The following is a 60,948-nucleotide window of genomic DNA, read 5'->3' as shown; positions in this document are numbered from 1 at the left end:
CAGTACAAACTAATTTTTCATTTTTTTAACTTAGTATAAGTTGGGCATCTTTGCATAAAAGATATATTCTTTGGGGGCCTAATTTAATTAACTTGTTCCCTACTAAAAGAATGTTGTTTTTTGTTTACAAATAGTCTAATTACATCTTTGTACAAATCTTGGCTCACTTAACACACTTAGAAATATACCTATAAAAATAGATAAAATTTCAATGTCAAAAGAAATTGCATTTTAAGCTTTGCTCAATTCCTCTAAACTACCATCCCATAAATATTGATTTTTGTCATTTATACTTTTTGTATAAATGTTATATGCTAAATATGGTTCATTTGTTCTTCTAAAAAATATATAATGTAACCTCTAGCTTTCCATTCAACAATAATGAGTCTGGAAATATTATATAAGGATATGTAAAGGCTTTCCTCCACCGTTAGGCAAATTGTACCTAACTTCCCCCCATTCTTATGTAATTATAACTTTCCTGTTAACTTGTTTATTGCACTTCCTTACATATTCTTTCTCCAGACAAGTGAAAAGAGAATGTTCACAGGATTCTAAATAAAACATTTATAAAGAGAGAATTTAGAAAGCAGATACTAGGAAAAGGGCATCTATTTTACATTATTATAATTCTAGCTTTAGATATCAATATTAATAACAAAGAATCATATTTCTTATAACACTGTCAGGAGGAGCAACTAATTGATGGTTCCAATCTTATTAAGATGCTGGGATGAAGACTTTGAAATCTGCTTTATTATCCCTCAATTATGTGTACCAAAATGAAGGGAAATCTATTTAATGCAGATGTGGGTATAAATTAATTTTGTAGAATCAAATTATACCTCTGGATATTTACAGAATTTTGATCTTCTACTGACATTACATTTACAAAGTTTTACAAAATGTAATAATTTAAAAATTAAATTTTATATTTTTACATATTCTGATTTACTGATTATCAGTCTACCAATAATCTGTGTTCTTTTTATATACCTGTGATTCTTTTTCCCCCCAGTACTGGGGATTGAACCCAGGGGCACTCAACCACTGTGCCACATCCCCAGCCCTATTTTGTATTTTATTTAATGCCAGGGTCTCACTGAGTTTTGCTAAGTGCCTCGCTTTTGCTGATGCTGGCTTTTGAACTCTTTGTGATCTTCTTGCCTCAGCCTCCTGAGCTACTGGGATTATAGGCATGAGCCACCATACCCAGCCTGTGTTCTTTCTGAACAACTGAATGAAACCAGTTTCCTGCTGTGATAATGTTCTAAAATAATATTAACACACCTAAAATTAAATATATGTTAGGTTATTGATATAAAATGATAGTGAACTTTAAGAGCTATCCAAGAAACCTAAGAATTCTTGATCATAACCCAAATCTGATACTATCCTTTCACCCTATACTTCCCATCAGGAATTACTGTAAATGTTTCAGAACTATAATTTTATCATACAATAAAGCTTAGCACCAGCAAATGGCAAAGCATGATTATATTTTATTTGATCTATTTATATTTGTGGTATGAAATTTTATGTATTAAAGGAAGTTTCATATGAAACTTTGTAATTAACTGTTGGTCACTCCTGTCTTTAATATCCTCAAAACTGAGTGTCACCCAACCTACATGCCTGTGAATATGCTCACACACTCTGAAATTTCTACCCACCACATGCTCATTCACCCAATCTATTTAAAATATCCATATTATGGGGCTGGGGATGTGGCTCAGTGGAAGAGAGCTTGCCCTGCGTATGCAAGGCTCTGGGTTTAATTCTCAGCCCTACACACACACACAATCACATCATTATCTGTGATATAAAACAATGAGATGAATTCTAGCAATTAATAAATCGATCATCTTATAGTTCCTTTCTTTTTCTCATAATGATTTTCTTCTTTGATTATCATCCCATAAGACCTAAACCCTGGCATTAAAATCTGATAACTTCATTATTCTTTTTTTTCTTTCCCCTAAGTACTCTCTATATCTTTAGCTTTCTTCCAAGGTCCAATGTCTATATTTCTAACTGGATATATATATATATATATATTATTCAGGTATATATATATATTATTCAGGTATATATATATATATATATATATATATATATATACCTGAATAATCCACCACCCCCTCAAACACATCTCTCAGAATGGCTTCATTATCTCTTGTTTCAAAACTATTCTTCCTCCTTTGCTTATTTAATTTAGGGTGCCACAAACTTTGTGGTCACTGGACTTCAAGGTTGGACTCATCTTAATCTTTTCTTCTTGGGTCTCCTCACACTCCTCTGTACCTTCTCCCATCCCCACCCAACTATTTACCAAATTCTAGCAATTCTGCTTCCTTGTCCTAGAAACTCATCTTTTTAATGCCCTGAGGTAATTTTACCCATTTTTGTTGTTGTCGTTGTTATTGTTCTTGCTTCTTAACTATTTATTTTAAATTTCACCCTTCTTTATCCATTATTCCTGGTGCTGCAGGATGCATAAATTTTTGTAGTCCTTTGGGCAATGGGGCAAAGTAAGAGCTTCATGGTAATTTGTTTACTTTTTAGCAAGAGGACCAACTTCAATATGAGCTTAAAACTGAATTGACATTATACCATTACACAAAAACATGTGTCATGATTATGCCTTCCTATACATTTTTTTTTTTTTGGTTGAAGTAGCACCTTTTTATCATCTTTTCATTTCATATGAGCCAGCAAGATAACAGAAAATAGATGGAGAATTGTAAAGACATATAGATATGGGCTCAACTCCCACTTTCATCGTTTCACTTTTCTGAAGCTAAGGTTCCTTATATTTGAAATAAGAATAACAATAAACTATCTCATAAGGTTAAGATTAAATGAGGCACAAAAGAACCCAATTCTATGTATGCTATAAATATATGTCAAGCGAGTTAATAAATAAATGTCCCTCCATTTGGAATACCTGCTCTCTCACATCTTCATCTTCTGTTTGCCCTTTAAAACTAGATTTGCAGCCATCCTTAATTTCACCAGAAAGTTTTGTGCCATATTTTCCTGCAACTTCCAGTGCTTCTTGGTTTATCTCACATTCTGCTACTGATATCCTTATTAAAATTTCCCAAGTTATATTTTGGCAAATCTTGAGGAAATTTTTTATTTGACTTTGTTATCTGAAGCAATTAATATGGTTCCTGGTAAGGAGGAACTATAATTTCAGTAAATGTTGAATAAATACTTTATATGCAAATAATAACTAAAAGGTCTTCATACCATAAACCACCTTTAAAAGTGGTTTAAAGTATTGAAACATATTTGAAAAAAACAAATATAAACAGCAGATATTTCAACAATAAAATGTTGATTCTGATTCAGTAATATATAAAGTCCATAAGAAAGAAGGTATTATAAACAATCAGCTCATCCTTAATAAGCACTTAAACTGCTGGTTACTATGATAAGTGATCTGCAGTAATTTAATACAACCTACATAGCTGTGAGTTAAAGTCTCTCATTTAGCTTTGTTTTATAATACATGGAAACTGAGGACCAGAGAAATCAGGTGAACCCCAAGATCACATAAATAATGGGCAGTGGTGTCAGGGTTTCAATCCATGATTCCTAACTCTAGAGCCTCTACTTTTAATGCTGCTACACTTGGACTTCTTAGCAATTAGCTAATGCTTCAAGGTTTAATTAATGTGGTACTGTGACTAATGATAAATAAGCTTGTCTCCCCCACAAAGAAGTAGCAACATTATGGATGGCCCAAGAGCACACTTTCTCATAATCTATCAAATTGTGAAGACACTAAACTATAACAGGTTCTATCTACAAACTGTGTCCAAATATCTGCACGTCGTTGATATTACATAAGGTTTCCGTCCATATACTTTCCATAAACTACTTTACCTTTAGAAAGAATTATATCCTTTTAAAAATGTCTTGACTCTCTTTTAATATTGTTCCCCACCACCACCACAGGGCCTGAAACCCTAAATGTTTAAGAACAAAGCCATCACTTCCATATAGCTAGGAAAACAAGATCACATTTATAGTTCACATTTATAGTTTTGAGATAAGACCCAAATGAGACAATTCTTAAGCCATTTAGAAGTCTCATGTGTGCAGAAACGGTCGATCAATAACAGGAAAACATGGGTACCATGACAAAATCAAATTGACTTAAATGTTCCTTTACATGGGGCTCACTGATCTCAGCAGAGACCAATTATTATTACGGCTCTCAGGAGCCACCTTGAAGACTCCTAACTGGCAATGTGAAATGTTTCCAGAACTTGGGAGGAAACCAAATTTCATGGAGAACATGGCAGTGGGCACTGGAAATATGTTTAAATTTGTAGCAAAAATAAGGGTCTTTATGGCCATTCCATAAAGATTCCTGGATCTAAAATGAAACTCACACTAATAAATCAGGTATGGCTTTAAAAGGGGGGAGGGCACAAGAACTTTGCCTAGCTTTAGTAATACACTGCGAAGTGAAATAAAACGCCCAGTTATGCAGCTACAAATCTTAGTAACATGTTGCAACAATGTGCATTTTGGTTCCTTGTAATTAAGAAGGCAGCCACCAATTCACACCTGGGGGAAAAAATGCAATAAATGAGCCATAGTAAGTATATACAAAGTAAACCTTGGAGATACTGCAGATTTGGTTCCAGACCACCTCAATAAAGCCAGAATCAAAATAAAGTGAGACACAATTTTTTCGGTTTCCCAATGCATGTTTTGTTTACATTATACTGAGTCTATTTAGTCTAAAAAACAATGTACATACCTTTAATAAGAAATTGTTAAAAAATACTAATGATCATCTGAGCCTTCAGTGAATTAGTCTTTTTGCTGGTGGAGGGTCTTGCCTTTATGTTGATAGCTGCTGATTGATCAGGGTTCTGGTTACTGAAGGCTGGGACTACTGTGTTAATTTCTTAAAATTTAAGACAATTAAGTTTCCTGCATTGACTGACTCTTCCTTTCACAAAAGATTTCCCTGTAGCATGCAATGCTGTTTTGCCTGCAGCAGAATTTCAAAATTAGTCAATCCTCTCAAACCTTGCTGCTACTTTCTGAACTAAGTTTATGTAATATTCTTAATCCTTTGTTGTCATTTTAACAATATTCATAGAATCTTTATCAGAAGTAGATTCCATCTTAAGAAGCCACTTTCTTTGCTCATTTTTAAGAGGTAACTCCTCATCGGTTTTATCATAGGATGATTACTGTAACTTAGTCATATCTTCAGGCTCCACTTCTACATTGAAAATCTGTTATCTAATGTAGCCACCTACATCAATTATCTTAGATTAATCTTCTAAATAATTTGCTGCTGCTTCTACATTAGTCCTTGGTGCTTGACCTTGTATTTTTATGCTATGGAAAGGATTTCTTTCCTTAAACTTCATGAACCAAACTTTGCTAGCTTCAGACTTTTCTTCTGCAGCTTCTTCACCTCTCTCAGCCTTCACAAAAAAAATTGGAAGAGATTTAGGGCCTTGTTCTGGATTAGGCTTTGGTTTAAAGGGAATGTTGAGGCTGGTTTGATTTCTATCAAGGCTACTAAAACTTTTTCCGTTTCAGCAATAAGGCTATTTTGCTTTTTTCTCATTTTTGTGTTCCTTGGATACCACTTCCTCCCCCCCTCCCCCACCAGCCCCTTACTGGGGATTGAACTCAGGGGCACTCAACCACTGAGCCACATCCCCAGGCCTATTTTGTATTTTATTTAGAGACAGGGTCTCACTGGGTTGCCTAGCGCCTCGCTTCTGACTCTCAATGCTCCTGCCTCAGCCTCCCTAGTCGCAGGGATTACAGGTGTGCGCCACTCCGCCCGGCCCGGCCTCGGGTACCACTTTTTAATTTCCCTCAAAAACGTGTCCTTTGCATTCACAACATAGCTGTTCTTCTCCAGAGGTCAAACGTTTGGCCAATCTCAGCTTTGGACATGCCTTCCTCACTAAGCCTAGCTTTTGTCTTCCTTTCACTTGGAGGAAGGATTGTGGGGTTATTAACTGCCTTAATTTCAACAGTGTTGTATCTCAGGAAGCGGGGAAGCCCAAGAGGGAGCAAAATGGGAACAGCACCATGGGTGGAACAGCAGAAGACACAACATTAAGTTTGGCTGTTTTATATAGGCATGTTTCATAATACCCCCCAAAACAATTACAATGAGTATCAAAAAGTCATCATAACATATTAAAATAATGAAAAAGCTTGAAACATCGTGAGAATTACCGAAATGTAACAAAGTAGTCACAAATGGCGCCAACAGTATTGATCTACGTAGCGTTGCCGCAAACCTTCAATTTGTTAAAAAAAAAAAAAAAAAAAAAAAAAAAAACCAAACACGAAAACAAAACCAAAAAACCAACAATATCTGCGAAGCAAAATAAAACGAAGTATGCCCCTTACGCAGCTCCAAATCTTCCAAACTGCACATGGTTCACGAAGAAGCACTGAAAAGTCCTCATTACCATGTAAGTGTTGGGTGGTGAAGGCCAAACAGCAGGTGCCATTAATTGAGGTCGTCCGACCTTGAAAGATTGGGGCCCTATTACATTTCTGAGTCAGGGGTCAGACAACCCCTCTCGACCTCAGATAACCAGGCGCTCCCAAAATGGCGTCCATCCAATCCTGGAGCCCGCCCTGCGGAAGAACGTCACGTCACCAGGACCTCGACGCTCTTGCGTAGGGGCGCGGCCCGGGTTAAAGTTCAGAAGTTAACCTCCAGCCCTCAAATCCCTAACGCAAACGTGCGGGTCCAGAGAGGGACCAGAGTACCAACTCCTCCCACGAGTCCGAACCTGGCATACTAGAGCCCAGGCCTGGACCGAAGGAATCGCGTCTCTTCCCTTCGGTACCTCGCTTAGCCCGCCTCGGAAGCGAGCTCAGGCTGAGGCGAGCCGGCCCCGCCCGTGAGCGCGCGAGTGCGCGCACGCGTACTGCTCCGCTCCGGTGGCGCCCGCCAGAGTTGATGTTAGCCATGGAAACCGAGAGCGGCTGCGGAGGCCTCTCTGGGATCTTGTTGTGGGACCGCTGCAGCTTCTCTGCCTCCGCCTTCCGGCCGCAGCCAGCTTCCATGTGGGAGTGCTTACCCGGGTTTACCAGCAGAAATGCAGACTTCAGGCTGCCTTCGCGCCGCCCCTTCCCTCGAGTGATTCGAGGTACGTTTGATCCCTGACCCACCTGGCGACTTCGCTGCCTTAGTTTCCACTGTGCACGGCCACTTTGTCTTCCAGATTTTATTACACAAGAAACAGGTTTTTGTCCTTTGTCATAAAAGCTTCAAGTACGATTACTGAACCTTTTGACGACATTATTTAACTGTTTGGGACATTTATTGTCTAGTTCTGAGTTTCGTAAATAGCTGCCTGTTAGTTATAACTGCTGTAAAAAATACAAAGTAGGGAACTATTTCTTTTTCCTTTGTAAGGACTTGAAATATAATTCACATCCCATACAATTCACCCACTTAAATTGTACATTCTTTAATATACTTACAGAATTGTGCAACCATTACTACAGTCAATTTTAGAACATTTTCCTCAACCAGGAAAGAAGCCTCGCATCTTTTACCAATCACCTACTTCCATTATCCTTACCCCCATGAGCCCAAGGCAACCACGAATCTATTTTTCTGTCTCTAGATTTGCTTATTCTGAACGTTTCACATAAATAGAATTTTACAGTATGTGGTCTTTTGTGACTGTCTTCTTTCACTTAGCATAATGCTTTCAAAGTTCACCCATGTTGTAGCATGTATGAATACTTCATTCCTGTTTATAATCTAATAATATTTCATTGTGTAGCAGTACCTCATTTTTTTATCCATTCACCTTTTGATGGACATTTTTGTTTCCATTTTGGGGCTATTAAAAAATTTCTATTATGACTGTTCCCATGTAAATTTTTGTGTAGACATGTGTTTTAATGTTTTCTTGAGTGTAATACCTGGAAGTGGAATAACTCAGTCATTTGGTGATTCTATGTTTAGCCTTTGTAGGAATTGCCAGGCTTTTTCTAAAGGGCTGTACCATTTTACATTCCCACCAGATTTGTTTGAGGGTTTTACTTTCTCCATAACCTCACCAATACTTGTTATTGTCTTTTTTTTTTTTTTTTAATGTTAGCCAGTCAAGGGGATTTGGAATGATATATCATGATATTTTTGACTTGTATTTCCCTAATGATTAATATTATTGAGTTTCATTTTCTGGATTTATTCATATTTGTGTATCATCTTTGGAGAGAGATCTACTTAGATCCTGGTTTTTTGGTTGTTTTTTTGTTTGTTTTTGTTTTTTGTGCTGGGGATCAAACTCAGGGCCTCATGCATGCCATAAAGGCATTCTACCACCACTGAACCATGACCCCAGTGGCCCTTTGTCCATTAAAAAAAGGGCCAAGTTTGAGAGTTCTTTGTAGATACAAATCTCTCACCGTGTATATGATTTGCAAAAAATTTCTGTAGATTGTTTTCACCTTCTTAGTGATGAGAACCTTTTCTTTTAAATATTCTTCTACTTGTCTTATCAAAGTGCTTGGTCCCAAAGCCCTCAGGCTAGCTTAGCTATCATACACTTTTCATTTTGACGTTTTTATAGATTACTCTCAGACCCACCTTTCCTTGAAGAACCCATTGTAGCCTCAAAATAAAATTCTCTTTCATTTAGCAATAGCTTGGTATGATTTAAAACTCACTCTGCCACCAACTGATATTGTATCTTGGTTAAGTCACTTGCAATCACTGTTTCTCAATAGTCAAGCCTGGCCCTATTGTACATTTATGATGTTTTGATGTAAAATTTATCTCTAGTAATTCACGTGGGTGGCCAATTTCACTCACAGGACTTTGAGAGAATCACTTGATTTTGAGAGAATGGCTTGTCAACTCAATTGAATTTATAGTGGGCAAGTTGTGTGAAGTGCAGGAAGATTTTTTGGGATAGGAATAGTACTGTTGCCTGGCCCTATTGTACATTTATGATGTTTTGATGTGGTTTTCAGCTATTTCCTATTTTAGGTTTCCATGCGTAATGGAATTCTGTGAATTCATATCTTGGTGTACAACAGGAAAGGGAAAGCATAGAACCAACTAAAACTTTGTTCCACTTGTGAGGCATTCCTAATACCTGCAATCAACTATTGAACTATGTAGTCATCCTTCCTTTACAGTCATAGACCAATTCCTATGGACTAATAGAAAACTCTTAAATTCAAAGACCCTCCAAAGTTGTGAATTTTAACAAACCTCATAATCTACATCCCAAAAGACCTAGTAAACTTATTCCTTCTTAAGACTTTGTTTTCAGGTGTTATGGTATATTTTCCTTTCATTAATGGGTGAAAGAGAGTACTTACCACACAATTTGTAAACCAGAGCATGAAATATATTTTTCATGTTTGAGCATCAAATGTTTTTAAAAGACTCTTCAAAAAATCTACTATAAACTGGACATGGTAGCACATACCTATAATCCCAGCTACTTGGGAGGCTGAGGCAGGAGGATCACAATTTGAGGCCAGCCTAGTGAGTCAACTTAGTGAGATCCTGTCTCAAAAATAAAATCAAATTAAATTAAAATTAAAAGGGCTGGGATGCAGCTCAGTGGTAGAGTGTCCCTGGGCTCAATCCCCAGGACTAGAAATTAAAAAAAAAAAAAAAAAAATTCATGACATGGCATTCAGTTAAGATCACATAGATTATTTTCAGAATTATAATGGTAGCTATCTTTCTATCTCTGTGTTCTTCAAAATATCCTCAACAGTTAGTACTTGACTATTAAAAAAACAAAAAACCTACATCTGCATACTTTTTAGAACTGCCCTGGTAACAAGTGATTTTTATTCAGAGCAATTGAGAATTAAGTTATTTCAAATGCTTTTTAGTACTGAGGTATGGGTCAGTTCATTTCTTCACACATGAAGTTTTCTGTTTTCAAAATTTTAATAAATGCAGTGATGCTTAGAACAGTAAAACTTCAGTAAATTTCCTTTCAATTTTTGTAAAATAAATTTTAGAAGCATGGATGCCTTCATTCTCTTCATAGAATAATGATAGTTTTTTTTTAAGTTAACTTTGCTAAAATCAGACAATTGTTGATGCCATTTTTATCTCTTAAGCTTCTTTTTTACAGTTTTTGTTTTCCATGTCTTGAGCCAGTTTTCACTTGAACATGCTGGAGGTAGAAGCCATATAAGTGTGTCAATTCATCCAGGATTCATCAGTCTATCCAAATTCATCTTCCTGTCTCATGGATCTTCCATAGGAAAATGATATCAAAATATTGACCCCCATCCACATGAGTGTGACCTCACTTACCCTATGACTTGAACAAGACAGTGTTATCAGAATAAAGTATAAGGAGCCTGGCATCACTGCAAGAGATAAGCTCATACAGTGGACAGGGAGGCAGTCTTTTCATTCTCTGTGCTTGAACCTGGGACAGTGAAGGTTATATGTGGTCCTGTGGTTCTGTTATTTTGTGAATCCTTGCAGGGCTGTCCTATGAGTGAAAGGTGTCATTTGTTCTGGGCGGAACCAAAAAACAGTGACTGGAAGATGTAAGATAGATGCTTACAGTTTTAAAAAACTTTCTAATAGTATAATAAAGATGTGGTTTTAAGGTATTAATTCTTAAAGCTGACCCAAAGCCTTTAATGGCACCCTAAAGCTCTTTTCAGTCCCAATATTGGTTTGGTAGAACTAGTGGAAAGACTATTTTAAACTGACTGAAAGAAAGCTAGTTTAAGATGACTTTAATTTTTTCTTTCTAGCCCTACATATGATTAAATGAGGTAATACTTTTCTAGTTGATCTTGTATCAGACAGCTTTTTTTTTTTTTTTTTTTAGAATAAGCAGCTGAGGGCTAGAGTTGTGGCTCAGTGGTAGAGCGCTCGCCTAGCACGTGTGAGGTACTGGGTTGGATCCTCAGCACCACGTAAAAATGAAATAAAGATATTGGTGTCCACCTACAACTAACTAACAAATAAATAAACAAATAAATAAATAAAATAGAATAAGCAGCTGAGTAAGTTAAATTGAAGAGAACCCATGTTACTTAAAAATTAGATTGTTCTGGCCCTTAATGAAAATAACCTACACTAAAGAATGTATGGGTCCTATTATTATTCCATGCTTTCCAGTTCTGATAGATTCTGGAAACTGACAACAGAACAACTAAAAAAGGAAGCACAGCTAATAAAAATAAGCATCCACTCTGGTACTTAAAGCCTTTTAATTTCCAGTTTATTGTTCTTCCTACTACGTATTGAGCTGCCAATGACCGTATGGAGTTTTATTGAAATACTACTTACTTCAACAGGATTTAACTTTTTATATTAGTTGGATAGCGCTAACTTTACCATAATTGTTAAGTGATATGATTAACAGGTTTTCTATTTTAAACTTCTATTTCCATTTCAATTCAAGGGAATTGGGGAAAATCTTTATTTTACTCAGTGAGGGCTGGAAAACTGTGACCTTCAGGCTAAATCTGGCCTATACCTTATCTGGATAAATATGGTAAAGCTTTATTGCAACAATCACTCTTATCCATTTATATATAGTGTTGTATACAGCTACTTTTTTTGCTAGTGCAACAAAATAGAGTCATTGTAACAGAGATCTAATGGTCCTCAAAGCTTAAAATATTTACCATCTGACCATTGAGAGAAAAAAATTGAACTACTCTTATAATAAAAGAAAAAATTAAAAACAACAAAAACTCACAATGAAGTGACCAAATTACTGGCAGACTTTTTTAACTTTTCTTTGACCTCAGAATCTTAAAAATATGAGTTCAGATCTAATTCTACATATTAATTTCTTAATAAATTAATATAGAATATTGTTTTAAAAAGTTAAAAAATAACATCATATTTATTTTGTTTTTTAACAATTCAACAACTTTGTGCCAAGGATCAGGTAATAATAAGAAGCCTGAGAACTGAAGGTATAAATCCTGCTCTTAAAGGAATAAAGAATGTGAAGTAGAAATATGGGGTGATTCCCACTGTAGGTTTTGAGTATGGCACTTTCAAATAGTGGTATTTTTTTCTTTTTTTAGAGACTTCTGGTTACAGAAAAGGATGTGATTTTCAGAATAATCCTGCGTGAGAAGGATGAGTCCAGATGTGCCTCTGCTGAATGATTACAAACAGGACTTCTTTCTGAAGCGCTTTCCACAGACTGTTCTAGGAGGCCCTCGACTCAGATTAGGCTTTTATGCCCCTCCTTACGTATATGTTAATCAAATTATCCTTTTTCTGATGCCATGGGTTTTGGGTGGAATAGGAACACTTTTGTACCAGCTGGGCATCCTGAAAGACTATTATACGGCATCACTTTCAGGTGGACTAATGCTTTTCACTGCATTTGTCATCCAGTTCACAAGTTTATATGCCCAAAACAAATCAGCAACAGTACAAAGAATGCTAACTACAGATATCTTAGCAGAGGAAGATGAGCATGAATTTACAAGCTGTGCTGGTGCTGAGACTGTCAAATTTCTAATTCCTGGAAAGAAATATATAGCCAATATAGTTTTTCATTCTGTTCTTGCTGGGCTAGTATGTGCTCTTGGAACATGGTATCTGCTTCCAAATAGAATAACCTTGCTGTATGGCAGTATAGGAGGCACTGCTCCTCTATTTGTCTTTGGATGGATAACACTCTGTATAGGAGAATACTCATTAATTGTGAACACAGCTACAGAGACTGCAACTTTCCAACCTCAGGATACTTATGAAATCACTCCTCTTATGAGACCCATTTATATTTTTTTCTTTGTTTCTGTGGATCTTGCACACAGGTAAAAAACCTACCAAATATTTTATAACTTGCTTTGTTTTTATGTATACCTGATAAGAGAGCTTTTGCTAGTATTTAAAAAAATGAATCTGGATTAAAAATCATGCCCAAATCATTGGGTGATGGGTTGTTTTTATGATTAATCTTAGAAGTAATCAATGTAAAACATTTATGCTAAAAAGTAATAATTAAATCATACTGAAAGGGGAAAATTCCTTTTTCAAGAAAAGTAAACTATTTTTCAATCCTGTATTTCATTTTAAAGAAAGACCATTGAGAATCTATAAGATAACTGGGCCAAAACCTATGAAAACAATGGAACTTTCTTGAGGAGAATGAGGAAAGAATAATTTAAAAGTTATATGTGTAAATATTATACAGGTTGAGTGAATTCAAGATGACTAGAAATTTTGTTATATAGGAGGAATATTGATTTATAAATTAGTTTGTTATAGAAGAAAAATAAAAACATTTAAAATATAATTATTTACAAAAATGGTTTGATAATAACTTTTGCTTGCTTTCCTTTGCTAACCCTGACTTCTTTCTGTTTCTGTAGATTACAGATTTCTCTTTTCCAAGTTAGGTGTACAGGCATATTATGGACTTAATGTTTGTATTCACTTAGAATTCACAAATTGAATCCCAAACCCCAGTATGATATTATTTGGTGATACAGCCTTTAGGAGATAATTAGGTCATGAAAGTGAGGTCCTGGCCTGATGAATGGGCTTAGTACTCTTTTAAGAGACATAGAAGAGTTTTTTATCTCTTTGTGTGAGAACAGCAAGAAAGGGGGCTGACTATAAGCCAGGAAGAAAGCTCTCACCAGAATGCTACATAAAACTCTAATCATGGACTTCCAGCATCCAGAACTGTGAGAAAATAAGTTTCTTATGTTTAAACTACTCAAGTCTGGCATTTCATTGTGGTAGCCCACCCTAAGATTTGAGTACTAAGAAGTGGCATGCTACTATAATAAATACCTGAAAAATGTAGAAGTGGCTTTGTAATTGGGTAATGGGTAGAGGCTATAAGAGTTTGGCATGCATGCTAGAAATAGACATGTTAGAGGTAACTCTGATAAGATTTCATATGGAAATAAGTAATATGTTACTTAAACTGGAAAAAAAAACAGTAATCCTTGTTTTTAATTGTCATAGAACTTGATTGCACAGTGTTGTAGCATTTGCGAGTGATGAAATGGGATATTTAGGTAAGGAGATTTCCAAGCAAAGTATTGAAGGAGCAGCTTGATTGCCTCTGACTGCTTATAGTAAAATGCAAAAGGAAACAGAAGAATTGAAGAGGGAATTGTTAAGCAAAACAAGGAAACAGAACCTGAAAATTTGGGAAAATTCTTAACCTATTCATATATGGAAAACATGAGAAAGCATATTCTGTGGTTAGATTATTCCTTAATAAAGAGTTTTTGAGCTTGAGTTGTAGCTCAGTGGTAGAGCGCCCACCTGGCACGTGTAAGGCACTGGTTTCAATCCTCAGCACCACACAAATACATAAATACGTGCATAAATAAATATATTTTTTTAAAGATTTTTATGGGGGCTGGGGCTATAGCTTAGTGGCAGAGCACTTGCCTACTATATGTAAGGCACTGGGTTTGAACCTTAGCATCATAAATAAAATAAAGACATTCTGTCCATGTAAAACTACAAAAAAAAAAAAAAAATTTTTTTTTAAGAAGAGAGTTTATGGGATTACGTGAGTAGAAACACTGCCAGTTTGAACTAAAGGAAATTGAGAAAGAATGAAATGAAGGAAGCCTGTTAAACTTCTTGGATCTTACAAGACAGTGATAGAACTATTCAACTGCAGTCTGGGAGCAGTGACACATGCCTGTAATTCCCAGAAGCAGAAGCAGAAAAATCACAAGTTTTAAGACCAGCTTCAGCAATTTGATGAAGTCCTCAGCAATGTGGTGAGAACCTGTCTAAAAATCAAAAAATATAAAGGGCTGGAGATTTAGCTCAGTGGTAAAGCACCCTGTGTTTGATCCCCAGTACCAAAAGAAAAAAAATGTGCATTATTCTATAAGAAAAGGGAAAAATTATACCCAAAGTGATCATTAAGGCCATACCTCAGTTCAACAGGCCAGACAACCTCTGCCTAAAACCTTGGAGGGCAGGATCACCCTTCAGAGTCAGAAGAGAAGGACCTCTGTGTAGAGCTGTGGGAGTGACACTTCAACTCCAAGGGCCTAGAGGACAGAGTATGGAACTAAAGAAAATCATTCTCAAGCCTTAAGGTCTAATGGAATTTCCTTTGTTAGGTTTTGAACTTTCTTGGAATCTATCACACTTCCTTTTTTCTCATTTCTCCCTTTTGGAGTATAAGGAATGTTTTTCCTATTTCTGTTTTACCACTGTATTTTGGAAGTACAGTACTTGTGTAGATTTACAGGTGATTTAGATGATGTTTAGATGAGACTTTAGAGTTAATGCTGGGATAAGTTAAGAATTTGGGGGCCATTAGAACAGTATGAATGTATTTTGCATGTGAGAAGGTTATGAATTTGGGAGTGAGTACAAGGGATAGGGATAGAAAGATTTGGACCAAATTGTCTTCTCAAAATTCTTATGGTGAAGCTATCACCTTCAATGTGATGTTAATTGGAGATGGGGCCTTTGGGAATTAATTAGATCATGAAGGTGGAGTCCTAGTCTCATGGTATTAATTCCCTTTATAAGGAAAAACTCAAGAGAACTTGATCTCTCAGACACCAGGAAAAGCACCCTCACCAGAATCTGACCCTGCTAACACTCTGATCTTAGACTTCCAGCCTCCAAAACTGAGAAAATTTATTTTCGTGATGTTTAACCCACCCCCTCTATGGTACTTGTTAATGCGACCTAAGCTAAGACAAGACTTAAAAATATTTCTTTTTTATACTAAAACTGACCTTCTGTAGAGTCCATTTGCTATTCCATAATTCTGAATCTCTTCTAATTGTGCTGTGTTTATGGATCATAGGACAATAGTAATTCTTCATCTAACCAAATATATAAGAGAAGAGTTAACCAATAGGAAATTTATCTAAATTGACTTCTTAATATCATTTACTTACTATGAGATAATTACAATTAAATGCTTAATTTTGAAGAATTAGTAGTATTGTGTTGTGTGTATATGTGTGTGTGTTTTTGTTTTTTGGTTTTGGTACTGAGGATTTAACCCAGGGGTACTTTACCACTAAGCTATGTCCTCATCCTTTTTATTTTTTATTTTAAGAGGATCTTGTTAAGTTATTGAGGGTCACCTCAAACTTGTGATCCTCCTGCCTTAGCCTCCAGAATCACTGGGTCTACAGACATTTGCCACTATACCCAGTTTAGCAAAAATATTGAGTATGTATATACATAGGACCTTCTGTGCAAGGGTACAGAATTTTTAAGTTTATAAGATTATGATGATGATCTTCAGAGTACAGATTATTGAGTTACTATCTCACTAGGCCATTTCTGAAATCATTAATTACATACGTGTTATAGTATATCTAATTTTCTGTAAGAAATTACAGGCTGAATTTTTAATTTGGTTACCTTGACTTTCTGTGCTAATTTCTAAATCAAAGTGCATAAAAGGTTTTTATATACTGTTTTAATGTTTAAAGTTAGATAATTGAAAGGGGTTTTTGTTTTGGGGGGGGGGGTTATTGTTTTTTTACTATGACTTAAAGAAAAACAAAAACCTAGGGGAATCTCCATTACTATTTTTAAAGAAGGAAGTGGCTTATGCAAGGAAATTAACTCTCATTTCATTTTTAGAAAAATTTAACTTGTGATAACAAAATAATAAAAAATTGATGATCTTTATACAGTAGGTATAATGATAAAACTGGGGCATGAAATGCATGCACTCTTAAAATCTGGACAGTTGTCGGAAATCTAATTATTTCTTAGTTCTGTTTTAGAAGATGTGAAAGAAAGCTGAAGAGTTGCACTTCTATAGTGTAATTTTTTTCTTTTCCCATTCTTTACCTAATGCAGTTGTGTGATAATAATTTTAAATTACTGTGCATTTTTGTTTTATCAAATACAAACATTTAGGGCTGGAGTTGTGGCTCAGTGGCGGAGCGCTTATCTAGCATGCGTGGGGCTCTGGATTCAATCCTCAGCACCACATAAAAATAAGATAAGGATATCATGTCCACCTAAAACTAAAAAATGGATATTTTTTTAAAACCAAACATTTAATTTATAGTGCTTTAGCTCAGACTCTCAGGAATTATTTGAAAGAATGACACACAGTTTGCATCCTCCTTGCCACTATTACAGAACACTTTTTGCATGGCATGTGGATCCTAGTGAATATTCAGAATTCAAAGTATTTTCATAGTTGTTAAGTTCAAAATAAGAATTTTTTTCTTAAGAGCTGAGTTTTTTTTTTACTCCAGAAAATTAATGTTAGTTAACATCATCAGAAACATTAGATTCAAACATTGTTTTCTTGTAAAAGAATTAACTACGATTACCATTTTGAAGCTGAGTCTTACATAAAATAATATTTGGTTACTTCAATTATGTATCCTTGTTCATAATATTCTTGTATACAAGTACTGTGTCATTGCACATTATTTAAGAATAAAAGATTTAAAGGTAGAACTTAATTTTGGTAAATATATTTCCTGAGTGTACATTATTTATATATAAATATCCTATCCTTGAGTGTGTTTGCAAGAATATTATTATCTTGGGAAAAATGTGCTGTACAGATCTGCATTTTTTCTTGACTTTCTTGTGGCTTATGTGTGGTTTGTTTTTTGTTGGTTGATTGTTCTCAGAATGAAATGAATTTTATTTTAAAATTATACTACAGGAAGTATTGTCACATTGTTAACATAGTGTTCATTCATTCTCTGCTTATAATAATTTGAAGGACATACATTGTGAGACAGTATATTAGATGGTGTAGGTCCTGGTATCTCTGTGAGCAAATATGTTATACCGTTATTACGTCCATAGTTGCTCTACATTTGTTTCTTGGCTATTAACATATACTTAAATAGTTACCTTTTGTATATGTTTTCTCTCTCCTTAACTAGCAGCTGAGATATTCAAGCACAATTATAAGTTTTGAACTATAGTTTTCTGTTTCTAAAGTCTTTAGTATTCCATAAATACCCTGACTTTATTAGTATCCAGACACAGTGTTTAGTTAGCCTTATACCAGAAAATTAGCAATATATTGATATTGTTTATTTTTCTATGCTTTAAATTTTTATTAAATTATTTGAAACAATTTAATAATATTTTATTTTCACTGGAAGTGCTATACCAAGTATCAGTTTCTACGCTTAAGGTAGAGGCAGCCCATACTTTGTGACAAGATTATGTTGTATGATTTTATGTTCTCAAAGCCATTTTTTGCTTATATAAAATAGAACAGTATCAAAAATGCTAGTTACATTCCCCGGTTAACTCATAGAGATATAGTTGTGACCATGTTGCTGACTGTTGATATTAACTATACTGCAAGCTAGTAATATATGAGTGTTAGTAAGGCTTTCACTTTCCCAAGGTTACCTGCAATTTTATATTATAAAATTTTAAACTCTGAAGAAATACTGATAAAATTTCAGCCAGAGTACGTTTAGAGTTAGGAGAGGAAATTGTTTCTTCTGGCCTCAGTTTTAACAAATCCCTACATCAATTTTATTACTATTCAGTGATGACTTTTAATTTCTTCTTCCTTTCTTTGCTCATTTGAATCCACATGTGGATTTCATCATATTTTTTAGCACTTCCTACATATGGTTTGTAACCCAAGGTTAATAGATTTTTGTCTTCCTACCAAGTATTAGCAAAGTCCATTTCTCTAACCTGCTGGAACACCTGCAATATCATATTATATTCCCAGCACATACACAGTTGAGTAAGGGTACTTGCTGGTTTAGAGAAGGAGCAGTGTGTTACAGTATTATGGGTCATTTGTTAATTTGGGACTGGGACCTTTCTCTAAGTGTTCTTTATGTGCGCGAGGGTGTGTGGTATTATGTTTCTAGAAAGATCCTCTGCTATATCTTATTTTGTATGATTTAAATGTTTTCTTTTTCTTGTAGATTTGTGGTAAATATGCCAGTTCTAGAACAAGTGAATCAGATTTTACATGTCTTGTTTATATTTTTACCCTTTCTGTGGGCACTTGGGACTCTGCCCCCACCCGATGCACTTTTCTTATGGGCAATGGAGCAGATTTTAGAGTTTGGCCTTGGAGGTTCATGCATGTCAACTCACCTACGGTAATTTTTTTTTTGTATTGATGTTAAGTGTAACTTCATTAAGAGCATTTTTCTTTTCAAGTAAATCTGTTCTCGTTTTTCCCTCTGCAGGTTATTAGTAATGTTCATCATTTCTGCTGGAACGGCTATAATATCATATTATATTCCCAGCACTATTGGTGTTCTTCTTTTCATGACTGGATTTGGGTTATTACTGAGTCTTAACCTAAGTGACATGAGTTTTGTTTTCAAACACAGTATGATGAAACACAGAGTAGGAAACAAATCTGAAGCTTTACCCAGTGGTTCAGAAAAACTGTTTATGTGGAAGGAATGTGTTTTGTACATCATTGTACTAGTCTTGGCTCTCCTGGAAACTAGTTTGCTACATCAATTTGCTGGTTTCTCACAAATTTCCAAAAGCAGTTCCCAGGATATTGTTGGCTATATCTTGATGATGTTACTTATAATAGTGTGGATACTTAAAGAAATTCAAAGCATCTATATCTTTGGAATTTTCCGAAATCCTTTTTATCCAAAGGATGTGCAGACTGTGACTGTATTCTTAGAGAAACAAACAAAGCTCCTGAAGATTGGTGTTGTCAGACGGATATTGCTAACTCTAGGTAAGAGAATTTATCTACTAACCTTGTGTTACAAACTATCTGTAGGAATTGTTCAAAAATATAATGGAATACCCATATTTGTGTATTACACTGTATGTGTTCTTTATGTTTTGTTTTTCGTTTGTTAGGTTTTTAATTAATTGCTTGAATGTACTTATAAAAATTCATACTTGCCAAAACAAAATTTGCCTTAATTATAAACTTCTCTTTTTCTTTGTTTTGTTTAAGTGTCACCTTTTGCTATGATAGCATTTCTTTCACTGGATAGTTCCTTACAAGAGCTCCACTCTTTCTCTGTCTCCATTGGATTCACAAGAGCTTTTAGAATGGTAATCCTAATATGCACTAAGTATTTTCCTTTTGCTAAACTCATGATTTTAGTTTAACAGTTTGCTTAAATTATCAGATTCTACCCAATAAAAGTAGATAATTTGTATACTACAGGTATGGCAGAATACAGAAAATGCTTTATTGGAGACAGCCATCGTGTCAGCAGTGCACTTGCTGATCTCTAGTTCAGATTTATGGTGGAATAGAAGCCTGAATACAGGAATCAGACTTTTATTGGTAAGTATATTTTTAACAGTTTTATTGAGATATATTTCACATATCATAAAATGTATCCATTTAAAGTTTACTGTTCAGTGGCATATATTTTTTTTTATATTTAGTTGTTGATGGACCTTTATTTTATTTTTTTATGTGGTACTGAGAATTAAACCCAGAGCCTCACACATGCTAGGCAGTCACTTTACCACTGAGCTACAACCCTAGCCTATATATTCAATTTTATAGTCATTATCACAATCTAAATTTTAGAACATTTCAACATCTCAAAAAGAAACTTCATATACATTAATGATCATCATTCTCCATTACCATTCTCCATCCCACCACCTACACCCATTCCAGCCCCAGTGACCACTTACCTACCTTTTTTTTTTTTTTCTTTTTTTCTTATGGTGCTAGAGAACAAACCCAGGGCATTTTACATGGTAGTTAAGTGCTCTACCACTGCAGTACATCTCCAGTTCTACTTATCTCTTTTTGTCTCTGTAGATTTGGCCCTTTGGGAATATTTCACCTGAATGAAATTATGGAATATGTAGTCATTTGCATCTGTTTCCTTTCATTTATATATTCTCAAGGTACATTGATGTTATAGCATATATCACTATATAATTCTTTTTTATTGCCAATTAATACTACATTATATAGAAAGACTATGTTGGTTTGATTCATTGATAGGGTGATGGATATTTAGGTTTCCACTCTTGACTATTAATATTGCTGCAAACATTTCTGTACATGTTTTAGTATGGACATATATTTTTATTTACTTGGTTATGTATATCTGAGACTAGAATTTCTGATGATATAGTAATTCCAAATTTAACACTTTAAGGTATACAAAATGATTTCCAAAGTGGTTATACCATGTTACATTCCCTTTAGCAATGTATGAGGATTCTAGTTTCTCTATAGCCTTACTAGCACTTGTTATTATCTAACTTTTTCCATTATAGCCATACACATATGTGCAAACTACCATCTTGTAATTTTGATTTGCATTTGTCTGATCACTAAAAGTGCATCTTTTCAGGTATTCACTGGCCATTTGTACATGTTTTTTGGAGAAATGTCTATTCAATTTTTATTTGGATTATCTTTTTATTGTTGAATTATAAGAGTTTTTCATATATTCTAGATACAAGTCCCTTGAGAGATATATAATATGCAAAAATTTTCTCCTGTAGCTTTTGTTATTTTCTTGATAATTTCCTTTGAAGCACACGTTTTTAATTTTAAAGGAAGTTTATTTATTTTTTCTTAAAGTTTTTAATTTTAATGAAGTTTATTTTTCCCATGTACTCCAAGGTTATAAAGATTTACTGTTTTCATATGATGTGAAGTAGGACTCCATATTTATTCTTTGGCATATGGATGTACATTTGTGCTAGCACCATTTATTGAAAAGACTGTTCTGCCACACCAACTTTTCTTGGCATTGTTGTCAAAAGTCAAATTAGGATGTATTTCTAGAATATTCTGAGTTCCTATCCATTCATCTAGATGTCTAGCCTTATGCCAGTACCACACTGTCTTTGTTATAGTAGCTTTGGTAGTACATTAGGTTTTTAAATTGGGAAGTAGGAGTCTACCAATTTTGTCTTTCTTTTTCAGGATTATCTTTATTATTCTGAGACTGTTACATTGCCATATAAATATCAATTTCATTTTGTCAGTTTATGCAAAAAAAACTTTTGGAACTTTGATAAGAAATGCCTTAAATCTCCAGATCAATTTGAGGAGTACTCCCATCTTAGAAATATTAATTATTCAACCTGTGAACATGAGATATTCATGTTCTATGAGATGAAGATACATTTATTTAGAACTTAAATTTATTTTAATAATGTTTTATGGTTTTCAGTATACGTATGGTAATACTTCTTTTATTCAGTTTATTCCTAAATGTTTTATTCTTTTTGATGATATTAGAAATGGAATTGTCTTAATTTCATTTTTTACTTATTTGCTGTTAGACTATAGAATACAAAATTGATTTTTTTATGTTAATCTTCTATCCTAAAATTTTACTTAACTCCTTTATTCTAATAAAATTTTAGTGAATTCTTAGAATGTTCCACATATAAGATGAGGTCATCTGCAAATAAAGATAGTGTTACTTCTTTCTTTCTGACCTGGATGCCTTTTATTTCTTCATACTTGCAATAACTAGGACTCCAGTTTAAAGAGTGAGAGTGGACATTTCATTTCTTTCTCCATTAAATATGATATCATCATTTACCATTAAACATGATAACTAAAGACTTTTACAGTTGTTCTTTATCTGGTTGAGGAAGTTCCTTTCAATTGCTAAGTATTTTTTTGTCATGAAGGATATATTAGATTTTATCAGATAGTTTTCTCTGTGTCTCATGTGGTTTGGTCATTTAATATATAAACATGGTATAGTATATTGATTGATTTTTTGCCGCAGTCTGGCTGGGCAGAATCAGGAGTCACTTGTCAAAAGAAACTAACTTTATTTTTAGAACCACACAAGCCTCTCTCTCCCACACAAGCCTCTTCCCACCTCCCCCAATCCTCCTGCTCTTGAGGCGGATTGGCTGGGTCACATGGGCGGAGCCAAAAAAGTCCCCCAATGAGCAGCTCCGTGGTCTGAAAGGGCAGGGAAACAGCCCAATGAGCATCACCAAAGAGGAGCCAATCAGCTAGAAGTTGCTGGGGCCGCTGTGAGCCAATCATCAGCTGGCAATCTGAAAGTTTGCTGGGGCCCCCTTGGGCTGTGGCTCTCAACAATTTTTGGTTGTTAAACCAGACTTAAATTCCTGAGATAAATGCTTCTTGGTCATGCTGTATAATCCATTTCATATGTTGGAGAACTGAACTTGCTAGTATTTTGTCTGTCATTTCTGTTTTACGACATAGGTCTGTGTGATCTCTTTCCTTGTAATGATGTTGTCTAGTTTAGATATCAATTAAATAAGTTAGGAAGATTCCATACTCTTCTATGGAATACTTTCTGGAAAAGTTGATGAAGTATTGATACAGATTATTCTTATATATTTTGTAGTATTCTTTATATATCTTAAATATATTGTAGTATGTAATATTTTATACTATTGAAGCCCTCTGAGCCTCAGCTTTTCTTCATGGATGGTTTTTTTTTTTTTAAGAGAGAGAGAATTTTTTAATATTTATTTTTTAGTTTTCTGTGGACACAACATCTTTATTTTTATTTATTTATTTTTTTTAATGTGGTGCTGAGGATCGAACCCAGCTCCCCGTGCATGCCAGGCAAGTGTGCTACCTCTTGAGCCATATCCCCAACTTGGATGGTTTTTAAATCACTAATTTAATCCTTTTTTTTTTTAAACTTGTTTTCAATCTATTCCAATTTTTTAAAATTTCTTATTGAGACAATTTCATCTTAGTTATCTAATATGTTGGCATATAGTTGTTCAGCTGTATAATATGGATAGTATCATGTCAATTTTCTTTTTTTTTTTTTTTGGTTATTGGAGATTGAACTCAGGGATACTTTACCACTGGGCTACACTCCCAGCCCTTTTTATTTTTTATTTTTGAGACAGGGTCTCACTAAGTTGCTTAGGATCTCGCTAATTTGCTGAAGCTGGACTCATACTTGAAATCCTCCAGCCTCAGCATCCCAAGTTTTGGGGATTAAAGGTGTTCACCACTGCACCTGGCTTTTTTTTAAAGAAAGCTCAAACTTAAAAATGTAACCTCATTTGTTCATTTTTATTTTATAAAAAATTATAACAAAGAGGGGCTGGGGTTGTGGCTCAGCCCTAGAGTGCTCACCTAACACGTCGAGGCCCTGGGTTCAATCCTCAGCACCATATAAAAATAAATTAATTAATTAAAGATATTATATCCAACTACAACTAAAAAAATAAATATTTTTTTTAAAAAAAGAAAATTTTAACAAAGAATCACATATAAGGACTACTTCCTCAAAAATACTGGGACAATAATAAAATTATTATGTTGTTTTCCTTATGTGATTCTAAAAATTCATGAAAAGTCTTTAAGAATAAATAAAAATCTTTTTTGTCTCTATAGGTTGGTGTCATGCGTGATCGTCTGATTCAGTTCATCTCTAAATTGCAGTTCGCTGCAACTGTACTTGTGACATCATGGACAGAAAAGAAGCAACGTCGAAAAACAACTACTATTTTATGTATACTCAATATTATCTTCTCTCCATTCGTGATGGTCATCATATTTATTTCTACACTACTCTCTTCTCCCTTGCTCCCCCTCTTTACCCTGCCTGTGTTCTTGGTGGGGTTCCCTCGACCTATTCAGGTTTGGCCAGGAGCAGTAGGCACCACAGCCTGTGTTTGTGCAGATACAGTGTACTACTACCAAATGGTCCCCAGCTTGACTGCCGCATTGCAGACTGCAATGGCATCTGGAAGTTTAGGTAGGTAAATGGGTTGTGCTTAAGAAAACCTCAGTAATTTATTTAAAGTCCAAAACAAAAAGAAGAAGAAAAAGCCCAGGCAGAGAGACTAAATATGAAATAAGAACTATATATCTTACTCCTTATTTGAAGGCATATAAGGTTATAAGACAAAATTTCTTAGGTAAATTTTCACTAAGGTAATTTTAGAGTTTTTAAAAAAACCTTTTCTTAAATAAATTCAGATTACAGGCTCATTATTGTAATGCGGAAACACAGTTCCCCTCAGTATTTACATGAATTTATAATGAGTATATGTCAAATAAATACTCTAGCTTAGATCCATTAAGAGTGAATACTAGCTGGTTGTTTAGCCCCTCTCTGCCTAGTATGTTCTGATATCAATACTCTTGAAAACAAAAGTTTCTTGTTGCATAGTTAGGCACAACAAGAAACTCTTATCAGATAGAATGGTTCCCAGATGCCAGCCAAGGCCCAAGCTGTAAGCAGACCTTCAAAGAATAGCAGTCAGTCCTGTACAATATGTTGTACAAGTACTTGCACAAAGATTATTTCCATGGCATTACTTGTGAAAAATTATAGACACCTGAAATGTTAATCAACAAGCAAAAGATTACTCAAATTCAATTATATTCATATGCTGAGCTTTTTTTTTTTTTGGTACCAGGACCCAACCAATGAACACATCCCCAGCCCTATTTTGTATTTTATTTAGAGACAGAGTCTCACTGAGTTGCTTAGCACCTGACTTTTGCTGAGGCTGCCTCTGAACTTGTGCTCTTTCTGCCTCAGCCTCCCAAGCTGCTGGGATTACAGGTGTGTGCCACCATGCCCAGCTCATATGCTGAATTCTTAATAGCAGTTATAGTGAATTAATCTGGGAGCTGTTTGCATTTAACCTGAGAAAATCTCAGAGATACGATGTTGAAAGAAAAATTAAGTTTTATAAATATTTTTAGGCTGGGTATGTAGCTCAGTGGTAGAACACTTGCCTAGCATGTGTGAGACCCTGGGTTCAATTCCCAGTATGGCAAACAAAACAAAAATAAAAATATCTGTATGTTGTAAATTGATGTGACTTTTATATAAATAAAATCATAAACATTGTTACATATTTTATGCATATAAACAAAATTGTCCAAAATCTTTTAAAGCAACGTGAAATTGACTTTTATATATTTGTACAATAGTTTCTAATCTGTTGTTTTTCTGAAAAATATATCCTTTAATTTTTATATATTACCATGTGTACATTGTCTCTTCCAACTATTTGCAAAGAGCTCAGCTCAGTGACTCCTGATAAACAGTGAATAGTTATTTCTTTTCTTGACCTAATGAGAAGGTAGGAATTTTGAATCAATTCTAGGTGTGTGATTAATTTTGAAGATTCATATGGCAAAATGAAACAAACTTGAAAATTTCTTTTTTTTTTTTCTAATTTGTTTTAGGTCTCCTCTTACCTGGGTCTCATTATTTGGGCCGTTTCCAGGATCGTTTAATATGGATAATGATTCTAGAACGTGGCTATACTTACTGCTGTATTAACATTAAGGTCAATGTGCATTGTTGAAACTTCTCTAATAGTTTTTATAGTACATGTGTAAAATTTTACCTGTTGTTCACACATCAAACAGTGACTCAAATTGAAAGAAGAATGTCCTTTTAATTACCAGTGAAAACACCTAGTGATTTTTTTAGACAACTTTCAATAAGCACATAATGATAGCTACCTGGTGTTGATTTTAGAATAGAACATGAAAACAAAATATACTTGCTTCCTTTTCTTCCTGACCTTTTTTTATCCGTATCTTAACTGAACATCTCAAAAATGTGATTCAGTAATAATTTTAAGTCATATATGATATAAACATTCTCAGCTTAATAAAAACCATCTTCTGACCTGTGTCTACCTGCTATAGCCTTCTTCACTCTTTACTTTAAGAACAAAATACTATATTAGATTTGCTTATTATCATATCTCCAATTTCATTTTTTTCATTCTAACTCTTATTTCATAAGTTAGTCCCAGTTAATCTCCTCTAATGGTTCTTTCTTTTTTTCCTTGACATCTTCACATCAGAGTGTCCCAGAGCCTAGCAGTCATTTGTAACAACTTTACCCTTCTAGTTACTCAAGCCAAAAGTAATGGAGTCATGTTTTCCACTTCCATACCCCACATTCACTCTAAAGTTCTGTTTGCTCCACCTTTAAACTTTTCACAACACTTCTGGCTGCCTTCATCCCTTCCCAGATGATTACAATAGCCTCTTAATTGCTCTCCTTGCTTCTGTGTATGCGTCCTACAGTTAGTCAGCCAAAAGGATCTTTAAACCTAAATCAGATTATGTCACTTCTCCACTCAAAGCCCTCAGTAGATCTCTTCTTCCATTCAAAATAAAAGCCATGGCCCCAAATAGGTTCCCTAGTCCCTGTTTGTCATTATCTACTACTTTAATTCTCTCACTTTACTCCAGTACACTGGCTCTTCCTTCTGCCTAGAAGTCTCTTCCTCCAAATAATTACATAGCTAACTCCCTCACTACCTCCATGTCTATTCTCAAATGTCATCTTAATCTCTTACAGACTTTTTCTTTTTTTTTGAGTACTGGGGATTGAACTCAGGGGCACTTAACCACTGAGCCACATCCGCAGCCATATTTTGTATTTTATTTAGAGACAGGGTCTCACTCACTTGCTTACCACCTCACTTTTGCTAAGGCTGGCTTTGAACTTGGGATCCTCCTGCCTCAGCCTCCTAAGCTGCTGGGATTACAGGCATGTGCCACTGCACCCAGCAACCTTCATATTTAAATTATATTCCCACTCCTATGCCAGCAACCCCAACCCTTGGCTTGCTTTACTTTTTCTTTATTTTCCTAGTACTTATACTCTCTAAAAAGCTGATACATTTACTTATTAGTTTTATTGTTGATTGCCCTTACTCTCAAATGTGAATGTTACAGGTCAAGGATCTCTTACTTTTACTCAGGAATATATCCTAAGTCCCTGGAACAGTGCCTGGCACAGAACAGGCTTTAATAAATGTTTGTTAAATGAATAGAGAATGAGTAAATTTTTAAAAAAATATATTTTTTTCTTTTAGTTGTAGATGGACACAATACCTTTATTTTATTTATTTGTTTTTATTTGGTGCTGAGGATACAACACAGTTGCTTCACACGTGCGAGGCAAGTGCTCTTCCACTAAGCCACAATCCCAGCCCAAAAATTAGTGAACTTTTTTGTCTTAGCATAGATTAGGTAAAATTTCTGGTGAGCAAAAAACTGTCCCTTCAGACCCATGGTTCTCAATTGTAGTCCCCAAACTAGTAGCATTAGAAATGGAAATTCTTGAACCCTACTCTGAACCTATGAAATCAGAAACTCAGGGTTGAGTCCAACAGTCCTTTTTTGTTGCTGTTGTTGATGAACCTTTATTTTATTATTTATCTATATGCAGTGCTGAGAATCAAACCCAGTGCCTCACACATTCTAGGAAAGTGCTCTACCACTGAACCACAAACATAGCCCCCACAGTCTTTTAAGAGTGCTCCATGTGATTGACTCACCTAACGTTTGAGAACCTGTGTTCTAATCTACATGTCCAACTTTAAGAAGGAAATTACAAAACATATAAATTATCAAGGACATTTTGATTGTTTTATTTTTAAAATGCTATGATTTAATATTACCTGATATTATGGATCATTTCTTTTGGTCTTTGTGCTTTAAAAATATACTTTTTAGTGACAGTTGTTTTTTGTTTGTTTTTTAAATCGGTCTGACTTAGACTATGCCATCTTCTAACACTTATATTATACTTTCACATTTACAAAACTTAATTAATCTTCTAAAACCTATGTACTAGGATTCTTTTTCTTTGAAAAAGAAGGAAAAGAAACAGGGTAGGTACTGATTGTGTGCCAGCACCTGGTAGAGCCATGATTTGAAAATGGGTTCTGAAGGCACTGGTAGTTTTGAGAATATAAATTAACACTACTACTAATTATAATAGTAAACAGCAACCTGGTATGTCCTCTTTAAGTCATTCCTTCTAAGGAAGTAATCAAAATGTGTTTAAAATTTGCGTAAGAACATATTCTTTTTTTTTAGTTATTGATGGACCTTTATTTATTTATTTATTTATATGTGGTGCTGAGAATCAAACCCAGTGCCTCATACATGCTAGGCAAGTGCTCTACCACTGAGCCACAGCCACAGCCCAAGAAAATGTTCCTAATTTTCATTCACCAAGTCTTTATTTGTTGCATACTCACTGTGAATGGGTTTAGGCACTGGGGATATACTTGTATCCAAAACAAAGCTATGAGTTCATCTTGTATTTGGAGGGGATAGACAGTAATCAAATAAATCTGTTGTTACTATCCTATTGTCATTTTAAAAACTGGAACAAGAGTACAATTACATAAGTTGTGGCATATTAGTATAATGATTTTCTTACTCCCATAAAGTTTGGTGGAAAATATATTAAAACTACTAGTTATACTTTATAATTCTAGTTTTACTTTTTTTCTTACAAAACATTCTAATTTAAGTTTTTAATGTGTAACTTGCCTTAGACAGTATATATAGGCTTTTAAAATTATGTTTGTATTCAGTAAAGTTATTTATCTAATTTCTAGTGGAGTTCTATAATTTATTTTAAAATAATGGTGTTTTTACTATCTCTATCTAGTTTGTATTAAGGTATAGGTCTTGAGTTAAATAACTTTTTTTTCATATTTTTATGATGAGAATATACAGGCATTTACAAAACTAGTTGCTATTCTCTATGTAATAAATGATCATAAACTCAAGTATTTTATATTTCCTCTTAGGGGTTAGAATTACAAGAAACATCCTGTCATACTGCTGAAGCCCAGAGAGTTGATGAAGTTTTTGATAGTGCTTTTGAGCAGGAAGAATACACAAAAGTATGTTCCCTTAATGAACACTTTGGGAATGTCTTGACCCCCTGTACTGTTTTGCCTGTGAGACTATATTCTGATGCCAGGATTGTCCTATCTGGCATAATTGATTCCCATGAAAACTTAAAAGAATTTAAAGGTGACCTTGTTAAAGTGCTTGTGTGGATACTCATTCAGTACTGTGCCAAAAGGCCCACCTTGCAAGAGGATATTCATAAAAGTGAAAGTAAAAGGGAAACACCTCTAGTGATCTTGCCAGCTTCAAATACTTCCCCACGTCCAAAGTCCCCAGAAGACACAGATAGTTTAGATTCCAAAACTTTTGATGACTGGTCTGATGATAATATTTTTGATGATGAGCCAACTATCAAAAAAGGAAAAGAGGGAAAAAAGCAGTTGAAAGATTTTCCAGGAACAAATTTGCCTATTCCAGGATCAGTAGACTCACAGAGAGTTGGTGATCATTCTACAGGTACAGTTCCTGAAAACAGTCTTTATAAAGCTGTTATGTTGGGATACCCTGCTGTTGACAAAGGAAAACAAGAAGACAAGGCATATGTCCCTCTTATGGACTTCAGTTGTTCCTATTCTCATTTACTGAGCTTACCTGAAGAATGGAGGTCTAACTGTATGCCTAAAGCCATAATGAAAGAGCTGAGTTCATTATTTCCAGAAGACTGGTACCAATTTGTTTTAAGGCAGTTGGAATGTTTCTATTCAGAAGAAAAGGCCTCAACTCTACTGGAAGAAATTGCAAAGGATAAAGTTTTAAAAGAATTTTATGTTCATACAGTAATGACTTGTTATTTTGGTTTAATTGGAATAGACAATGTGACTCCTAGTCCTGGTCATATATTAAGAGTTTTCAATGGTGTTTTACCCTGGTCTGGTGCCTTGGATTGGCTCACAGAAAAACCAGAACTGTTACAACTAACTTTGAAAGCATTCAGGTAACTCATTTTGATTATAATGTGTGACATTGTTTGAAAAATGGTATTTTGTTTGTAATCACCTAGAAGACTGTTTGATTTTTAATGTTTTTTAAAGCCAATTTCTTAAAAATGAAAAAAAATGCTTAGTATGTATTGTGATCATATTGACAGTACACTTTAATTTCTACTTCCTTTGCTTTTTTTAATGTGAAGGACCTAGTTTTCAAATGACTTATTGGATTTCTTCACCTTAACTGCATCATTTCTCCTTTAATTTTTTTGTCTGAAATATAGATAATTTCAGTTCAAAGTCTTAAAAATATTGATTGAACAAATCCATTTCCTCTATGGTTCATTTTAAAATATTCTAAAACTGTTTGATTCTCCCTTCTTTTTAGGTATACTCTGAAACTAATGGTTGATAAAGCAAGTTTAGGCTCAATAGAAGACTTTAAAGAGCTGGCCAGCTGCCTTCATGAATATGAAAGTGACTGGTACATTGGTTTAATATCAGATGAAAAATGGAAGGAATCAATTTTACAAGAAAAGCCATGCTTGTTTGCTCTGGGATATGATCCGAATATGGTAAGGTTAAAAATGTTCTTAAATCAGTTATGAAATATTCACACTAATAATTGTATTCTAGCTTTTGATATATACATGAACACAAAAATCATAGTTTCAAGACATTTTTTATCGTGACTTAATGATCACAGTAGTCCAACCTTAGAATAGCTGTTTCAGAGACAAATAAAAATGTGTAGTCATTATATAACAGTGAACATATGAGATAGCAAGTATAAGTACAAGTATAGCATATTTGGCAAAATAGATCAGATTCCTATACCCAGTTCAAGAGTAAGAATTATCATTTTGGATTTGACTCCTAGAAGAGAAATTAATTTATAAATGGAAAATTATTTATTTTGCTGATATGTATACTTTATTTGAAGCAAATCTAACCTGTGAGAATTTAGAAATACTCGAAATAGGGATTTTTTTAAAGATTTAATATCTGTACTGTATTTAAAATGTCATTGATTGTGCACAATACGAAAGATTCAGTATTATGAACCTATTGTGGGTTCCAAGCCTGCCTTAGCATGTGAGGAACTCTCTTAAGTTCTCTTCCCAGTAAAACTGATGAATAATAAACTTTAAAAAAAAAAAAAAAAAATTCATTTAAAGCCTGAGAAATAATTCTAAGGGCATAAAACAAATAAAAGAACACTAATTCAGAAAACAATACTAAAACAGTAAGAACTGTGAGATACCAGTATTTGAACCACAACTGCCTTCCCTCTCAGCAATACAGAAACTCTATTTAGACTGGTACAACCAAGAACACAGGGCCCTCTCTCCCCTCTGCTCCCACTTGGAAGATTGTTTTCTCAGGAAAATCAGGAGTCCAGTATTTCTCATCTCGTTTCCTCCAGCTATCTGTTGCTGAGGTCAGACTCTATGTATTTATAGTTGAGGTAAGAATTACTTTCTGGCCAACTACAGTTGTGGAAAGGAAGCTTTGTCATGTTATCACCGATAATTTTGGATCCCTGATGATCATTGCCTCCTCATAAGATAGAGGTTCTTCACTTAAAAAAAAACAAACTGGAAAGACTGGGGCTCCTGTTTCCCCTCCACCAAGTGTGTATCTCCTTAAGCAGAAGTGTCACTCAGAACCATGTTACTGTTCCACTTCTTGTCCAGAACTCTGCTTCACCCACAGATTTTTTTTTTCCCTCTGGGAGAAGCAAATCATTAAAGCCTAGAACTCTGAAATTCATCCTGAAAGAACTGATTCATTTGCAAGTGTGAACACATTAAAGCCTAATATGCACTCCAAAGCAATGGAGGTTGTAACAATTACAAGGTATATTCATTAGAAATACAAGCTAAACTGTAAACTGGCTAGATTAAAAAACTAGGGAAAGAAGTAAAAAAGAGCACTCCTGGGGTCAGAACAAATGTCAGACACTGACATCAAAAACTTTTCCAAAAATTTTTCCCAAATTTAATGGATCAATCCATGGAGCAAGTTATGTCCCAGGTTGTTGTTGCAAACAGAGTAACTACCTGGCAATCAGTGGAGTTTAACAGCTAGGTATAACTATTTAATGAAGATAGCTCTCCCCAAACCATTGCCATTCCAAAGTAATGGTGAGCATTCACAGGGATACACTACCAGAGGAGCAATATCTGAGATGTTAAATGGTAGGGTTAGTAAGGGGTGGGAAGGAATTTACTCACAAAAGTAATGTAGTCATTCATTAAACAAAATAGTACATAAAAATAGCAAGTTCTGGGGTAGGGAGTAAGGAGTATCAGTTACTCAAGTCAACTTTTCGACATTGTGACTAAAAGACCTGACAAGAACAGTTATAGGAAAAAAGTTTATTTCAGGCCTCACAATTTCATGGGTCTCAGTCCACAGATGGCTGACTCCATTCCTTAGGGCCTGAGGTGAGGCAGAATATCATGGTGGAAGGGTGCAATGGAGGAAAGCAGCTGGGGACATGGCTCTAGGAAGCAGAGAGAGAACTCTGCTCAAAAGGACAAAATATAAATCCCAAAGACATGCTCCTGGGGACCCACCTTCTCCAGCTATGCCCTCCCTGCCTACAGTTACCATGCAGTTAATTCCTGTTGTGGAGGATGTTAACATACTCCCATAACCCCATCATTTCACCTCTAAATTTTCTTACATTATCTCACACACGAGTTTTGGGGAGACATCTCATATTTGAACCATACAGAGTTTTTACAGTGTTATCTGAGCCATTCAGTTTTCAACAAAAAATTATAAATTAAATGTAGCATGTCAGTAGATATAGAAAATTTACAAAAAGGAAAAGAAAAATTTACTAGAGGGGGCTCACTGGTAGATATGAACAGGCAGAAGAAAGAATTAATGAACTTAAAGAGTTTAGGTTGATAGTTGTACTATCCAAAGAATGTTAAAAAGGAAGATAACTTCAGAAAATGTGGAACATCATAAGTTGCACCAAAATGCACATAACTTACCAAAAGAAGGAAAAGAAATTATTCAAAGAAATAATGGCTGAACACTTGCCAAATTTATCAAAAACATTATGCCAGAAAGATAATATGCAGCTAACAACAGAGCAGTATAATACATGAAGAAAATCTGACAGAAATGGAGAAATAGGCATCAATAATAATATTTAGAGATTTCAATACCCTACTTTTAACCATGAATAGAATTAGATAAAGAAATAGAAGATTTAAACAATACTGTAAGTCAGTGATACCTAACAGACCTATAGAGCACTCCACCCAATAACAGAATATGTATTCTTTTCAAGTGCACGTAGAACATTGTCCAGGATAAATCATACACTAGGATGTAAAACTGCTCAATAAATTTAAAAGGATTGTTATAATCCAAAGATGTCTTCTGACCACAATAAAATGAAATTAGAAATCAGTAAAAGAAATTTAGAAAGTGCACAGATATTTGGAAATTAACACACTCCTAAGTCACCTCTGTATCAAAGAAGAAATCCAAAGAGCAATTAGAAAATACATTGAGATGAATGAAAATGAAGACACACATACCAGAACTTCAGGAAAAAAGAAGCAGCATCTCAAATTAACCCAACCTCCTACAACATATTGGGGAAAAAAAGAGCAAATTAAAAGCAAACAGAAGAAAAAAAAAAGATTAGAGGAGTGGTTATGAAATAGAGAAGAGAAAAACATATAAACATTTCAGTGCAACTAACAACTGATTCTTAAAAAAGATCAGCAAAACTGAAAAATCTTTAGCTACTTTGGCCAAGAAAACAAAAGAGATAGAAATTCCTAGAATAAGAAATAAAAGAGGGGACATTAGTACTAACCTAGTAGATTTAAAAATGACTATGACTTATTATTGCCATTAAATTATATATCTTAGATGAAGTGAAAAAATTCATACAAACTACTAAAAATTAGGAGGAAATAAACAAGAGGTTGAATTAATCAAAACTAATCCCAGAAAGAAGCTAAGGCCCCAAAAGACTTCATTGTCTAATTCTACCAAACATTTAAATGATTATTAATACCAGTTCTTCACAGTTGCCTCCAGAACAAGGGAGGGGAGCATTTTTCCCACTCATTCTATGAAGCTACTATTACCCTGATTAAAAAAACTAGACAAAGATATTATAAGGAAAAAAGACTACACATCTCTAATCTCTCATCACTATGGGTGCAGAAATTACCAACAAAATACTAGCAAACTGAATCCATTATTCTATAAAAGAATTATATACCATAATTAACTAGGTTGCAAGATTGATTTAATATTAAGAAAAATTATTAACATAATATACTACACATAGAATAAAAAACAAAAACCACATAATCATCAGTAGACACAAAAATCATTTTAGCAAAATCCAATAATCTTTCAGAATAAAATCACTTGAACTAGGAATATAACTTGAGTATTCAACATGAATTTGGGGGATGGGGACGTAAAGATTGTCTATAACATCTGGCTAGAACCCTTAATACAAGGTTTAACAAAAAACTGCAACAGTGGACATCCTTGTCTTCTGATCTTAGGAGGGAAGCATCCTTTTTTTTTTTTAACCAATAAGTATGATGTTAGTTGTGAGTTTTTCAATGTTAAATTTGCATGTATATCACAATATATCATATACATGATTCATTCATGCATCCCAATGTATACAACATATATATTTGTAGAACTAACAATTTATTAGTCTCTGTCATATCATGTATATTTATATGTTTTCATGCGTATTTTCAAATGTATATTCTTATGAACACTGGTAAACCCTAATCTTGATCTTAATTTTCTAATTTTAACCCTAGATCCATACCAAATTTGATATTACACTTTCTTTTTTTTTTTAATTTGTTATATATGACAGCGGAATCTATTACAATTCATATTAGACATATAGAGCACAATTTTTTATATCTCTGGTTGTATACCTTAGAAAGAAATTTAATGGGTAAGATTTATACCCTGAAAACTATAAAACATTGTTGGAAAAGGAAATTAAACATCTAAATAAATTTAAAAATTCTCATGTTCCATTCAATGGAAAAGGGGTCATCTTGGTGCTGGGATAATTAGCCACATTCAAAAGAGTGGCATTGGGTTGTTAATACTAGTTTCCCAGGACTTCTAAGAACAAATTATTACCAAAGACTGACTGAAAAACAAATTTAGTCTCTCACAGTTCTGAACTAGAAGTCTGAAACCAAGGTGTCAGTAGCCATGCTTCCTCTGAAGGCTCTAGAGGAGAATTCTTCCTTACCTCTTCCTTCTGGTGGTTCCTAGCTTTCTTTGGCTTGTGTTACTATAACATCCATCTGTCTCCATCTTTGCATGGCCTCCTTCCGTACATCTTGTGGCAATTCTTCTACTTCTTTTTAAGGACACCAGTCATTGACTGACTTAAGGTCCCACCTAAATGCAGGATGCTCTCATCCCAAGATCCTTAAACTATATCTGCAAAGTACCCATTGCAAATAAATTCACATTCATGGGTACTGTGGGCTAGGACTGGAATATATTTTCTTTGAAGGTGCTGTTCAACCCACTCCAGATCTTACTTTATACACCATATAAAAAAAAAAAAATACATCAAAGAACTAAGTGTTAGAGCTAAAACCATATATATCTTGGGAGAAAACATAGGAGTAAATTTTCACAACCTCAAACTTGACAGTGAATTCTTAGATGTGACACTGAAAGCATGAGAAATAAAAATAGATAAGGCTTCAATGGACATCGTCAAGTAAGTGAAAAGATAACCCAGAATGGGAAAAATAATTACACATATCTGGAAAAGGACTTGTTACTATGCAACGTTTCTCTAAAGAAATGGCCATAGCCAATAAACACATGAAAAAATGGTCTACAGCATTTACATCATTAGTCATCAGGGAAATGCAAATCAAAACTACAACCTCACTTCACATACACTAGGATGGCTGAAACAAAAAGATAATAACAACTAATGACAAGGAACTGTGAAGAAATTGGAAACTTCATACATTGCTGTTGGAATATAAAATGGTACAGTTGCTTTGGAAAATACACTGGCAGTTTCTCAAATGGTTATGCAGAGTTACTGTATGAACTAGCAATCCTAAATTTATACCTAAGAAAAACAGAAAGATCAACCTAAGAACTTGTACACAGATGTACAGCAGCATTATTTATAGTTGCTAAAAGGTACAATCATATAATTAAACAATACTCAGCCATAAAGGAATGAAGTACTGATTTACGCTACAACATACATGAACCTCAAAAATATGCTAAGTGTGAAAAGCAAGTTATGAAAAGTCACATATTTCAGTGACTCATTACATTATGATTGCTTAAGGCAAGGGGGTATGAAGAAACAAGAAAGTAAGAGCTAAACAATATGGGACTCCATTTTGTTCTAAAGTTAACTGGTGATTGTTGCACATGTATGTGAACATACTAAAAACCATTGAATTATAATTGTTAAATGAGTAAATCATATAGAATATAAATTATATCTCAATGAAGCTGTTTCTAATGTGGAGCCTATTGCATTATTGCCCACTGATGAGTATATATGATGTATGTATTATTGAAGTTATGTGGCCTGAAACCAGAAAAGAAAAGAAAAGTAGCTGAAATTTTGCTGTTCTGGAGATTAAATGAAATAGCTATCAGGAAAATTTTCTTCTCATACTTACTTAAAGAGCTAAGAAAGAAAATACAGGTGATTCTTAACTCTAAATATAAACAAATTGTGTGTGTACATTTTAAAACACCCGTTTGTTTTTAATCTTGGGAGAAAGTTTGTCTAACTGCAACAAGATTTTCTCTAATTTTTAAGTAAAATATAAAAGTCCTGATGTAATCCCTTTTTCTTTTCTTTTTCACTTTTCCCTCCCCTTTTATATTTTAAAGGGAGTTTATACTGGGAGAGTACTGACCCTTCAAGAATTGTTGATACAAGTTGGGAAGTTAAATGCAGAAGCTGTTAGAGGTCAGTGGGCCAATCTTTCATGGGAATTGCTTTATGCAACAAACGATGATGAGGAGCGTTATAGTATACAAGCACATCCTCTACTCCTAAGAAACCTTACAGTTCAAGCGGCTGATCCTCCTCTGGGATATCCAATTTATTCTTCAAAACCTCTCTGTATACATTTGTATTAGAGCCCATTTTGACTTATAAATGTAATATCATCAATGGATGTTTTACTAGAAAAGTAACAATGTAAACTTCTTGTAACTTTAGTGGACTTTTTCCTGCCCCAAGGATGCCTTTAAAAAGTTAAGCTTCATAGAATGAATTCCCTTAATCATCTAATGGTTTAGAAAAACATTAACAACAGCATCTTTATGTCTAACATAAAGTTAGAAATTGGCCAATATTTGTGCCCTATGGATTATGGTAGGCTTTGATAAATACAATAAAACATTTTTATATAATTAGAAATTAAATTTGTGTTGCTTTCTTAAGTGTTTGATAGGTGACTGGCCTTTAAAAAAGTCAACAGTTATGTAATTTTTACATACATAAAAAATATACATACCAGTGTTTTTAAATCCATTTAAGGGTTAACTTAATGTATACATATATTTATTTAAAATATAATTTTTATAGTCTTTTTAAATGTTGTACTGTTTTAACGTTTCATGATTTCATAATGATGTATTTATGTCATGTACCTCAACTCAGAAATCTTAACAACTTTTAATAAAATCTTTCCAATAAAATCTTCTCCCTCTTTTCCAAATATCTTTTTTTAACATATGTGAAAGAAATAGTGCTCATCCCATGCATTGTGTGAATGTACAGGAAGAGCAATTTGAGGGTAATCTGAGTGTGCCTGCTCATTGATCTGATTCCTTATGCATTTATTTTCAAATGAATTTCTTGATTCAAAAAAAAAAGACCTCCCCAAAAGGACTACCAATTATTAATGTCTTAAGGTATATTAACTAAAGTTAGAAGATGGAGATAATTTTTTCATAATGTGATCAGAATTTTATTTTTATCCTCTTGCTACTTAGGAACATTTTACAAATACTTATAAAAGGGATGAACAATGAAATCTGCATCAGTTGAGACAATGAATTTCCTCTACTTCTTATTTAATTTCCAACTAGATCTATAGGAGCCTGCTAGATTGGTAATGTAGTGATGTATTCTTCTTAGAAATAATTAAAATTATTTTAAATGTACCTGTTGGAGTTTTATTATTGTTATTATCAGTCCATTTATTTACTGTGTAGACCAGTTTACTCTTAACATTAAAGGATAACTTTTGAACTAACTTTCAGTTAGATTTGCGGTTTTGTATTACACCTGAGTTCAAGTTCGGGTTTATGATTTACATAATTGAGATTTACTAGCTGTACAATTTTATATATTATTTTTTTTTTAGAAAAATTTCTTGTCATTAAAAATTAATTATGATGATCAGTTTTAATGCTGCATGACATTCTGTTTATTTATTTGACCACCTCCCATAATAGGAACTTTAATTTGTTTAAAGATTTTTATTATTATAGTGATGCCAAGCCATGTCTTCCCTTGACTTTGCTTCTCCTCATTCATGGCTGAAGTTTCCTCATTCATTTTTCTATCTGCTCCAGTCTGGAGTCTATCTCTACTACTCACCCAAAGTTTAAAAAGTTATTATTGAGGTCATTATTTACCTACATATTTTCAAATCAGCAGGCCACTTTGTCTCATCTCACCTATCCTCTGAGTAGCATTTGGTATATTTGAACACTCATTCCTGAATCACCTTTTGTGTTTTCTTCTGGGCTTTTGTGAAACATTTATTTTCCTCCCATCTTCCTGACTATTCCTCTCAATTACCTCTTCCACCAGAACTCTAAATTTTGGAATTTTTCAACAATTGGTTCTAGATTTTCTGTTCTTCTTTTATATTCACCAATTTCATTTACTCCCAAGACTTAGAATATTACCAACAAAATGATGATATTCAAATATATATATATATATATGTAACCCAACCTTTCTTCTTACACTGGACCTATGTATCTAATATTTGATATTTCCACGATATATTAAAACTGCTCTTACTGAATTTTCTCTAAAACCCACTTGCATACTTGTAAGTAGTAATAGTGCCTAGATTAAATCATACCAGTCACTTCATGGAGAACTAGAAAAGCCAGGCAAAAAAAAAAAAAAAAAGAATCTGCTTAAAGTCATTAGAGAACCAAGAGACAGTGAAGAATTGCATCCAAGAGCCAAGGCAGAATGATATTTAGAGGCCTGGCTCAACATTTGGGTTGTTTTCCTTCCTGAACACTCTATCAGTTGCTAGTAGAGTCTTCTTGAGCTGAGTTTAATCCTGAACTTAGCCCTTACTACCTTAGTAACATTGGAAAGTTCTACCTACTTGCTTTGTGCAGCTCTGTCATCTATAAAAGTAGATAATATCTCCTACCTTATGGCCGCTAGGAGGAATAAATGAGTTAACTAACACTAAGCACCCCAGTATAGCAAGAGGCATATTACAGATGTTGAATAAATCATAGCTGCGATTCCTACTTACTGCTTCAAACCAGTTATTTGTATCTCTTCATGCTTCTGAAGAGTATAAGCATCTTGGAGGTAGGATCATTCAAAATACTTCTTTATATCTGCTCATTACCCAGCACTCTCTTTTGTTTGAAATATTTCATACAGTTATGTTACTGTGCTTTGGATATTTTTGTTCTACTCAACTTTCATGTTGAAAGTTAATCCCCAATGCAAGTAGTAAGAGCAGGACCTTTAGATAAGGGAATCATGAAAGTGAATAGGCATCCAAATAAAAAGCCTTGATGAAAGGACCTGTTCCTCTTGCCTTTCTACCCTTCACCACATAAGGAAATGGTGTCCCTCCCCTTCTGCAGGACACAGCAACTAGGTACCATCTTGGATGTAGATATCAGTCCTTTCTAGATAGAGAACAGTCCTATTGGTTATGATCTCAGATTTCCCAGCCTCCAGAACTGTGAGAAACAAATTTTGTCATGTTTATAAATTATGTAGTATATGGTATGTTATAGAAGCACAAATGGAACAAAGACATTCTGTTAAATAGGTGTTTATTCTTTGGTTAGGTTTCTGTGATCCTAGATTTTAAGCTTATATGGCTGTTTATTCAGCTCTTTGACTGCTATGACTAAAAGACCTGAAAAAGAACAATTAGTGAAGGAAAAGTTTATTTGGGGTCTCACAGTTTCAGAGGTCTCAGTTTATAGATGGCTGGCTCCATTCCTCAAAGCTCAAGGTGAGGCAGAGCATCATGGCAGAAGAGTATGGCAGAGGGATGTAGTTCACATGAGGATCAGAAAGCAGAGAGACTCCAAAAAGATACACCCCAAAGCCACGCCCCAAATAACCCACCTCCTCCAGCCACACCCTACCTGCCTTCAGTTACCACTCAGTTTTTCCCTGTTAGGGGATTAATTCACTGATTGGGTTAAGGCTCTCGCAACCCAATCATTACTCGCCTAAATCTTACATTCTTACTCATGAGCCTTTTGGGGACACCTCACATCCAAACCATAACAATGCCTAAGTATTTTTAAAATATTCTTTTATTCAAGAATGTAGTATGTTAATACTGTTTTGCAAGATTTATGACAGTCTTATTTCTTATTTATTGTACACTAAAAGGAAAATTGTATCAAGAAGTAAAAAAATCACAAATTAGCCTTCAGTTATTCTTCTGGGCATAAGATTGCTGTTATGTTTTCCACTTCTCCCTTCAATGGCCAGAAAATTACAAGTGCTCCTTTCACTCATGTTTTGTCTTCCAAATTTTAAAATAAGAGGAATCTGCATCCTGTAAAAAGAGTAACAGTAATATGTATCAGTCCTTCCTACTATTTACCCAAGTTTTTACAATTAAGTTGCTTTGAGGATCTGTTCATTATCATTCACTGCTAAGAATTCTTACAAGCCTCAGACAAATGTTTAGATTGGACTGAAAAAAAAAAAAATCACAGCTAAATTTTAGATCTGTCCACAAATCTCTCTAAATAGCTTCACATCATTGTCTCCTTTATCTGGCATGAATAACATTGGTTATTATCTGTTCATATCATTTCCTAAATGCTGAATTCTCATTAATACTCAGATTAGCATATCATACCCACACTGACTTGTCCTAATAAATAAAAAGAACAGATCCAATTATTAAAATGGAAATATTTGAAATATAATTCAAATTATTATTTATGAGCTTTTAATATATTATTTAAAGGATGATTTTTTAAAAAGCAACTTGATAATCGCTCTTTATGTGATTTTCATTTGGGAAGTATGCATTTACCTCTTGAAAGAATTTGTACTAAAAAAGAATAATAATGATGATATTGATAATACAAAATTCAGTGTGGCTATTGTTCTGTGGTTTTGTGTAGAGAATGAGGTATCATGCCTCAGAAATGGTAATAGGAAATTAGAGAATACCTAATTTATAATTTAAAAAGAGTGATAAGGCATTGAGACCATGAAATACACAATATATTAAAGAAAGGAGGTCATGGGGGGCTGCCATCTTTTAATAAAGGCTAATGTAATAAAATGCTATATTTTCTGAGTGATGTTTATATTTTACATTTAGATAGTATGTAAACAAAATGAAATAACCTTCACAAGGACATTTCTGAGAGAAGAATAACTGTCATATGACTAAAACTCTTCTAATCCCTGGTCCCTCTTTCCTCTCTGAAAAAATAAACACTTCTATAATATACGTCTACTTTGTTACTGAGATTATTGAGAATACAAATTGGTATAGGGGTTATGAAAAACAATATGGATATTTCTCAAAAAATTAAAAATAGAACTACCATATCATACACAGCAATAACACTTATATGTATTACTCCACTTTAAGAAAAATGCCTGAGGTGGGGTACTACAAAAAGCCAAGTGCAGTGGGGCACACATGTGCACACATGTAATCCCAGTAACTTGGGAGCTAAAGCAGAAGAATTATAACTTTGAGGGCAGTCTGGGCAACCTTACCTGTCTCAAAATAAAAACTGAAAAGGGCTGGGAATATAGCGCACTAGCAGAGTACTTACCTAGCATGCATAAGGCCCTGGATTTGATCCCCAATATGACCATAAGAAAAAAGTTTGGGGGGATTTTTTTGTTCATTTGTTTGCTTTCCTAAGTTCACATTCTGGAAAATTGTAAAAAGTCAAAGACTGGGTGACCTCATCTATTCAGCCTCTGCTGAAAGCCCCCTTGTCTGGGTCATTTTCTCATAAAGAAATGAAATCAGTTCTATGTAGAAGGAGCCTAGTACATGACAACTCATCCTCCTAAGAATTAACTCAAGTCCTGTGAGAAATAGTTATTAATCCCTTCAGTGGTAACTGAAGGCAGGTAGGGTATAGTGTTAATCCCTCATGGCCTAATTTCCTTGCATTAGGCCCATCCGTTAAGGTTCCACCATTTTCAACATTACCATACTGGGACCAAGCTTTGAGGAGGAACCATATCTAAACCATACCAGGGCATATATCCACAGAAAATGAAACCTGCATCTTGAAGAGCATCTATACTTCCATGCTCATTTTTCTATTTTTTTAATGAGCCAAGATATGGACACAACCTAAGTACCTTGTCAAAGAATGAATGCGTTAAACAAAGGTGGTGTATATCTATGCAATGGAATACCCTTTAGCCATTAAAAAAAGGAAATCCTGTGTGGTACATTCTGAATAATGGTACATTCCTATAATTCCAGCTATTTGAGAGGTGAAGTGAGAGAATTTTAAGTTCAAGCCCAGCCTGAGCAACTAAGTGGGACTATGTCTCAAAACAAAATTAAAAGGGCTATGTAAGGGGCTCAATAGTAGAGTGCTTTCTTGGATGTGAGACCCTAGATTCAATACCCAATACCACAAAAATGAAGCTGAAGAGTGTGAAAAACATAAGATAGAAAAAAATACTATATGATCTCACTTGTATGTGCCATCTAAAAACTCACTTATAGAGGCACAGAATTGAATAATGGTTGCCAGGGGCTGGAAGGTGGGAGAAATGGGCAGATGTTGGTCAAAGGGCACAACCTTTCTGTTAAAAGATGAGTAACTTAGGTTATTATTAAGTTACAAATTCAAATTAATGTAAAGCACGGTGATTGGTTAACACCGTATCATATACTTCACATTGGATAGGAGAGTAGATCTTAAATGTTCTCATGACACAGCAAAGGTAACTCTGGGAGATGTGTTAATCAGATTTACTGTAGTCATCATTTTACAATGTATGTATAATATCAAATCATCACATACGCCTTCCAAATATACAGATTTGATTTGTTAGTTTTTGTATAAAAACACATATCATTGACCTTTACTTTATGCTGAATATCCTTCTACTTATGAAAGTCAGGATGAGAAAGAAAATAAAAGCTTAACAGCAAACATTTATAACACTGCAGACTGTTTTAAAGCTTTTCATGTAATAACTCATTCAATCTCCATAACAATCCTATGACTAGATACTATTCACTAATCTCCATTGCCCAGATGGAGAGATTGAGCTATAGAGAAGTGACTTGCTAAAAGTCAAGGGGCAAAGATCAGGTAGAGCTGGGATTTGAACCCAGAAAGCCCAGCACAGGGCTTCGTGCTCTCAGCCAGGATGCTGTGCTTCCTTTCTATATAGGTGGCCTTCCCCTCCCAACTCTTATCTATAGCTGGGCTCAATGCCATTAGATCAACTATGCTCCAAATTTAAATCTCAGATGTAATCTTTGATCAAGCTCATCTTTGGAACCATCCCATACTACCAGAGTCCCAGCACTGCCAAAACAATTGTAAATGATTTGCTCAAAGTAAACTGCTCCACATTACAGATTAGTACAGGGAAAGACTCATTAATAATTTTGCAAGCTCTGGATGTTTTACTGTATTATTAATCCATTTTATAATCTCTAAGCATTTTGTTATGTTCTGATGTTTCGATCTTTTTCCCTAGTAATTCATTTGCACTTCCCTGCAAAAAGTTGGAACAAATTAAATGTGTAACAAGTGGATTAGATGTTTCAGTGGGTTGTTTAAAATAGTGGTAGATTACATAGTGACATTTAGAGTATGATCCTCTTTTTTAATTATTTTTTATGTCAATCTGCATTTTTTAATTCAAAATATGATAGTAACAGAGTATGAAAGAAATAACTCTTTAAATAAATAACTCAATAAAATCCTTCCATAGCACTAATCTTTCTTTGTACAATCAATCTATAATTTTGAGATTAACTCATTACATTTGCTGTGTTATTTATGCATTAAACTCTACTGATGGTCACAATTTTATCAATCAGTTAATGATATACCCCACTAATTGTGATAATAATGAGGGCCAAAGGCAGTAATAAGCTTTTTCCATAAATGTGGCCACAGGCACATGTCAGATGTGCAGGTTGGAGGCAACAGTGTGCATACACCTGTCTTAGCAATGCAGTCAGTGCTTTGACAGAAGAGGGTACAGGGCCTGAGGTGCACCTAGTCCTGGGGAGAGGTGGGAGAGGAAGCCAGGGATCACTTCAAAGAGGTAACCCCTGCCCTAAGAGACTGGTAGGATGGGTAGATCTTGCTGGGGAAAGAGCACTTTGAAGAGCACTTTGACACAGATCCAGGTCAAATGGTTAAATGTAGAGAAAAAAATGGCAAACTTTGGTTTGATTTTACCTTGTAGAAAACTCATTTCTCCCAAGACTAGTCAAAATTTACAGTAAGCCACCAGATATATATGGGGGTGGAATAATTATTATAATTTCTGTATTTGATATGAAATTGTTGGAGGGTTAGCAAGAAAGCTTTTAAGCACTAAGATTTTTTTATTTTCCTACAAAATTGAAACATATTATTAAGAAATATATAAACTGCTCTTACCTTACCACTCTGAAAGTTATTAATCCTTTTCTTCCCTAATTTGTTGGTTATCCAAATGGCCAGGGTTGGCATATATTGCCACAAATATGCCACCAACAAGAAAGGTTGCTCTGCAATCCAAACTTCTTTCAAATCGTTAGCCATGGCAATTAACATCAGCCGCACACAACGACTAGTTGCCATCTTGTACGACTGATCTCCAGCATGGACCACAGTCTAAGAAAAGTTTAGAATTAAGTGAATGCTGAGTAATTTTTCAAACTATTTCACAGAACATTTAAGCGAAAAAAACTTAAAGGCCAACTAATTGTATTATTCCTTCAGGAATCCCCACAAACCCTATAGGGGGTTATAAACTTCTATAGTATTTCAAATTTAATTTTTTGTTTTTCAGCACTAGGGATCACACACAGGGCTTTGCTCATGCTCACCAAGCATTCTACACCTGAACTATATTCCCAGTGCAATTTCTGTAATTCTTCAATTAGCCTAATAGGAATGATAAATATACAAGAGAATACTGTATGGGCTAACTAAAAGATGAAAGTTTGCTTCTAGCTAGAATTGCTAGAAGCAATTATCACCTTAGAGTGATAATTTAGTTATCACTTTAGTACTGAGACTCAAATTATTATGATATGCATTTAGCAAATGAAATCTCATCAAACAAGAGGATGAAATGGAAGAAGATAAAATGGGCTTCTAAATAAGAAAAAAAACCTATCACATAATAGCACACACGTAATGGCAGACATAAATATTATCTTAGCAACTTCTTTAGCCTTTATTTAAACGTAAGGCCAATGCACTATCAGCGGCCAATGCACTATCAGCTGACTAACAATTTTCATAAGTTTTCTAACAAAAGTATGACATAATAACCCTGAAATATAGTAAAAAAACACTACAATATAACAAGGAAAGCATTCAAATTATATGACAATTAGAAATTTTTACCTTTGTGACTTCTTCAGCTAGTGCATTCTTCACAATATTTGAGTAGACAGGTCCTGGGTAAATGTTAGAAATGATTATACCTGGATATTTGGTAAGTTCAGATCGAAGGCAATTAAAAAAACCCTAACAGACACAAAAGGAAAAAAAAGGCAAATAAAGTTAAATGGAGACTCACAGCTCATGATTTATCAAAATATGCTCTGAAAAGCCTGAATAAAGGTCAAGTAGTGTAGTCAGGCAAACAATGTTATGCATTTTTCACTGTGAGACCAGAGGCGATCCAGGAAAGACATCCTCACCTCTTTCCAGGTATAGGCAGTTTGCCACCTTGGTAGTAATGGCTCTTGCCATCAATGGTCTTTATGGTTGGCAAACCCTGAACCAACAAGAAACTCCCAGAAGGTTCTGATACACCCTCCTCATAGCAATCCTCATCTCCCTGCTCTAAAACAAGTGCATGTTCTCCAGAAATCACTGGGGTGGGCTTTCTCTTTATTCTCCAGAGTCATCTAAGTGCCAGTGTTTGGGGCAATAGGGAGTACAGAGGGATCAATGCTGCACAGAAATTCACCACAGAGAAAGAATCCAACCTTTTCAATTGATATTACTATGTAGTATGTTACTAAACAGGATGATTTCGTTTGAGCAGATGAGTCTTTTGGGGGTGATAACTAGTACCTGGCCAGTTAAAATTATAATATGATCACGTATTGAATGACATTTATAAAAACAAACTATAGACCTAGACTTAAACATACAGGCCATTTCCAAACCAACAAGGAATAAACAGAAATCTGCTTCCCTTCATCTCTGATCCTAAATTAGGAATTTTCCAAGATTACATTGTTATAAAGCTAGGTTAACTACTGAAACTAAACACCTAACCCCTGGTATATTCATATTTAATCCAACATCATTAATTAGTAACCAGCCCTTAAATAACTGACCCTTAACACACTACAAGGTGCTATTTCCTCATGATTAGTCCTGGGCCTCATGAGGGTGGTGAGAGTTTATGCAGCAAGCGAAGAGTGCTGTCAGAAATGGACCAAAAAATAATTGGTAAATGAATTGAGAACTCCTGACCTTTTTAACCTTCTGCCCCTCTGCCACAAAAGCAGAAAGAAAACATAAAGTAAGCCATCTGTCAGACAATACTACCTCTCAAGATGGTTCAGATCTCTTGTTAGAAATCCCATCTACTAGCTGGGCATAGTCATGCATGCCTATTATCCCAGTAGCTTGGGAGACTGAAGTAGAAGGATCACGAGTTCAAAGCCAGCCTCAGCAACTTAGCAAGGCCCTAAGCAACTCAGTCTCTAATAAAATATAAAAAAGAGATGGGGATGTGGCTCAGTGGTTAAGCACCCCTAGGTTCAATCACTGGTAGCCAAAGAAATCCCATATACGTTAACATGTAAACTTTTCAACTAAACAAGTTCACTCCACAACTTGCTGGAGATCCTAGAAAAAACTGTATTCTTCACAAAAGCCTCCTGCTTAATGTTCAACCATGGTAAAACTAACTAGAGTCTCAACCTACCACATCCTATCAGAAAATCAAATCCAGTAATTAACGGAGAAGCTTGGAGGGAGGCCAGACAGCTCATCTGTGTCTTACTGAGAACATTCTATAAGTCTTATGAAACTCTTGGGGCCAAAAGACAGGTGGTTGTCCTCCCACATCTGCCCCCCTGTGGTTTGCCCAGATGCTCTACAGTAAGACTGACAGCCCATTGTTGAAGAGGAAGAAATCAGTGCTGCATTCTATAGCCTCATCACTTCAAACTGTCCCCTGTTCAGAGAAGAAAGAAGATGTCCTAAAGAACCAAAGCTTCACATTCTCTGAAAAGTAAGACAACCACGCAGCTATTGCATCTCATTTTCCCAAGAGTAAAATGCTGACTCAAACTAACCTTCAACAATATTAACTTTACATTTTGGATCTCCTTTCATCATTCTCCTCCTATTTGCCTTATATATTCTTCCTGTCCACACTTAAGCAAATATTAAAATTTCCTTCAGTAAAAGTATTTACACCTCATAAGTTATAAAATTCAAAAATCAAAATATTCTCCTAGCCTTTGCCTTGGCTGAGATTTCTTCTTCCAAAACCACTGAAATGTCACATGAGGCCCAATACTAATACTTCAGTTGTCAGTACCTCTTTTCACATTCATGAGACGTGGCAAAATGTACAGTGAGTACAAAGGGGAAGGAAAAAAAGTCACAGTAATGGGAGAAAGAAAATACATCCCAAAGTTTGTGTAGAGGGAGGGGAAGACTCACAGTTTACCATGAGAACGTAGTAGAAATAGGGATAAGGTAAAGAAGACATGCTGACCAGACTATATATACTTCTTCTTCTTTTTTTTTTAGTTGTAGATGGACACAATTTTATTCTATTATTTTTATATGGTTCCAAGGATCGAACCCAATACCTCACGCATGCTAGGCAAGCACTTTACCACTGAGCCACAACCCTAGCCCCTACATACACTTCTAAAGAGCAAAATCATATTTTTATATTCCAGGACCTGCTGCAGTGTATGGCACAGGATAGATGCTCAATAAATATATTTTGGACAAGTTTGAAGCATGTGTGGCTCAAATTGTTTTTACATGTACTGGGGGATATCTTCTATCAAAGTTCTATTTCTGGGGCTGGGGATGTGGCTCAAGCGGTAGCGCGCTTGCCTGGCATGCGTGCGGCCCGGGTTCGATCCTCAGCACCACATACAAACAAAGATGTTGTGTCCGCCGAGAACTAAAAAATAAATATTAAAAATTCTCTCTCTCTCTCTCTCCCTCCCTCCCTCTCTCACTCTATCTTTAAAAAAAAAAAAAAAAAAAAGTTCTATTTCTGTTTTCCCACACAATTGCCCAGTTCCAGGGATAATCATATTCCCCATTTGGGTCAGTTCTGTCAGAGTAGAGTTTCAGCAGCCTTACCCGAAGAGCATGCTTACTGGCACAATATCCACTGGATAGAGGTACAGATACAATGCCTGCAAGGCTATTCACAATAACTATCTTTCCTTGTTTCCTCTCGATCATGTGAGGTAGGACACACTTTGTCAAGGACACTGTCCCTAAATAGTTAAGCTCAATTAGCTCCTTGAAGACATCGAAGTTGGTATCCATAATCAAAGAACGCTGGGATCTTCCACCATTATTGACCAGAATGTCAATCTAGTTAAATAAAATCAGAAAAGAAATGCTTAGGGGTTGTAAAGGAAATTCTAGGCACAATTGTTTATATTGTTAACTTGAAGATTCAATAGAACAATGGTATATTTCTAAAATTTAGTAATAAAAATCATGGTAAAGTAACCAGAATGTACCTATGGTACTCCCATTTTATAAAACTTTTTATGAAAAATCTCAGACTCAGTGATTAACAGGCCTAATACATAGGCCTGATTACACTGCAAGGACGCCATGTACATACAAGTCTTAAAATGAGAGCACCATGGATGGGAATATCCTTTGTGATACTTCAAAGACGGACAAAGCAATGCAATCAATGCTATATGAATATAAATTGCTACTTACTTTACCAAACTCCTGGAGAACAGCTTTAGTTGCCCCCTCATGGGAACTTCTGTCAGTCAGGTCAAGGGGCAAAATGAGTATATCTTTTCCTTTTAAATTGCCATTCTCTAAATAAAAATACTTTAAAATTAGTGAGAACATCATGACAAAGATCATTCATTCTCCTTGCTACTCTTCTTAAGTTTAACACACACCCTGCAATAGGAGTTGCCCACAGATTCACTTCTGGGTGGCCCTTTGAAAGTTTCTCTCAGTCACCAGGAGAACTAGAGGTAATATGAAAACATCTTAGACAAAAAAAGGTGGCCAGCTTCACCAGACATGGAATGCATGCTTCATTCTGAATAAAGACAGTAGAACTTTAGAAAAGACTGGCGGAAATCAAGACTAACCTACAAGCTATAAGAAACAAAAACTGTAGAGCAATTTCTTTAGAAGTACAGTTTTGTTTACTTTGCAGTAGGCTCACAAAGGTTAGTTGCTGCCTTGCAAACATTTTAAAAAAGAAAATGAAAGTTATGTTTTAATTCAGTAAGAAGCTCAAAGCCCACAGTCAAATGACATGTAGAAGCCACAGGCCAATGACATATAAGAAATCAACATGGTCCTTTCTACAAATCCCACCAAGAATCAACATGTGCTACAACTGCCATTTTCTATTTCTGTTCATTAAAGCAAATTTGCCTGAACTCTAACCTTGAAACAGAATAAATAATGCCAATAAGAAAAACAAAACAGAAAATACAGTAAGTACAAATTATTTATGGGCAAAAGAGGACATAATGAAGCATCATCTGCGAACTAATAAATGTAAGGGCTTGCACTAATGATCTGACAGATAAAAGAAAAGCATTCACGCTCACACAAATGAAGAAAGACTGACAGGGTTCAGCTTCTCTGCTTGTGCAGGACTTGCAGGTTCCAGAAGTAGAGGGGTAACTACCATAAGAAATGACCTAGTGCCATAAGAGGCCTTTGGAAGCAATATCATCAAAGATGACCTGTGGCCTTGTAGACTGTTAATCAGGCAATGAACTCTTATTACAGGGTGTTTAGCTCATAATCAGCAAAGTTAAAGAAAGACTGAAAAAGGAATAACAGAGAGATGACCAAAAAACAATGAGCTGGAAAATTCAACATTCTCTCAGTTTAGGTACCAAGTACCCTATGAGAAAAAAACAACTCTTCTACTTGAGGCTGCTTTCAATGTGAACATAACACCAAAACCCAAACCAACAAATAATTAACACAGTCACCCTTTATAGGAATGTAAACAATATTAGTTCTGGTTGCATTTTTTATACCTAATTTCATTCTGTTTCTTTTATTCTCTATAACAAAAATGTTATACCATTTCATTGACTACAATACTCACCTTTTAGCAAAATGAGTAAGGATCCATCCTACCTCAGTTTCAGTGGTTACATATATGAATGTCATAGATAAAAAAACAAACTGAATGGGGCTGAGGCTGTAGCTCAGTGGTAAAGCACTTGCCTCGCACGTATGAGGCACTGGGTTCAATCCCCAGGACCACATAAAAATAAATAAAGATACTGTGTGTTCATCTACAACTAAATAAATATTAAAAAAAAAAAACTATTCTTTCTCTAAGACAAAAATATAAGTCACCTGGTCACTAAAAAGTCAAAAAGGATTGGACAATCAGCAGTCTCTCCCTAATGCCAAGAGTCAGTGCAAAAAAGAATAGAAAGCTGACAAAATGAGGCAGGAAAGGTGGAGGGAAGCCAACTAAGATGCGACAAGAGAAAAGGGCCAGGGGCCAGGCACTTGGAGCGTTTGGAGCCAGGGTGCACTGGCAGGAGAAGCCCATCTCCCCTCTGCCATTCCCAGGCTGCACTTGAGTTTGCAGTCTGCCTCATGTCTAGGAAGCACAGCTGCTGTTTTAGGTTCACTCACCTAGGCATTTTCTTTTCACCCTCTCCAGCTCATGCACTCTTCTGGCTGACAACACAAGAGAAACTCCCAGTTTAGACAGCTGGTAAGCCAGCTCCTCGCCAATCCCACTGGATGCTCCAGTCACCCACACCACCATGTCCGTCAACTCCCATTCTATTGAGGAAAGAAATAGAGGTAGAAGGGAATGAATAAGTGAGGGATCACACCTGCACTTCAAAGACTGGCAACAAACAAACATCAAAAACTTTAAACAATACCACTAAATATGAATACTAATGTGTGGAGCTTAAATTTTTTAAACTTTCTAAGAAAACTCCTCATACCTAATCTCGTAAAGCATGAATATAAACCATATTAGTAATAGTTATCTAAACAGTATTTTATGCATTGAAGAATTTTCCAGACTTTACTTCAAGGTTAGCCTTATCCTCCATGGTTCACTCCCTGGCTCTATTTATCTATATGTATGATAAGAAAAGTAAAGCTAAGGGACTGGGGATATAGCTCAGTTGTTAGAGTGCTTGCCTCAGATGTACAAGGCCTTGGGTTCAATCCTCAGAGCCATCAATCAATCAATCAATCAATCAATCAATCTAAGTGAACAGAAAGTCATTACCCAGACTCACTTTTCTTCTCCATATAATGATGAATTCAGACTACTTTTTTCAGTCAGTCCTTGCAACTTTTTGAAATCAAGCTTTCAATGAAGAGTGCCAATATTACAAGTGCTGCTCTATGATAAGATGTAATAATCTTGCATTTTAAAGGAAATATTTTCTCCATCTGGCAATCAAATTGGATGACTTAATGTCATTTTGTAATAGTGCCCCTGAAATGCCTGAGCTCTCATTTGAGGAGAATCTTAGTAGTTTACCCAAGATGAAATATATAATGACAGGAAGAAGACATGTTGTGTTCTTGCACAGTCATTTTCCTGTTGAAGACTCTGAAAATTCTGCAATACTAAAGCAATGGCAAGTGGTTTATTTGCGCTGCAGGAGATGATAGTCACTGAAGTCACTGTCTATCTGAACCTGTAGAGTCACTGTGATTCACCTCCTGTGTTTCTTCTTCATTAAGATATGTGTTATGGGGCTGGGGATGTGGCTCAAGCGGTAGCGCGGTCGTCTGGCATGCGCGGGGCGCTGGCTTCGATCCTCAGCACCACATAAATATAAAATAAAGATGTTGTGTCCACTGAAAACTAAAAAAAATAAATAAATATTAAAAAATTCTCTCTCTCTCTCTTTAAAAAAATATGTGTTATGGATTAAAACTAGCTAGCAAGTTATTACTTAACTTTGCATTTCTGATTTTATATCAGGACACTTGAAATCAAGAACCTTGTGTACTATTTCAGTTAAGCACTTTTAAATCCAATCTTTTTAACAATAGCATCTTTAGAGACTGCCAGGGTTCAAATTTCAGCTCCACCACACACAGCAATGAGCATGTCCCATATGCTCAGTGCCTTAATTTTCCAGATCAAGAAAAGTGATTAATATCAAATCCCTCACAGGATTGTTAAGAGTAATGAGTTAAAACATGGGAAACTCGGGCTGAGGCTGTAGCTCAGTGGTAGAGTGCTTGCTGAGCATGTGTGAGGCACTGAGTTCAATCCTCAGCACCACATAAAAATAAAGATACTGTGTGTTCATCTACAATAAAAAATAATAATCATCATCATACAAAAATATTTTAACAGGTGGACTTTACAGCAGCAAAACATAGAATACTAATAACTTTATTCTGATTCTCCCACCAGGGCCAATAGGGTTAACAGTCCTAATGATTTCATTTTTCTTTATTACTTATATGCTTTGCTTTACTTATTAAAACCCTCACAAGAATCCTGTTATGATCTCACTTTTTTAGAAAAGAAAACTGAGGTTAATAAAGATTAATTTACCCTGAGTAGACTGTAAATACCATCAAGATTGAGACCCTGACTTCCTTGTTCCTGGATAGCCTCAGTGCCTGGGAGAGATTGAAACATAGAAAGGAATCCAAAACTAAATAACTATGAATCAACACCCAAAAACCTTGGCAAAGCTGGGATATGAACCCAGGTATAGCTAGCTCCAAACTCCACACAGTTGACTATCATATAGTGCACATATTTAAATAAGATCAGTTGTCTTTGCAGTGCTGGGACTGGAACCCAAGGTCACTTTCCATGGGTGTAGCTGACTTTCCCACTGAGCTATATCCCCAGTCCTTTATAATTTTAATTTTGAGACAGGGTTTCTCTAAGTTGCTTAGGCCTCATTATGTTGCTAAGGATGGCCTCAAACTAGTAATCTTCTTGCCTCAGCCTCTGGAGTCACACCTCCAGAGTGCCTGATTTTACTCAATATTTTAAAACCCAACTGTTTCTTAGATATTCTAAACAATACAACTGCCCTTAGGAAAACAGTCTTCTATAAATATTTAAACTAAAAATGGAAATGTCCCTAAAATATGCCTGGGCTACAAAGCTTTCCTGCAAGGTAATTATACTTTTATGGAAAAGCACAATTGGACCAGGATGTTACAGGATTAAGAAATATGTATTCAGGTAATCCTTTATTTTCTCAATGTTATTCGCTTGACTTGGAATTGACTACTCATTAATCCAAATTTAAGTAAAGTGAATTCAGTTTGTTTTGGAATTCTTTACTCAGACACATAAAGTGAATCTACTTTGCTCTGATACTGTTGACTAACTTGGCCTAGAGCTAATAAAGGTTTCTTCATTTTGTATCTATAAGCAAGCAGCTACTACATAAAGCCAATAGTGAAAGTGTCCAGGCTCAAGTTCACCTTAGCACATTCAATTCTGACACCCACTCTCCCATCCTGAAGAACGCTTTTTTGTTTAGCAGCCAGCCTTTGTTTAACATTCCACAGAATCTGACATATATAAATACTCCCTGAAAGAACACCTGAAAGCAGACTCTTAGAGTTAGACAGAAACTAACATTCAATGCTAAACCCAGTTTGAAAATTCTCTCCTCAAACCATTGACCAGTCTCCACTTCCTTCCCTCCCAGGCTGTGGAAGCTCGTCATCTGGGACTTTCACACAAGTCTAATCATTCAAGGGCTCTTTCTTCCACTGACGGGATACAGCTTTAACTTCTACCCACTGGCAGCAGTGGGCAGCAGGCCTGCCTTCTGGCACCAGAAAGAGTAAATCAAGCCTCTTCCACACGGCCATCCTCATGTGCTTGAAGACAGCTGTTCTATCCTCCCTGAGGACTCCCATCTCTGGCTTCTCTAAGGCTAAATAAACATACTCAACTTCTGCTGCTTTCCTCATGTGTCCTGAGCATCAGGTCCTGAGCTCTGCTCAAACCCCCTGCACAAGCTCCCATTGCTTGTTCAATGCTCCTGTTGAAGGGAGCTGGCCAGAGAAGGATGCAGGATTCCAGTGGGGTCAGGGCAATGCAGAGCAGGATGAGCTGACTCCATTATTTCCCTTGTCCTGCAGAAGGTTCCGTCTATGACCAGATTATGGCAGGTCGCTGCTGCATCCCCAGTGCCCAGCACAGAGGCATCATTGGCAATTGTTTCTTTAGACACTAAATGTCTGCAGATGTAGCCCAGACCCGCCTCAGCTTTGCTGGAAGGCACTTCACAGCTGACTCACACTGAGGTTTCTGTCAACTAAAACCTGAGTTGTCCATACATGTTGTCCCTTTTCATACTCAGGAACTGTGCCATAGGATTTTCTAAATCAATGTCCGATATCCAAATTTAGTTTCCTTGAAAATTCATCTTGTGAGATACATGCCTGGAAATGCAAAGAATATGTCTCTCTAGAAGGACACAAAAGAGGCAGAAAATAGTGATTGCCTGAATACTGGGATTCTGGGGGACAAGGGTGGGGTAAGCTTTGCTTTTTACCATACATGTTTTTATATTTGTAAATTTTTATTACATGAATGTGTTTTCTATTTTTTTAATTGATTTATTTATTTGTTCTAATTTGACAGCAGAATGCATTTCAGTTCATAGCACACAAATAGAGAACAACTTTTCATTTCTCTAGTTGTACATAGAGACACATCATTCGTGTTTTTATACATGTACCTAGGGTAATGATGTCCATCTCATTCCACTATCTTTCCTACCCCCAGGCCCCATCCCTTCCCCTCTCTCCTTTGCCCTATCCAAAGTTCCTCCATGTGTTGTCTACTTTTTAAAGTAACAAAAAATAATAAATCTACAAAGTAATCAAGGAGCATAATTTTTTTCTTCATAGGGCCTGCCCATCTTTATGAATAAGTTGTTTAGGAAATCTCAGTGGATTTCAATGTTCCTTTAATTTTTTTCTTTATCCCCCTACATCAATGTCTTTTTAGACATGTTTTTTTCCTTAATGTGCTCCCAAATGAAGTTGCATTCAACAAATATGTTTCTATACACTGTACATATTTCTGTATATGCTTTATAAATACAGTTCTATAAAGCTTACTTTTTGTCAATGCAGATTACGAATGACAAAAATTTAAAAACTATTAAACTATTAACTGAATTTGTTAAAGAAATTTTAATGTAACTTATTAAATAAGTGATAATATATGAAATTTTAAAAAATATTTATCCTTAAGCTTTAGTTGGACACAATATCTTTATTTTACATTTATGTGATGCTGAGGATTGAACCTGGTGCCTTGTACATGCTAGGCGAGCACTCTACCACCGTGCCACAACCCCAGCCCTGATATATAAAATTAACATGCAAATTTTCAACTTATACAACCACATTATTGACTATCATCAAATTTAAAATCCTTCAAAACTCATTTTTCCAACAAAAGTAACACAACTGAAAAAAATCATTGAATTTCTTAAACACTATTATTAGTGACCTTATCTTTTAACTTTTACTTGATAATCAAGTAAAAGCTAAACTTACTTAGCAGTTAAGCTGCTAGATATGCATTCAGATACTGTTAATATTTTTCCTTTTCCTCAACATAATTTGATGGATTGAATAACTTTTGTAGAATTTTGTGATAAAAGTAGAAAGTCCAACTTAACACAAAAGCACTTAGAATCAAACATAAACATCCACAAGGCAGCCAATGGCAGTGAATAGGCACATGCCTTTCACCTACAATCAGGAGAAAGTTCCACAGTTAGTAAAATTGCAGTGTATATGGAATTCCTGATTAAAAAACAACTAAAAAAAAACAAAAACAAAAAACAAAGTCCACCAATCACAGCCAACTATTTGCCATAGTCTTGTAGCACTGACCTTGCATACATGCTGTGTATTAATTCAGCAACAGTACTGCTGCACATGTTTTACCCAAGAAAGCCCAACCAGAGAAATGAAACACAATGAAATTTTATTTCATCAGGAAGGTTGAGCTTTGGAGAGACACAAAACACTGTGCCATCAGATTTTTTTCAGTCCCCAAGAACCAATTTTATCTCCACCCATCAGCCATTTAGAAGACATAGTCTATCTTCTGAGCTAGTAACTATTTCACTTCCAAGCCAACTTCATCACATACTTCAGGTATTTTCATACAGGAAACTTAATCCCGGGAAACCTCACCTTTGGGCAGGTCATTTCATCTCTCTGAACATCAATTTCCTTACGTAGAAAACAAGAGTAATGCCCAATTTGTACCAGTTTTGTAAGATCAAACGTTATGCTTGTAAAGTGCTGAGCACACTGCCTACCTAGTACACACTGTGTTCATGAATACACATACACCACACACACACACACACACACTCATTGTAGGACCATAAAATAGGAAGGCAGAGACAAAAGAAGGGTAGGCAGAATGTCCCTTAGTGTGCCAAGAATCATCTCACCTCGGCACAATACCAATTCAGCTCTTTGTGGTGTTACACTTATATCCTAGTGAGAAGGCAGATGGAAGACACCATTACCTCAGATTTGATTCCAAAACTACAGAACAGCAAGAAGTCGAGGACAAACAACTTCAGGAAGACACACTGAGCCTCTGTACAAGGAGTCTTACAATGCAGGGGGATGCTCCTTGTTTCTCAGAGTGTCCTCCCCTGATACAGCACCCCTGGGATCCGGGCTGAGAAGTCAAACCCCTGAGGACGTCCCTCCAATTCCCACGCTTTCGGGTAGTTTGGCAACCCCAGGGGTTGCCTGAGCTGGAAAGTGAGTCTGTGCCATTTTCCCATAGGGATAAAAAACAGGGTCTGGGGTTGTGGCTCAGCGGTAGAGCGTTCGCCTCGCACAGGCGGGACCCTGGGTTCGATCCTCAGCACCACATTAAAATAAGTAAGTGAAATAAAGGTTTAAAAAACAATGATCTCCATAAAAAAAAAAATAAATAAAAACAAAGAGGCAGAACTGCCTCCTTAAGCCCGGCCTCTTCCTTCCCCAGTGGCAGCCTAGGAAGGGCGCGGCCCCGCGGCCCATAAACTCCACGCAAACGCGAGGGGCCCGGACCACCCGGACCACCCGGACCACCCGGACCACCGGGAAGCTAGCGATCTAGACCCGCCTTGGCCGCTCTAAGCCCGATCTCCCACTTGTGTCTGGGAGTCACGGAGGGCCCTCACCTGGGCGTCGCCCCTGCCACTCAGCCCACAACAGAGCGAGGTCGCCGTCGGCACGCAGGAAGCGCAGCAGCTGCACCAGGAGTAGGAGCAGCGCGCCCAGCGCCAGCAACCAGAGCACCAGCTCCCAGGTCATGGTGGCCTCAGGCCGGGCTCTAGCGGAAGACGACCGGCTCAAGCCCTCAATATCACACCGCCACAGCCTCCCGGCTCCTCCCAACCCACAGGAAGGAGGAGTGGCCCGGCGGGTCCTGGTCCCGGGCTGCGGCCGAGAGTTGATTTGAGAAGTTGGAGCCCTGGTGGCCGAAGCTGCTGGTTTCGCTTGGATGTGCGCCCAATGAAGTGCTGCGAGAGGAACAAAAGGCACAGATGACTTCATTACTTGGCTGTACCATTGTTGGGACAGTAAACAGGATTTGTATTAACAAGAACTATTATTTTCAACAATTGTCTTGCGGACTAGTATTTTTTAGGGCTCCAGTGTTTGGGGGAGAAACAAACATGCCCCCTTCCTTCCTTCCTTTTCCTTCTTCAGTTCTAGGGATAAAACTCAAGGCCTCGTGCTTTCTAGGCAAGCGCTTTTCCACTGGGCTACAGCCCTAGCAGCATCCCCCATCTGTTTTTTGTTTGTTTTGTTTTGTTTTGTTTCCTTCTTCCTTTTCTTTTTTTAACTAGGTGAAGCCAACAAAGCATAGATTGATACCACCACCGAATTAACCCAGTCGCTGAGTTGGGTTTGCCCCATGTCAACTGACATTTGCAGATCACATTGCAAATGACACTTGCTCAGAGCGGAGCTGGATAGTGATTTCTGAGGAGCTTGTTGGTTGGTGAGTTTTAGGCCTTGGGAGCCCAGGCTGGGGCGTGGCCTGCATAGTGTTTAAGTCTAGTGGCTGTGTCCTCTGCTACCTCGTGTAAATGATTTCGTTATCTGAACCCCCAAAGTATACACGAGGAATTTGAAGTGAAAAAATGCCTGTGAAGGGCACAGCACCTTGTATACAATAATATCATTCATTGTTTTGTAATTAAAGATAAATTATCTTTATGAGTTATTTATTCTTTCATTTGTAATTATCATTTATTGGGCTCCAACCTGAAAGATCCGGAATCCTTTTTGTTAACGTCTATATTCTGCACCTATAAAATTCCCCTTACCAATGAAAGCAGTAAAAAATGTTTAAACTGTGATGAATCAAAAATTGCTGTGATCTAGTTCAGGGTGACCCTAGGAATATATGAGCCCTCTAAATTCTTTTTTTTTTTTTTTTTTTTTTTTTGGTTTTAGTTGAACACAATACCTTTATTTTTATTTGTTTTATTTTTATGTGGTGCTAAGGATGGAACCCAACGCCTCACACATGCGAGGCGAGAGCTCTACCACTGAGCCTCAGCCTCAGCCCTGAGCCCCCTAAATTCTTATCTTGCTTTATTGCTTATCCCAATTGCAACTGGCAATAATATTGCTCAAGAACTGCTCTCATTGACCTATTGCTTTCACAAGTGTGGTTTCTTCCTCCCTGCCCCTCAGGAGTTTTATTGTCTGTATGATACAGTACTTTTATGATAAGATGTTTTAAAATACCAAATGGAGTCTACTCAAAAGTTTCCTCTGAGCTTGTTTTCTCTGCTTTAAAATAAAAGGATTAATTAGATTTAGCATCCTAAGCCAGAACATCCCATGAATGGAAAAACTAGATTCTCCATCACAAACTCCAGTTGTGGAGAAGAGGGAGTGGAGGATGGGACAGTGGGCTCAGGATTGGAAAAAGTGACAGGAACAATATAATCTCTACCCTCTCAAGCCCTAGAAATTAGAGATCCCTGTGAGCTTTGTAAAAGTTCAAAAACGTGTCTTTTACTCTGAAGATTTTATCCAGTATGAATGTCTCATTCATACCACTGTGTTTTTGAAAACTTAAGTACACAATGAAGTATCCCATTTATTGATTTACAAACTGTGATGGTTAATTTTATGTATCCACTGACACAATTTTTAATGAAACAGTCTAGATATTGCTGTGAAGGTATTTTTAAGATGTGATTAAAACTTAAATCAGTAGATTTTCAGTAAGGCAGGTTATCTATCTATCTTGCATATTGGAAGCAGGCCACGTACAATCAGTTGAAGCTTTTAAAAGAAGGAGGCAGGCCCCTGGAAAAAGAGGAAATTCTGCCTCCAGACTGCCTTTAGGCTTCAGCTGCAACATTCTCTCTCCCCTGGGACACTATAGTCTTTCTGGACTTCACAATCACTTGAGCCACTTCTTAAAAATAAATCTTTCTCTCTCTCTCTCTCTCTCTCTCTCTCTCTCTCTCTCTCTCTCTCATATGTATGTTGTGTGTTTTTGTTTTTTTTTTTAATGCTTCTGTTTCTCTGGAAAACTCTGACTAATTCACAAACTGCAATAAAACTACACAGTAGTTTTTATATTGGAAAAGAAAAGCAGAGTAAATTACAAATTTCTACTTCAAACTTTTCTTTCTACTTGAATAGAAGCATAATTCATTTTGGAGTTTAGTTACATACAAAGAATCAGT

The 60,948-nt window shown here is 35.6% G+C and overlaps 2 protein-coding genes across 3 annotated transcripts; one reads left to right on the top strand and one right to left on the bottom strand.

The window, feature by feature from the left end:
* The first annotated feature begins 6,752 nt into the window (after positions 1 to 6,752).
* On the top strand, positions 6,753 to 37,984 carry Pcnx4 (pecanex 4). Of its 2 annotated transcripts, XM_027929770.3 has the most exons (11): positions 6,753 to 7,163; positions 12,070 to 12,813; positions 18,892 to 19,071; positions 19,162 to 19,676; positions 19,905 to 20,005; positions 20,121 to 20,243; positions 24,291 to 24,654; positions 26,103 to 26,206; positions 29,492 to 30,531; positions 30,912 to 31,098; positions 37,445 to 37,984. In XM_027929770.3, exons 2-11 carry the CDS (start codon positions 12,125 to 12,127, stop codon positions 37,694 to 37,696), a joined length of 3,555 nt encoding a protein of 1,184 aa, XP_027785571.2. In that variant the 5' UTR covers positions 6,753 to 7,163; positions 12,070 to 12,124; the 3' UTR covers positions 37,697 to 37,984. The 2 variants fall into 2 exon arrangements, with proteins under 2 accessions (XP_027785571.2, XP_071464098.1); XM_071607997.1 differs by lacking the exon at positions 12,070 to 12,813 and having other exon boundaries at positions 6,754 to 7,163.
* A 3,108-nt stretch (positions 37,985 to 41,092) lies between these two features.
* On the bottom strand, positions 41,093 to 58,635 carry LOC114088121 (dehydrogenase/reductase SDR family member 7). The gene is made up of 7 exons (XM_027929674.2): positions 58,411 to 58,635; positions 51,866 to 52,018; positions 49,946 to 50,052; positions 49,343 to 49,582; positions 46,391 to 46,513; positions 45,434 to 45,649; positions 41,093 to 41,358 (listed from the first exon to the last, which is right to left on the bottom strand). Exons 1-7 carry the CDS (start codon positions 58,541 to 58,543, stop codon positions 41,311 to 41,313), a joined length of 1,020 nt encoding a protein of 339 aa, XP_027785475.1. The 5' UTR covers positions 58,544 to 58,635; the 3' UTR covers positions 41,093 to 41,310.
* Positions 58,636 to 60,948: the final 2,313 nt, after the last annotated feature.

This window comes from Marmota flaviventris, chromosome 2, assembly GCF_047511675.1.
Source record: "Marmota flaviventris isolate mMarFla1 chromosome 2, mMarFla1.hap1, whole genome shotgun sequence".
In the NCBI taxonomy this organism is placed as follows: domain Eukaryota; kingdom Metazoa; phylum Chordata; class Mammalia; order Rodentia; family Sciuridae; genus Marmota; species Marmota flaviventris.
Note: the sequence above shows the minus strand (reverse complement) of the source record. Positions and strands in the feature narration are given on the sequence as shown.

Bases quoted from the DNA above. Each gene is read 5' to 3' on its own strand.
- Pcnx4 (XM_027929770.3), top strand. From the start codon at position 12,125: ATGAGTCCAGATGTGCCTCTGCTGAATGATTACAAACAGGACTTCTTT. The intron at 19,072-19,161 runs GTAATTTTTTTT...TTCCCTCTGCAG, and splicing joins TGCATGTCAACTCACCTACG to GTTATTAGTAATGTTCATCA. The intron at 31,099-37,444 runs GTAAGGTTAAAA...TATATTTTAAAG, and splicing joins TGGGATATGATCCGAATATG to GGAGTTTATACTGGGAGAGT.
- LOC114088121 (XM_027929674.2), bottom strand. From the start codon at position 58,543: ATGACCTGGGAGCTGGTGCTCTGGTTGCTGGCGCTGGGCGCGCTGCTC. The intron at 49,583-49,945 runs GTAAGTAGCAAT...TTATTTAACTAG, and splicing joins TTCTCCAGGAGTTTGGTAAA to ATTGACATTCTGGTCAATAA. The intron at 46,514-49,342 runs GTAAGGCTGCTG...TGTGTCTGTTAG, and splicing joins CCAGTAAGCATGCTCTTCGG to GGTTTTTTTAATTGCCTTCG.